The sequence below is a fragment of the Solea senegalensis genome, linkage group LG5 (genome assembly GCF_019176455.1).
Source record: "Solea senegalensis isolate Sse05_10M linkage group LG5, IFAPA_SoseM_1, whole genome shotgun sequence".
NCBI lineage: Eukaryota > Metazoa > Chordata > Actinopteri > Pleuronectiformes > Soleidae > Solea > Solea senegalensis.
In genome coordinates this window covers 19,109,539-19,181,627 of record NC_058025.1, presented here as the reverse complement: position 1 = coordinate 19,181,627, position 72,089 = coordinate 19,109,539, and the positions used below count along the sequence as shown (strand labels likewise).

Genomic DNA, 72,089 nt, shown 5'->3' with positions numbered 1-72,089 from the left:
CATTTCATTTCCGTTTAGGGGACAGAACCAAAAATCTCCCCAATAAGCATTGAAGTGGATCTTTAACATGAGCATTTACAGCCAAATGTATGAACTTCTGAGGAGGTCAGGCCTCCTGCTGTTTTGCAGACACAGCTTAAATGGAGGCTGAAGGGTTTGCACTGCAGCTACAGCCAGGTCTGACACACACACAAACACAAATTCCCTTTTTTTGAATATGGGTAGATTTAGTTCAGAGATCTAGTGAAAACATTTTAAGTTGCAAATTGAAACTGTAAAAAAATGGATATCAACAAGAGGTCCATGAAAACCTTATTATTTTGTGACATTGGTGATTGAAATCTTTCATCCAGATTTACCTAAAGCTTCTTCCACACCAAGATTAGCAGCCTCACACAGAATTTTGAAACCCAAGCAGATTAACACCATCCCCATTGCCAGTCGATGTTCTGCCCTTGTTTTTTGTTTAGTATTTTGTTTTTTGCTTCACCCATGCATAAATCTTTAGGTCACAAACAGGCCAAAAATCAAAATGGGTCATGGCAACACCATGGCCTTCAGTGATAATGTTAAATTATTTACCATTTTTCAACTTTTACTTTGGCCTCACTTAAAGGTGACATCGAATGCTTGTATCACACATATATGTTAGTTATGGAGGTCTACTTACATGTATTAACTTGTTTTCATGGTTAAAAACCTCCTAATCGCTGCAAATGAGCCGATCAAAATATCTCCTCACTGACGCTCTCGTCAGCTGCGCTGTTTCAGACCAAAACCACACCCCCAGAAAGTGGACTGTGTTGTGATTGGCCAGTCAACAAGAGCTAGAGAACAAGAGTAGTTCTTCTTCTTCTGCGGTTGAATGTACACAACCGGATGTTCCCGGACTAGTGCCCGTACCAGGAGGCGCTACGGTGATGAGAGGAGTGGTGAGGATTTTTGATGACGACATCAAATTAAGGAAGTGCCGATCCGCTTCGCAGAGCCCAGGAAAACAATACAACACTATTTTCTCAGCAGTGGCTGAACTGTTGTTCTGGAACTTTAGGGTTTCATAAACGAGGTAATGACGCAGATACACACACAAACGCCGCGTTAATTGGAGCTTCCGGTCAATGTGGGCTTTAAAAACAATAATTTAGACGATCAGATTGATGAAATAAATGATACAGAGTAAAGTTTTATAATGCTATGCTAACAACCAAAAGATGAATGTGCAATGTAGTGTTGTGCTAGAAATGGTGTATCTCTGGAAAAACAAAAGGGCAAGCTCGCCTGGGTCTTACATTCTCACTGATGCTGAGTGGAGCCAAAGCTGATTAAAAAATTGCTTTGCAGAGTCATTTGACTCGTTAACAAATGCCAATTAAACACATTCCCACTGGCTTTTTGACCAGAGTGAATGAGGTATAAGGGTTAGGGTTACCCAAATCATGTGAAAAATGCAGTGGAAAAACACTTCATGTTTGGTGTAAACACCATTAGACTGCCAGTATTGACAATACACAAGCCCAAGTCTGTCAGAAGATCCTCCACCTAGATCATGTTCAGTAAAAGTTTACTGTTGGATCACAGGTCAAGACATAAAGGAAAAGCTACATTTATAAGAACTAAAATCTTGCACATGTGAGTCTTTGAATCTTATGCCCAAGTGAGTATGCATGTGTACTCTGAAATTAGAAATGCCATTAATAACGGAGCCCAAAGCCAGCTGAACTCTGGGTAATTCCTGTCACAGAGCATCAGGGGAAAACACATTTGGTTGTTGAACAGAGCGACTTAGACACACTTCATATAATCAATACGAGCCGATCCCAGAGCCCGGCTTTCCTCAGAGGCTCTGCCATTTACATTTTGATTCAGGTCCTCGAAGGGAAGAGGAGAAGGAGGAGGACAGGAGAGACACCAGAATAAAAAAGGTTAACTGTGCTCCTCCCTCCCTCCACACTCTGGTCCTGAACATGAAGATGGGTTTGCTCATCCTCGCAGGCCGGTGGCTGCTGTGAGAAGCGTATCGAGATGCCAGGGTGCATCAGAGGCAGTTTGCCGCCGTCCTCTCCGACAAGTCTGAAGCACTTCTCCTGATCTGTGGCCCACTGATGGCTTGTCAATATATGGATCCCCCCTCCTCACTCTAATTCAGTGAAAAAATCTAGTTTTCCATCAGTCTCTACCCCGCTCACATTACCCCAGCTTCTCCACCTGTAATTATTAAAGGCAGATTCCCTGAAAGCAATCAGCCCACCACCATTTGTTTCTTTGAAATCTTAATAAGCCAAAGGCAGAGAGGAGGGGAGGGAGGGAGAAAAACAAAGAAAAATGGGATAAAGTGAAAAGGAGTAGTCAATTCAGAGAGAGAGTGAGGAAAAAAGGTGATAACAGAGGAGAGGAAGAGCAGACGTAAGGGAGGGCAGAGGAAAACAGGAAAGATGATGAAGAGGAGAGAAGCAAAAGAAGATGAGGAGTGAAAGGACAATATATTCACAGAGGAGAAAAAAGAGGAGAAACGGACAGTGCCAAGAAGAGATGATGTGAAAGAAAAGAACATAGAAGAAGAAAAGAATGCCTGAATGCAAAAGGTTCCTTTTTGTTGCTGGGAAATGAGGAACCTTTACAGGATTTCAGCCAGAACATGTTTCCACTGAGGGGAGTGGTTTGGGTCGGAACGGTACTTTTTTTGCATTTCCATCAATAGTACCAAAGTCACTGGCCGCAACAATTCCACTTGTTATGCCCTGGTACAATACGGGCGGAGCTAGACCCACATCAGAAAGCTGATTGGACGGCAGAAAAGCGGTACTCCCAACGGCCACAGTCTATTCTCATACAGAGCTTGACTAATTCGCCACAAAGTGAGCCGAAAAAAAGGATGACCTTTATAGCAGTGTTGTTTTCGTCAACGAATATGATGACGAAGTTATTTCGTTGACGCCCATTTTTCATGATGATAGCGAGACAGTGATGATATGATGATATGAACATGGATCTTTGATGACGAAAACATGACGAGAAGTGTGTGAGTTTCCGTTGACGAGACAAAAATGGACGTAAATGTTAGTGGGTGACAGTAGACAGTCGTGCCGGGGACAGAGGGACCCCGTCCCCCGGGTCCACCGGCAACTAAGCCACAGCGTGTGCATATGTTCGCGACCTTGGGGAGTGGCGTGGGGGTTTGCTGTAAACCACCTTCGCCCCGAGCCTTTCCAAAGCAACCTACAGTTGGTCGCGGCACACGACCAGTGGAGGGAATTTCATTTTCACAACTTATATGTGACACTCTTGTACGATGAAGCGAGCATCAATTCATGAAAGAAACTGTTGAAGAGATAAAAGGTTTCTGCTCAACAGCAATCTCCAACACTTATTGACCTTCTTTTTTTTGTTTGTTTTTAAATAAAACTGGACTAAAGCTATCACATGTAGAAATGACTAAAATGTGACTAAAACTAATAAGCATTTTATTCCAAAAGACTAAAACTAAGACTAAATCTAGAATGGCTGCTCCATTGTAGTCTGTTGTGTCATGTTCTATGTCATTGTTCGTTGTCGGCGCACCAGAACAAGTTGTCGTTGCGAGTGACACTGACACGGCCACCAGGCTCAGTCAACATTTTAGTTGAAATGCAATGCTGACCATGGGTTTTACCATTCCAAACCAAACTGTACCCAGCTGCTACTGCCTCATTTGATACATCTGTGTTACCGAAGTAAATCTAATCTATTTCAAATGCCAAAGTCACAAAATAAACGTCACATTTGAACTAAGCGATGGAGGAAGCAGTGGATCAACTGTACTGTTTGCTGTGATGTTTACAGTGAGACAGAGTCTGCAGGAAATAATGAATCAGAACTACAGCTACTAATACTTGGTGCTTAAATGTCATGTATATCTGGGGTGAGTTACTTTGTTTCTTATCTGGACCATAAGGCCTTTATTCACCTCCTTTGGAAGAATTTTGGAAGAATTGAAAACCTTCTACTTCAGACAAAAAAAACATGATTGAAGGATAAGAATTATTACATATGGCACATTTTATATAACATGACATTCCTCTGTCAACAGATTTATGTGAAACACAGTTTGCCCCCAGATGGAACTTTAAAAGTCTTCTTGAGGTATTAAGAGATGATCATGTCACCTAAACGTCTGGAGGCTTTAAACGTGAGACATATGGAGGAATTGCTGAGTTTGCATGAGAAACACTCACAGCACCAATTAAAATGACTGGAGCAGATTAGAGGAGAGGAAATGAAAGATCAATACCACTAAATAAAGGCCCGCCTATTCACAGCTGTATAAATGCAAGTAGCTGATGGATGAAAGACAATTCAAAATAACAGGTCTATGGAAGTTCATTAACAAAAGAAATTGAACAAAAAACTAAGTTTATGGAGGACTGAGAAGTGCAGATATACATAATTAACACTTTCATTATAGAAACAGAAACTGAATTTTGTTTCGTTCCAGCCTGAAATCGTAGTAGTTTTCGTGTCACAAAAACTACCTTCCCTCACAACTAAACTGATGGTGAAGACAAGAGACATCTACAAAGCAACAGAGCAGTTTCAGACAGGTCAAGATTTAACAATGTTTAACAGCATCTGATGTAAGGTCAGTAATCCAGTTCTGGGTCTCAATCACTAAAACCAGGTCTTCTTTGGTGCCTGATTGCAAGTGAAGCCTGTGAATTTGGATTCCGCTGGTCAAATCTCGAGGTTTCCCAATTATTGTTTCATTTTGCAAAGGAGGACATTCATTTTTATATTCTCACAGTCATGATTCAGACATGAACTCTGAAGATTCAAATATGAACACTGCATAAGTTTCTCATGCAGTGTTCAGCTCTCACATGAGCTCTCAAGAACAAGGTCATGGATATTTGACCAGAGAGCTGGCAGGAGAATTTCCAGATAATGTTGGATATTTACATTCTCACATACAGCTCTGGATGAAATCCAGAATTCAGATATGGTGTGTTTTCATGCTATCAGGAAAAATCATGAACCGTATTCATCAGCAGGAAATGGTTATTATCAACCATCATCGCCTCATTTAACCCCACAAGTAGTTCAAAACACTATCATGTTAATATGAACATCTGTTAACTTGTAAAATATGGATGGGTTATAACACTTTTTTGATATCAAGACTGCCCAACTCAAGACAGTTCGCTGTCCTAGCTCCCAAATGGTGGAACAAGCTCCTCATTGACATCCGGACAGCAGAAAGTCTCCATATCTTCCGCCGCCGACTAAAAACACATCTCTTTCCACTCTACCTCAACTAAGACGACAAAAAAACAACAAAAAAACAAAAAAACTCTTGTTTGTACCCAAATGTTTAAATGGACTTATTGTAAGTCGCTTTGGATAAAATTGTCCGCCAAATGACGTTATATAATGTAATATCACAAGTTTGAGTATCTACCAATACTGATATTAGTCGGATACAGTCATTTTAGATCATTTATGAACTATGAAGCTGTTAACGAGTCATTTCAAAGACAGAATTCTCCAACTGTGTAAAAAATCCTGTTCTCCCAAAAAGAAGAAGAGTAAACAGCGCAAACATGGGACCAATAATGATACTGACTGATACCGATTCCCATCTCTAGTTGTAAATAAGTAATATTATGTTTTAGAAAATATGTTCTTTGTCAAATGTAATGCAAGGAAGTGTTATTGTTGTGTTGGTTTGACAATGTGTGATGCCACCCCAGTCAAAGTGAAGAAGCAAGGCGTCTAAAGCCTACATCTCGTGTGTGTGTGTGCAGTGTTAGGAATCATGAGACAGTTTGAGGTCACAGATGAAATCTCTCTAACTTTATCTTTGTTCCGGTTCCAGGAGCATCAAAATCATTTCTTGCCTAAACAGTCAAAGAACGTTTTGACTTTTTTCTGACTTTACTGCAGCTCCATCTACAAACAGATGAACTTTACCAAGTGTCCTTTCACATCCTCGTCATGTCAGGACGAAGAGAGAAAACTTTGATGGAAAAGGTCTCTCTCCCTCTCCCTCTCCCTCTCTCTCTCTCTCTCTCTGTGTGTGTGATGGCGAGGGCTTCACCCCATTTATTGCTGAGCTGTGGCGTTTCTGAGACAGGAAAAGTGTCAGGCTAGTTTCTGACATGAATTTGCATTCCTCAATGATGGGTGACAGCAGCAAAAGGCCAGGAGAAAACCGACGCATCGATTGGCACGTGGAAACTATTCAAAGAAACAGATGAGCAGAGAGGTTTCTCATAGCTCCCCTCCATTGCTAGCAAACCTCCACTTGCTTTAAAGAACAGAACTTCATTAAATTGTGCCACTTGGTGTTTGTATCACAGTGTGGGGGGAGGGTGTGTGTTGAAGGATCAGAGCGTCGCAACACAAGAGAGAAGAGCTATTAACTCTGCTCCGCCATCAGCGCTGTTCACCTGCATACAGAAGCAGCGGGCTGTCACAGTACGTTCTCACTATGACACAACACCGGGAACACAGCCAGGTACTGAGGCAGCACACACACACACACACACACACAATCAACAACACATTAACACATTACGTGTACATGGAAAATATATGAGGATTTAAGATTATGAAGCATCACCATGAAAGTTGAATTTGTATTTTAAAGTTGATTGTTAATAATGTCATTATTTATTATTTCAGAAGCCCTAAATATGTCCAGGGTATAACCTGCAAAGTAAAAATTAATGGAACTGTTATATAAACGAGGGCTGCAATAAATAATTATTAATAATTATTTCCATTAACATCATTATTTTCTCAATTAAGGCATTAGTAGTCCATGAAACGTCAATACAAGTTGTGTTCAATTGTATTGAGTTTATTGTTACAGAGGAAAAACAGATTACAGAACATTTCATTTAAAACACAACAACTCATAAAACCATCACTTAAAAATAGTTAGTGGACCATAAAGAACTGCTTGAATGTAGCAGCCCTGGAATAAAAAGCTACATGCAAAAACATGAGATAAAATACTTCTGTTTTTTTCCGATCTAAGTGATTAACAAGAATAAAAACTTTTCGAGTCCATTATAGTCCTTCATTTAATAGTTGATTAATAAATGACTCATTGCAGCCCAAGAAGAAATACTATAACTTACAAATGCCCTCCCGAGGTTGAATGTTCTATGTCGTAGGATGTGATTTGTAGGTATCATACATACCAAGGCCATCCATCCTTATGCTACACAATGCCATTAAAATAAATTAAACTAAATTCCAAATGAATAACTAAAGTTATTAAAATTGAAGTGAACATGTTCAAACTAGAGAAGGCAATTTCTTCAGAAATGGCATTGGGAGGATTGCTGCTTTCTGCCTGAGCTGAAGCCGCTCTGACATTCTGCATTGAACTGGTCTGAATGAGAAGTTGAAATTATGAATTAAATTTATCAGCAATGGCTATTCTGTCTCTGTCTGTGAAGTCAAACACACCCGGAAATATGAATGACATAAAATAACCGTATAGCCACTGTTACACAATCACACGAGGAAGGAGGAGGAGATATAGAGACAGAAGACAACGACAGGAGTTAAAAAAGGACTTGTGACACGCAATCAATAACGTCCTAAATGAGCTAAATATTCTCTGTCACTGTGTGTGTGTGACATTTAGGTCTCAGAATAGGGGACACTCCACTCCTTTTTTTCACAAAACTATGCATTTTAATGTAATTTTGGACGACAGCATAAATCACTTCCCTCTCACACACACGTTACCAGGCAAAATAAGATCATCTACTATGGAAATGTTCACTTTACTTTGTTTACTTAGTTTGTTTACAACTTAGGAGTGCCAGATCCCCATTATTAAAGCATAAAGAATTATATACTGTACGTCCATGGATTTAACTGTGAGCGTCACAAGGTTTAATATAGGTTTTGTGAAGATTAGAGTCAAAAAAATGGCAGAGAAATGGCAGCTTAAAGAGTGAGAGGTCACTTCACACTGCACTGTGAGAAGCTGGATGGTTCTCCTCTCACTCGGAGAGTCACAGTTCAAATTTGGTGAGTCACAGTGTTTTAGTTGTCAAATTGTGTGAAACTTGACACATTTGTCTATGTCTTGATAGAAAATCGTGTATAAAGAAAGTTGAACAACCTCTCTCCACACTCCACAGACTATTCAATTCTGGAATAGGCTGCATGCATTTTAAACTGTCACTGTGACAAATCTGTGAAGGTGAGTGAGATGAAATTCCCTTGAAATTGTGAACATTTCAAGGTTTGAATGCAGCTTCTTTGTTGAAGTACTGTATGTACTGTATGTGGAACCGGTAAGTTGTAGAAAATAAGTGTGTCTGAAGTGGATTTCAATTCATTTAGTTTAGAAGAAAAGTAGATTTTTTTTTCAAGGTATGAAGTAATCCAAAATTCTGAATGGACTGAATAATGTCCTAATTTAGTAGAACATATTGAAGTTTCTACAGTTTGCAGTAGACTGACTATTTGTGTTTTCTGAGTTTAATTCATGCATTTCCATTCAGTTTAATATTAATATATTAATTTTAATAGACAAAATATGCAAAAGGAAATTCTGAAATATTGCCTTGTTATTCTAACAAGCAATAATGACCTAATTAAGCTGAACATTTGAATGAAGTTTCTACATTGAAGTATGTAGAAGTAGTTAATGGACAAAAACAAATGGTGGAAGAAGTAGAAGTAGAAGAAATGGCAGCTGCAAAACAACACAGTGGGAGCAATACTACTACTTATATGCAATATGATGTCTAACGTCATTGGCCTGGGTTCTTGTATTATTTCTATTCAAGAATATAAGAAAGATGCATTTTTTTGTGCCAAATTTGTACTTCACAGGAGAGAAACTGTGTTTAAAGTTTAAAGAAAGCCAATAAAACAGTCTTTGAATTTAAATATACTATTTCTTACTGTATACTTATTCTACATATAAAACTACTTAATTCTAACTGTGAAACACACTTTTGTGTTTGAGGGATGACTATAAACCAATAAAATACTGTAGGAAAGTTAAATATTAAACATTTAATGTTATGAATAATAATATAAGACTTGCTATAAATGTATACATACATGCATGTACACACAAATACAATCTATTTACACACTGTAAACACTGCAAACATTAAATGATTATTTGATCATTTTGTACTATGGCCTTGATGCTTTACATGTTAGACACGCATGCACACCCACGCACACACACACACACACCCACACGCACACACACACACACACACACACACACACACACACACAGGGTGGATCTGACAGAGCCAGTTGTGCTCTTTCACTCTTCAATTAATTCTCTCTGCTGCTTTGACCTTTTCCTTGGAAAGAAACAAAGAACAAAGAAACTAAAGGCTGTGCCTCTCTCCCTCCCCCTCTCTCTCTCTCTCTCTCTCTCTGTCACACACACACACACACACACATACAATTGCGTAGAAACACATTTACTGTGAAAAAAAAAAAAAAATTTATAAAATGAAATAAAAAAAGGTTAGGAGTATTTTTAAAAGTCTCTAAATTAGCAGATGCAACAGCCCAGTGGACATAGGCGTAACCATAGCAACAGTGATGAATTATAAAACTAAAAGATTCAGTGGCAGTTTTCCATTAGAAATAGTACCTAGTACTTTTTTAGTACCTGTTCTGGCGAGGTCCCAACTGAGCTGAGCCGATACCAGATGTGACGTTGACAGACTGCCAGCCACTGATAGGCTGCGAGTATCGTAGAGTCATGAGCGTGACGTCAGACACAAGAATCAAACCGCACGGCGCCTAATGTATTTGCGTCATCCCCATACAGCATGTTTTTAGACTGTGGGAGGAACCTGGAGCACACATAGGGAGAACATGCAAAAAGGCCCTTGTTCCCGTTGAACGCGGGTCTTCTTGCTGCACCGACCGTGTATTCGATAACACTCATTCAAGTTCTTGTGGTTTGACACGTACACTGCTTTGACACTTGGCGGGAGGCTGGCCTGATGCTTGGTGCTGGATGAAGCTGCACTTTGTCTGACAAAAAACATCAGCAATGGGGAGAATAACCTTAACCAAGGATTCTGTGTGGGTTTCAAAGGTTTTGGTTCCTGTGTTTAAGCTGAACACATAAAAGTGGTGTGTTTCACCAACACCTGTGTTGGAACATTTGTTTAACTAGTGCAGTGCCCCTGCAAAATCTGGTTTTGTGTGTGTTTTGAGTAATAATATTTAGTCACTTTTGGTGCACATTTCAGTGACATTTTTATTTGTGTATGGTAGAAAGCAAATACTGACACTGACATAATGGCGTACAATAAATATGGAAAATATGAATTAATATAAATGAATGAACTAATATAAATATTTATAATATAGGGGAGTGGGGTAAACAGTCTGTGGTTGGGGGCACTGCGTCTGTTGTCTGCCGTGCAGTGTCACTTGACGGAGCCTTGTCTCACTGTGAGTGAGAGGGGGAGTGGATATCTTTTGCATTACTTATCCAAACCACGTCAACGTGGCACTGCACTTACTCCTGCCCGTAGCAAGACACCTGTCAAGTTTGAAATCAGTCGGATCATCAGTTTGAGGGATATGCGAGTAACACACACACACACACACACACACACATACACACATACACACAGACAGACGTTCCTGGAATTTATAGACTGTGGGACACTTGCGCTGCCACTTGGACAGTCAAACAGTTTGACGCGCCATTCAAAGTGAATGAGAAGCACTACAGTTGAGTCCTCTACCACATAATGCATGGAGCAGTTGTAAAGCTTTCTCCCACTTGTAGGGTCCATGACCGACCTTTTAAAATCTGGATTGGTCCTTGTTGCCACCACCAACACAGGTAAAAGTGATCAGTTCTGGCGGCAACCAACCACTGGAAAAACTCACTCTAAAGGATCTGCCACAGATTATGCTTTTCATTCATAAATACAAATATATATCGTTATGAAGCCATATACCCGTGGTAAACTTGACATATGCTTTTTTACAGTGCAGTCTTTGAGCCAGTCACTCAGCAGCTGTGCAGCACTGTCACACTTCATCAAAGCTCCATCACCAATGATAATGTAACCTGGCCGACTCAGCACCAACGCTCCCTGCTGCCCAGAATATCGGCAAGTGTCAGATAGCCGATAGATTTATGTATGCAAATCAGCCCGATCAATGCCATCTGCCACGGCGCGTGATCTACAACCACGCCACATCGCCTGGAATATTTCCCGTCAAATAAAGTCTAGTGGCAGAGCAGAGGGGGGGAGGAAAAAAACTTAGTATGAAAGGAAAAATGATTTGGAGAAGAAGAAGAGAAGGAACAGTAAAGATATGATGAAGAAGGTTCGCTGTCAGTGAGACGGCAGACGGCCAATCATCAAAGAGAATAAATAAGTGTAGGACTGTCATTGGAGGAGGGAGAGGCAGCAAGAAGACAGGAGGTTTTATTCTCCCACAATACTGACAGCTCCTCCGACATTAACAAGACAACATTAAGACTTAAGATGTATTCAAAATGAGTGATTTCAATATTTACCATACAATATAACAGAATCATAATAATTGAATCAAATACATTTAAATGACATTAAATGGAATGTCATATTACTTAAGTGATATTTCATGGTTTTATTGAATTGAACTTTACTGATATATATACATATAAATATATATGTATATATATAATGTTGTTATCATTTATGATACTTGTTCATATAAGAAATAATGGCCATTTCAGCTGATGTCTAATGTCATTGGCCTGGGTTCTTTATTATTTCTATTCAAGAATATAAGAAAGAAATCACAGGAGAGAAACTCTGTTTAAAGTTTAAAGAAAGCCAATAACACAATCTTTGAATTTAAATATACTATTTCTTACTATATACTTATTCTACATTCATTCCATGATTGCATATAAATAAATATATGTTAAAATGTTCAGCTTTAATTTCGCAATTCATTTGTAATTTTTTGAAATCGATAAACAGCCATAATATATATATGTACATACATATAAATATATACGTACATACATATTCATATATATTTATATACATAAACTCAGCTCATTAAATTAATTTAACATTAACATTCTAAACGCCTCCACTAGTCTAAATGCCCAATGTGTCCTTGGGCAAGACACTTAACCCCTTCTGGCTCCTGACAGCTGTGCCGGCAGCGTATACATGGGCATGAACGATGGGTGATAGAAAATGACCTATATGAAAGTGAATGGGTGAATGGGTGAATGGGTGAATGGCAAAACTGTAGTGTAAAGCAGCTTTAAGTGGTCATCAAGACCAGAAAAGCTCTATACAAATACAGACCATTTACCACTAAACATATTTGCTGTGCAAAATATAAATATGTTGACTTTCTTTAAAGTAACTCAGTTAGAGAACATTTATTTAACAGTTTTAGTAACATCTTTAAGAACTATAGGTATAAATTGTATTCTTATATATTTATTTAATAATTTATACAGCTAACTACAGTTTAATGTAAAGTTTGATTTAGCAGATTTAGTAACATGTTGGCATTATAAATGAATATTGACATATTATTGTACAGTGAACAATAACAGGTGCAGTGATTTTACTGCAACTTTATGAACATAAATAAATAAAACACATTTGATTTTTTTTTGCTTTTTGTTCTTTTCACAATTATGTGACTTTTATATTTACTATTGGACATTTCTAGTATGGTAACTTAATATAAAAGTTTGTACACTATATTTGTTTTCATTATGAATGTTAAAGCCTGTTTTACAACAAAATCTAGTTTTCATCCATTTGTTTAATGGTATTTAAAATTCTCCACCACTGAGGAAAGGGCCAGACTAAGCACAACAAGGGGTCAGGTGGGGTGGACAAATGGGGAGGGGGGCATGCCGGACGCCTGTCGGCGTGGCAACAGCACTGTGTCACCACTTTCCCCAGTGGGAATCGCCAGTCAAACGGAAAGGTTGTGCCACATCTACATAATCATTACTACGCTGACAGAAAGTCATTCTGGGAAACAATCAATGTTGTTTTAAGGGGTCTTAAAAAAACAAAAGGACAGAAAAAAGGGTTGAAGTGTCTTGAAGAAGATTTAGTGTCTTCGCTGGACGAACGGCAGCAGTGGCAGTTTTACCGGAAGCTGTAGGAGGATTTCAGAGACAGTTACAGCAGTTTTCTAGAAAACGCAGAATCATTGGTGAGTTCTGTTTAAAACCATATCATTATTTCATAACATATAATTCTGATTTTTGTTAATGCATATCAATAAGTTTACAGCAAAGTACAACAAAGTAAGAGCAAACAAGATAGTGAGGAAAAAAAGACTTGTATGGGACAACTATTCCTTAAAATCAACAGCTTGGGGCATCCATTTTCCATTCTGATGCCGTTAAACAATTGCAGAAGATGAAAGAACACTTTGGTGTAATTAAAAGAGTTTGATAAGTGTAATACTGTTGCCATTTTGAGACCTTGAGTTTAGTAATTTGTCCGTCAACATCTTGGTTTTTTGAAATAACTATGGGAGTGGGAAGCTTGTCCAAAGGTCATCTACCTTCACCTGCAACCATACTAGCTGTCAATCACATGATGTGCATGCCCTAATATACACTGTGATTTATGGTCTATCCATCCATTCATCCATTCATCCATACATCCATCTTCTGATCATATCCAGGGTCAGGTCCAAGCCCAAACTTCCCGTCTCCCCGGCCACTTTGTCCAGCTTTTCCGGGGGAATCCCGAGGCCTTCCCAGGTCAGCGCAGAGACATAGTCTCTCCAGCAAGTCATGGGTCTTCCCCAGGGCCTTCTCTCGGTGGGATGTGTCCAGAACACCTCACCAGGGTAGCATCCAGATGCCTGAGCCACCTCATCTGGCTCATCTGCGGAGGAGCAGCGGCTCCAATCTGAGCCCCTCCCCTCCCTGAGCTCCTCCACATTACATCAAAGTGTAAGACTGCTTGTATCCATAATCTCGTTCTTTCAGTCACTGCACACAACAGGACTATAGGTGAAGGTAGGAACGTAGACTGGTAAATCAAGAGCTTTGCCTTTCAGCTCTGCTCCTTCCTCACATGACAGACTGATGCCTGCACTGATCCACTGATGATTAAGACCCCAAGATACTTGAACTCATTCCCGACCCGGAGAGGGCACTCCACCCTTTCTGGTTTAGGACTATGGTCTCAGATTTGGAGTTGAGGATTCTCATCCCAGCTACTTCACACCCGGATGCTAACCACTCCAGTGAGAGTTGAAGATCATGGCCTGATGAAGCAAATAGGACAACATCATCTGCGAAAACCAGAGACTCAATTCTTGATCCACTAAACCGGACCCCTCAACACCCTGGCTGCACCTAGAAATTCTGTCCATAAAGTTTTATGGTCTATTTGACTCTAAATAGGAACATTTGTGGTAACTTAATCGAGAGAGAACAAGGGCTCATTTTCTCACAAACTTAGGTAATCATACGTATATATCACTATCTGGACATAAAACAAGAGGCTAAAATAGTTTGATTATATACAGTATCATACAGTTGCTGATGTAAAGGAGGTTATGGTTTTCTCATCACCACAGAGAGATTTTGATGTTTTTCATTTTGCAGAGGGATCGTCAAGGACTTCATTAAATGTGTTTTCTTTGCATTGTGTATTATATTAAGATTTATTTGTAAAATCTTGTCTAGAAGTTTTTTTTATATAACAATTGTGCAAATGATCACAGATGGATGATCACATACTATTTGTATTATCAAACTTGTACATATCTAAACCCAGTATCTACATGTCTTAACACTGTAATATTTATTTGTTATCTCCTGCATGTTCTTATAAAGAGGACAAAGGGGAGGGATGATAAGCAAATGAGGGGAAAAAGAGTGGAGAAAAGAAGGAATAGTGATGAGTAACAAGAAATGAAGGAAGAGAAAGAAAGAAAAACTAGAACAGTAAGGAGAAGTACAGAAAAGAAAGAGGAGGAAGAGAAAAACAAGTCATCTGTGACAAGGAGATAAAGACAGGAGGAAAAAAGGAAGATAAAAGAACAGAGAAGGAAAGTGAGGAGGACACAAGATGGAAACAACAGAAAGGAAATGAAAGGAGAGGAGGGAAGGAGGTAGAGAAGGAGTAGAGTGAAGGGGGGGCTCTTCTATCAGCAGATAAGAGGAAGAAATGGATGAATCCTATTGGCCCACGAGCCTCTACTAGCCTCTTATCTCCTCGCCTTCACGAACACAGGACACATTTCATACAAATTTGCGAAATCAGGAAAGCTGGGTATCGTGCCATCTATCACTGTGTGACACAGGCCCATACATCCTCCCAGCTTCACAATAAAAGCCACAATTGACACTTTTTTAGTTTTCTAACAATTATACACTGCTGCAGCTGCACCGCGACACTGACTTTGTTGTTTGTTCTTTTCAAGGTCAAACAAACTTGGGCTGGATTCAAAAGCTTCAGTTGAAAAACTACCAAAGATGCAGCGAGGAGAGCATAGTCTGTTATTACATTACATGTGTCTATATGTGTTTGACTGTGATCATTTACAATCACGCATAACTAAGGTTTGAGTAGTGAAGAAAAAAAGGACAAACAATGTTCCTGATATAATGCATGAGATGATTAATACAAAGTCAGAAAAATATACTGTACATGGAAATACAAGGAGAAAAGTAAGTGAACGACAGAATGTAGAAAGAGTATTTGACATCCATCTCTGCTCAACCTTCAGCTGATTTCAGTATCATGCTGGAAAATGAGGAAACAAAATAAAAACAGTATCAGAGTTAGATTTGAAGGCATACTTCAGCATTAAGACTACAGTATCTTAAGAAAATGTTTGCTTTATCTCACTGTTTGACAGACTGTGCTGACTGTAAACAGAGGTTTGTGTTGCTTAGTAAACCTCTAACTCCCACACCAAAATCCAAACAGAAAATCAGTGATTTTACATCACTGATCCACTGCTGCCACAGTAAGCGTGTCACTGGATTTCCCTTGATGACACAAACTTACCAAGTGAGGCAGCAGTAACCAACAGCTCCGGTGTCCCTGCAAGGTAAAAACGTTTTCTATACTGACTTTGATGTAGGGGTATGAGGGGTTAAAGTGACACAAGCTTCAGTCTTCAGGAGGAAAAACATTAACAGTGAGATTAAGTGACAAACACATTTTTAAGATGGTGTACTAATCTGGCATAGATTGTTTTCGGTGAGCATTTTTCCATGTGTCCCTGCTGATAGCTACTTTTTGAGATTGCATGTCTGGGGTGCATGACAGGGTCTAGATGAAGGGGTCGTCCACAGTGCAGTCAGCGATAACTGTGTCAATATTCAACAAAACTGAACCACCTCTTAAATATTTTGTCTTACATTTCTGATAAGTCTAAATGAATTTGGCTTCTTTTTAGGTATAAAATGTTGAAATAAAAAATTCATAGTGCAACAAAGTATTATTCCTTTAACAGCTCATATTCTGTACCTACTCTATACATCTACTTGTATGTGTGTGTACATGTCTTTAGTAGGCTGTGTGGACCAATAGTCAAGCAAACTTATCTTTGTGAGGGTTGACCTTGTAAGGCTTTTTGAGGATTAAGAACTGATTTTAGGGTTAGGGTTGGAATTAATTTTAGGTTAATGTAAAGGTTAGGGTTAGGCATTTAGTTGTGATGGTTAAGGTTAGGGTAAGGGGCTAGGGAATGCATTATGTCTATGAGTGTGTGTGTGTGTGTGTGTGTGTGTAGCAGTCCCTTGTATGACAAACTGGTCCAATTTCAGACATGTCGCTGAGGCCTGCTGATATTTGTCTCACTGGTGTTGTTGTTGTTGTTGTTGTTGTTGTTGTTGTTGTGGCTCTTCTTTGCTCCCTTTTTTCTTTTTAGTTCCCCTCAGATTTAAAATCGACTCCCACCCACTCCCTCCTCTGACAGCGCAGAAATAATTACAGTACTGCCTTCCCTCTTGCTTGCTGTTATATTAACCCTCTTATCAGGCTGCAGAAGAAGGTAGTTGATCAACTAAGGTCACTGTATCCTGACCACAGCACAACAGCTACACCACCATTTGGAGATATGATAAATAAAAGTCGGGGGTTATGCTGCAACAACACCATTATCTGCTGCTATGCTTTTTGTTTCATGCCCCAACCCCCCATCGTATCTGTGTTCATGTCTCCGGAGAAAACAGGGGAAAGTTAAAGCAGCAGATGAAGACAATATGGTAACCTGGTGATTTGTTGTAATTGATGAGCTAAAATAATAAACACCTCAATGTGACTTTAAAGCTTACAACAGAGATGCTGCTCTATCTACTCACATGTGCAGCTCTATTTATTTCCCACACCATGCTGCGATAACGTGAGAGGGTAAGGGGTGTAAATGCAGCTACATTATTCTAAAAACAGGTCGGAGACAGCGCTGGTGTGAGCAGAGATAATAGATGCATCTACATTATCCTGAAATGGCCGGGAAATTCAGGGGTTAGGAGGGTGAGTGGGAACAGATGTAAAAAAATGCATCTACATTATTCTGGAGTCATGCAAGAGCAAGCAAGGAAAACATGTGCAGATGCATTATTGTGGAGTCAAAGCTGAAATTTCAGGGTCTGAGGTGAAGTGGGAAAAATAGACGCACCATTATTCTTTAGCTAAACTGATAGTCAGGGGTTAAGGTTGCAGGTTTACCAACATTATTCTCACTTCGAAACAAACAGGAGACCACAGGTGGCGTGTGAGCACCAACATAAAAAAAGTCCCTGTTTGTTATTGTTTGGTTGTGGTGAGAGCGCAGTAGGGCTGCAACGATTATTCGATTCATCGATTATTAATCAATTACTAAATTAATCATTAACTATTTTGATAATTGATTAATAGTTTTTTTGATTTTATCACACTTATGGACCAAACAAGTACTCAATTCATCTAAAGATTAATCGATTATGAAAATAATCGTTAGTTGCAGGCCTAGAACGCAGCATCCTCCACCTGAAAGAAAGGAAGGAGCTACAGGCTAATGGACAACAGCTATTAAGAAACTTAATTAATATTATTATTAATATCATATTATATTATAATATATATATATATATATTATAATATCAAACATTTTATTTTTGATAATTCTATCAAAATTGCCAGCTGAGATCAACTGCTTAAATATGTAATAATACAATAATTTAACAATCAAGCACGCACGTTATAGAAAGATTATATCAGAGTTTTCGTATTTAAAGGACTGTGATGTATTTGGGGCTGGTTTTCTTCAAGATCTAAATATTTCTTCCCCACTAAAATTCACACAATAAATGAACTGCAGTCAGTCAGAACTCCTGAATTATTTTGACCTTAAAGGCTTTTTTACTTCATTAAATCTAATCAGCAATTCTTTTTCTTCTTGATTTTAATTTTCTTATAAATCATTAAACTTTGCGATGACTTCCGGGTAAATGTGACTCGTGGACTCCCGTTGTGTGTCTTAAATGTTGTACGTTTTAAATGTCGCTCATTAGCGCTTAAAGCCAACCTGAGAGCGGCGACAGGCTCCTGTAGACTCAGAGCTGAGAGCCTCTTCCTCGCCGGCAGCCGAGAAGACGTTTGACTGTGTTGTTAATTCCACCGACGATCCCATAAGTGACGAGAAAAACAACGGTGTTTAAACTTGCGGCGTTACGTCACTTCTTTGACTGACAACCCGAGCTAAGCTTAGCTAGCTCTAATAAAATAAACTTGATACGCATTTGCAGTGACGTACTTCGCTGACTGTCCGTCCCCAAAGACCCTCGCTCCTCTCTACCGGTGTGAAAAACGGCTAAATAACTTACTTAAATTCTGAATCTTAAAGTAAGAATTTAACCATTTTTCTGCAGGGTACGGGGTCACACGGGTCCCCCAAAACCCAGAAAGACATTCCGGAAGTCCTGTATGCAAATATTGTTTCATGTCAACACAGACACTTTTATTTTGAAAGGCTGTTAAATATCTGTCATTGCAATATTATGGACTTTTGTGGTGTAATTTAAACTCGCCCTCTTGATTGTTCCCCTATTGGCCAGACGAGATGCTCAAGGCCATTTGAGTTTGAGACCCCAGTGTTAGTGGATTAATAAACTTGTGTTGTAGTTTCTTCAGAAGTTGGTACTGGCAATGGTAAATGGTTTGTATTTATATAGCACTTTTCTAGTTTTGATGACCACTTAAAGCTGCTTTATACCACAGTTTTGCCATTCACTCACACTTTCATAAAGCCCATTTGCTATCACTCATCTTAAGGTCAGCATGTAGACTAGTGGAGCTGGAAATCAACCTTCGTGTTGAAAGTGACTCACATTACCGTCAATGAAGTCACTCCCAAATGAATCAAGTTTATCAGTGGTTAATATCAGTTTTACAACTAGATTAACTCACTTGAAGTTCATCTGGTCCATTTTAAAACCTCCCCCTTTAGCGACATGTCAACAGACTACTGTAACACAGTACACTGGGTACAACTTAATAAATATGACACATAAGTGAGAGATGCTGAAAAAATGTGAAAACTAACTAAATCTTTCACACTTTTAGTGCTTGGTGAATTGAAATGTAAACTCAGGACATGACAACTTGGAATTACAATTTCAGCAGGCACTCCAATTCATACATTAACTCAAAATCCCCAAGTATAACTGCAATACACCATAAGAAAAAATAAACCACTCAAACTATAGATGAGATACATTCCTTTATTATAATTAAAGTAGTCAAACATTTGCTCTGCCATGGGACATCACTTCAAATCTTGGTAAATCTTTATTTGTGAACAAAAAAAAATCAACAAAAACCAATGTGCAGCATCAGGCTTGGAATTAAATACAAAATGGATCAACAAACATCATTTTGACATTAATGAACAGAGAAGGAGATGGGCACAAGAAGAAGAAAAAAAATCTAAATATTTCCATTTTTAAAAATCATCTTTATTGAAATGATAATGAAATGGTGTCACACTGATGTGTGTAAAGATGATCCTCAGTCTGAACTGCTCTGTAGACAGCCACACACACACACACACACACACACATTCTGAAAGTAAATACTTCATTTCACTCATAAGCATTACAAAATGTCAAAACCTAAAAACTGTTCCATTTCTTCAGTTCCTGTAAAATTCAATAAACCAAAATTCCAAAACACCAAAGTGGCCTCTTTAGACCAAACATGAGCATTAGAAAGAAAATGACTGAGGTTCTGTTCACAGCTCTCGACTGTTTGTACTATACAACACATTCAATAGGGACAACAGACGGCATCCGGTGATGGTTGAGGAAACGCAGCAGTGACAAAATGCTGGTAAAGACACAGATACTTCTCCTCTGGGATAGTGATTAACAGATTAATGCTACTCTCTGCAGTGTTTTGGATGTGAATAAAGCAGGTCCTTCATCCCTGAAAACTCTGTCCCAGTGGCCTAGACAAAAACAAAGTGAAAGCACAGAAACTGGCTGCTTATTGGTGGAAATAAGAAAATGCTCCCTATTAGCAAGGCAATACTTTCCTTTTGCATCTTGTCTTTAGATTCATACTTTTAGCATGGTTGAAGAAACGAGAGTTAAAAAAAAAAAAGTCAGTGAAGTGGAATAAAAACATTAAATTAAAGAAATTTCTTGGTGTCATGGTTTGTAAATGTTTGTCAAACAGTAGCAATTAACTGAACCAGAGTGACTTTCGTCCGTTTCTGCTCTCATTGGCTCAAAAAGAAAAGCACAAAAACTGTTGCCTTCACTTGCGATCATACAGCAACAAAAACAAAGGCTCTTGTTTTGAAAGGTGCGAGGGGACAGGAAGTAAGAGACACTAACAGGAAGCAGTCCTTTTTTTTTTTTTTACCAATTTCCAAACAAAGAAAAGGCTGATTTTCTGATTTCAATCAAAGTTTGTTTTCTGTGTTTCCAGAGTTTCCATGTTTATGTTTTTAAATGAAAGGATAATGTTGTGTACATTAAACAGCTGAAGACGCAAACAGGGGTGGGGCTAAGTGTGGCATTCAGGGTTGCTGCAGTAAAAAACAAAGCCATCACTGAAGTTAAGACCCTGTGCTGCATTCAAGTCACACAAGACTAAATTACTTCCTTTGTAAAAAATAACCTTCATTGCATTTTTTTTCAGACTATGAAAATTGTAACTGCTTCTTCCAAAATTCTGAGGAGGAAACCGTGTATGAGGAGTAAGTTATTGTTGTTCATGTTAAGACTATGAATGCATCATTCTGGATCATTTTAAATGAAAGTGCTGAATCATGATGGGTCTTAAATGTAGCAGAGACCAGCAGAAACAAACGAAACCAAACGTTTTGTAGTTTTTACAGAAATGTGACATTGAGCCACCTCTTCTTCACTCTGCAGGAGGCAGGAAACCCAGGAGAACAGGTGCATTGTGGGTAGTGTAGTTTGGACTGTCTGTTGTGTTTGTGTACTCTATGAGATGGCCCTGGCCTCAGGTAAGAAGGCCTCCCAGTATTTTATCATCTGCAGAAGGAAAAGTAAAAGGGTTTATTTTTCATTCACATGTCTCCACTGTCAATTCTTAAATGAAAATGTTTCATAAAATATTCACATTATATTCCACACTGAACAGATGGAAGTCTGTGGCTTCATTTAATTACATTTTGTAGAACTGAAATTAAAATTTGTAAATGTCAATAACAAAAGTATAACGACACATAAATTAGTTGTGCATTTAAATATAAATTGATGTTAAAGTTTAGCATTTGTATTAAGCAGCACATCATATTCACAAAAAATGTTTTATTTAATCAGGATATTATTATATTATTTGATGTTATGTTTCGTAATTTTTGTAAACTAACCAAAGATATATTACTACTTCTATGAACAATATTATTAATAATCAAACAGCAATAATGATAAAAACCATAAATATAATGATAACTTTTTCTTCATTACCTGTTGTTGTGTCTGAACCAGAGATTCCAGGTATTTGATAATGATTGTTTTAAAGTCCTTCACTCTCTCTTTCTGTTGAAAAAGAAATAAATCAAAGTTACAAACATTTTTATCTGTTCAAACCACTGCAAAATTAAACCTATCAGCTTCACATGACAGTCTCTGTGTGTCTCTGTGGCGACATTTTTATGCTGCACATGGTGACATGTTTTATGTCGCTAATACTCGGGCGAGGCAAAAGAAGCACAAAGTGAAGCACAAACAAAACAAGAGAAATGATATAATAAACCTGGATGTACAGAAAGACTTCACAATTGTATTTTTTATTTGCCAGTCTGTGTGTGTGTGTGTGTGTGTGTCTCCTCACCTCAAACCTGCTGACTTCTTTACGGATGGTTTTAGAGATTTGTTCAAAGTCTCTCTCTCCTTGCTGCACCTTCGCATCCAGCTGAAACCCACACACACACACGCACACACACAGTGAATGAGAAAGAAAATAAACACACCATATTTAGAAATTGTGCTTAAATCACTAATTTGCATCTGTGGCACTTTGTTCACATACTGTCAGGAGTAGTACTAACTTTGTCTATTTAATATATTTGTAGGAATACATTGATATTTGTTCAAATGACGCAGGACAATCAAAAATAAAATTGAAATCCATCATTAACACAATCATTTATTGGCTGAATGAAAATCATCTGTTGATTCACTGAGAGGCAGGTTTTCCTTTAACTATTTTATTTTTATTTAACCAGGAGAAAAGCCACTGAGATTAAAATCTCAATCTATTGACACAAAATTTAAATTAGAGTAATAATTTAAAGAAACAATGAGGCAGGAGAAAAAAAGATGTGAAGCGTGCAGGTAGGCACAAAGCTACAGACACACAGACATTCAAACATGTAGACACAGACAGACAGTCACACAGACACAGAGACACGGTTTGACAGACAGTCACACACACACACACACACACACACACACACACACACACACACACACACAGTTCCTACCTCCTCAATCTCCTGGTTGCAGGGAGGCGTGACAGGGAAAGTGCAACAAAAGTTAAAGAGGCTGGAAACAAAAAAGCATTCACATCCAGAGACATGAGGGACAAGAAGCAGTGAGACGGAGGATGACGCTTAATTTAAACAAACTGAGCAGATCCAGCAACACATTGTTTTTTTATTTGATTTTTATGAAATAGAGAAAAGCAGCAACCCAAGTGGAGAACACGCAAAAAGACATTTTCTGAGAAAACAGCTGTTGTTTCAACTTGGTGCCCACAGGGGGCAGTGTGGTGCTGCAATCTGTTTTAATGTCAATTCTCTGTGAATACTGTTCCTACCCTTTCTTAAAAAAGTCATACACTTCAGTTTTTTTGTTTTTATTTATTAGTTTTTTCATGTAATTTAAAATGTATGTATAAAATTTAAATTCAAATTTAAAATACCCCTTTAAAACAACCCTCGGATTCTGACTTATTAAGACAAAGTTTGTGCTTCACAATCTGAGATGATGGTGAGATTGTTAAATTTACACTACGTCCTAGTCCCTGTGCTCTGGTCTCACTCTGTGTTTTTAAATTAGATGGATTCATGCAAACTAAACCCAGGTCAATATTATTAGTAGTATTTATTCTTGAGGTGAGGAAGAGTAAATAAACAGAAAATAAGAAAATAAAAGGGAAGCAACAGAAAAGAAAATAGATTGGAGACTTGGGAGAAAGATGATTTTCAATTTTAACGTCTTTAATTTTTATAACTTAAGAGCAAACTCTTTCTGCACGTTCACATTGTAGATCACATATGTTAAGAGTGTGATACACACCTGTAGTAGCAGCTCAGCAGGAGTGTAAAGTAAAACTCTCTTCTCTTTTTAGAAAAAGCTGGTGTGTGCTTTCTGTCAGCCGCCGTCAAGGCGTGAACCAAAAACCTGACTCCTGACAGGGAGCAAAACTCTCATCGGCACCAAATAAATGTTGGTTGTAACTCTACTGCGATCTGTCCTCGTCTGTAGCTTCTGACAGCTGCTCCCTGCAAATCCCCATCTCCTCCCAAAACCCCACATCTGACAGCTGCTCTGCTCTAATACACAGACCCCCGACCATGCAACGTGTGTGTGTGTGTGTGTGTTGGACTCTGACAGAGAGCAGAGGATGAACTTGTGCAGTGACGCTCTAATAAACTACTTTTCTTCCTCTAGTTTGTGTTTTACTCCAAACACCAACAAACAGGAGTTTTCACATGGATGAACTGGGTGTGTGCGCTTGTTTTACCTGATGCCTCTCACACACCCACACACACGCACACACACACACACACACACACGCACACATGCCAGATCAAGACATTGGCCATACAGACGCCCACATAGAAAAATATTAATTATTGAACATACATGGCTAAATTCACCTGTGAGTGAATCAAATGAGTAAACACAGAGCGGATGTAACTAAGACATTTTGCACCCCTGATCCTCACAAGTGCCCCACCAGCCTGTGCACTGTGCCCTGGAAGTGGCCATGGTTTCATACCTTTACAGGACAGATAGAGCTGTGCCAAAAACTGATGGATGGACAGATATCAACAAGAGGCACATTACATCTGTCTTCATCTTATATTTCATCACAATTATAACTTCAGGCACGTAAATGAGGGAGAAAAGAGGAAAAGAAAGCCAAGAAGCTGGACAACATTTTTGACAACATGGTGTGCAGAGCTACAATAGCTGCTAATGTTAGACTAACGGTAAAACAGCTGTAATGTTAGTTCTCTGGACAGGCCCGTGTCATTTACATTCAGATTTACAGTTCTGTTTTCTCAGTGCGATTTTGATAACATTTCGATTAACTGCTCAGCCCTAGCTTCATTGCATAATTCTGAACAAAAACATTATTTTTAACTAGACTAAGTTGTGATATAATTCCAGACTGTTGTCTTTTAATTGAGCTCATAAACTGTATGTTTTTGCTTGCAGGAGACCAGGTTCCACTGTTCAACTGTCCATGTACACTGAGAAGCTCCAGCTGCTGAAGAAAAGACATCTGATCTCTCGACACTACTTTGTGAAGCATGCAAGTGACACCATTTAATATTGCTGATATCGGTGTCACTGATTATTTACTGCTATGTTGGTGTCATATAATGATAATCATAGTTGTTGTTGCTCACCCTGTTACTACTTAACTGTAGGTCTTCTATTGATGGACAATACAGCTGCAGATCAGACATCAATAACATATCCACAGTGTCCTGCCGGTGAATTCTATTCATTTCATATTACAGCTGCAAAAATCTTACCAGTCTCAGGATTTGTGCTAATGTAACTCACCCTATACAGCACATTTGACTTATGACAATATTATGGAAGGAGACACAATTAGTAACCTAAATACTATTTATTATTTGTTCTAATTTGCTACAGCACATGTAAAGCTACAGTAAATTCCCCCGATACAAACCGAGATTGTGGATCAAATCTTCATTCATGTCAGTGAACATGTACTGGTTATCCATGCTGTACAATAAGTGCTTCAGGTGTGTCACTTCTGAGTCACTGGAACATTAGGCCACAGTTAGTCAGCAGATGACTACATCAGGTAGAACGACACTACACTTACCCAAAATTAGAATGGTAAACAGATATTTGTTGTTACTAGAACAACATGAGACATATGACAATTGCATTGAATTATCTAAAAACTGCACTATGTGTTTTGAACTATTCCAAAGAAATACAGCTTTGTACGTTGTACATCAAATTTGGAAAAGTACAATATCACATTTTTGTACCCAGTATGGTGATCCTCCAGTAGTGTGGTGGGGAACGGGGCAACATTAAGTTCAAATGAAAACAATCTGCGTCCACGTATCAGATAGGCGGGGACTCACCTCTTTGATCTCGTCTTTGGCCTGTTGCAGTTTGTCTGGTTTGTTGGTGAACTGCAGTTTGGCTTCAGCTTCCCGTTTCTTCTGCAGCAGCATCTGACTGTCCTGCCACTTCTGCCACGTCTTCATACGGTGGTCAAAGACGCCCTGGACACACAAACACACAGTAAACAATACAATTCTAATTATTTTCAAATCTTATGTTATATTAAAGCAGATGCTACAAACATGACTTGGTCGTACCTTGACAGCAGTGATGAGGCGCACGTAGTCGCCCAGCAGCTCAGAGAAGAGGTAGAAGTCTGCATTGGCCTGGTCCTGGTGAAGCTGGTCAATCTTCTCTTCTACCTCCGCCAACTGGGACAGTGCTCGAGACAGCGCCGTGTGGTCCTCACTGTTCCCCAACATGGCTGCCGACTTGGCGAACTGTGCCGTGTTCACAGAGAGCTCTAGTGAAAGGGAGGAGACCTTTAAGAGTCTGGACACAGAATTAGAATTAGCACACAGAGTTTGTGGCTTTTTATTATCGATTATCCATCCATCCATTATCCTCCACTGGTTGGGTTGCGGGGGGTGCTGTGCCAATCTCAGCTGACATAGGGCGATAGGCGGGGTCACACCCAGGACAGTTCGCCAGTCCATCAAACAACCATTCACTCTCACAGTCACACCTATGGTCAATTTAGAGTGACCAATTGATCTAATCCCCATATTGCATGTTTTTGGACTGTGGGAGGAAGCCAGAGAAACCTGGAGAAAATGCACAAACACACAGGGAGAACATGCAAACTCCATGCAGAAAGGCCCTTGTTCCAACCAGGGGTTCGAACCCAGGTCTTCTTGTTGCAAAGGCAAGAGTGCTAACCACTACACCAACCGTGTGGCCCTTATTAATGATTAATGTTTTCTTTATTGTGATTAATTGTAAAAGTTCAACAGTTAATTGACAAATTAACTGTTAAAAAAGACTGAGTGAGCCACAGTCTTTCTCCTGATCTGACATTGTGAGTAGGGGCGACGGCGGTTCAGTGGTAGAACGAGTCGTCTTTCAACTCAAAGGTTGCTCCGCTAGTCTAAATGCCGATGTGTTCTTGGGTCCAAGACACTTAACCCCATGTTGCTCCTGACGGCTGTGAGCGTGTGAGTGGGTATGAAAGATGGGGAAAGATGAGTGATAGAAAATGCACTGCACATAGATCAGAGTTTGAGTGACTGGGTGTGAACGGGTGAATGGCAAAACTGTGGTGTACAGCAGCTTTGAGTGGACTACAGAAGCGCTATATAAATACACTTACATTTAGTACATTTACATAGTACTAAAACATCTTATGTCTGACCCTTGATTAATAAGAATTACTGCATTAACGCTTTCTGTTACCTTTTCTGTGACAGACCAGGGACTCAACGCTGGCGTGAAGTTTCCTCAGCTGAACATCGAGGTTCTCAAAATGCTGCTGCTTCTCCTCGAACCACTGACACACACACACACACAGTTATTATGATCAAAGTTTTCATCACACCTTCCTAATTTCTTTTCTGTGTTCTTTACTTCCTCATTTCCATCCTTTCTTGATTCTCTTACTACATTTCTTTCATGATTCCTTTACAAACTTCCTTTTACCAGCTTTACTAATGTGCCTCCTTTATCTTCTTTCTCCATCTTTTCTCCTACCAACACTTCTCTTCCTGTGCCTCCTTGTGTCATTCCACTCAGCTTTCTATCTCCTTCCTTCCTTCCCTCCCTCCCTCCTTCCCTCCCTCCTCCCTTTACTCACTGCATCCGACTCATTCATCTTGATGGTCATCTTATTGACGGCGTCAGCCGCCTTGTTGACCATTCGCAGGAGGCCGGCACTGCTCAGAGCTTGAGTGTTGACGGCGCGTGGCAACTGAATAACAAACACATTTCAAAATATCAGTTACCAATCATTTTTGCAATTTAAAACCACATTTTTCTTTTTTGATTTCACTGGATTTTCATTTTCATTTGTATCCACACATTCAGTACATTTAGTGCATTGTATTGAATGTTCTACATAGGTCAAGAAACTGTTTCATGGCTGTAGATTTGTTTATAATATTATGAACAAATCTACAGCCATTTATTAGTGAACTTTTTATTCATTTTTGGGGATTTCAATATTTAACTTTCCTATTCATGTATTTCTTTGTGATTCTGTTTATCATCTCATTTACATTTTTAGATATAAACTTTCTCATTTCTATTTGTTTTCTTTTTGCATTACTTTCACTTACTTGTTTATTTTATTTTCACCCACTTTAGCTTTTCAATTTCTGCATCTACTTTCACACTGGTTTCATACAATTTCCTCCTTCCCTTTCTTTTTTATTTTCTCTCACTTTGTTGTTAAATCTCCATCTGTTTTGTCTTTCACTGAAACAATTCTTCTCCTTCCTTTTGTGTTTGCGTCTCCTCATGTGTCTCTTCTCTAACATGGCTCTCGTCGTTCATCTCTTCTGCTCTGATTGGAATTACCCCCACGTCTCAGCTCTGCTCACATTTAATGCTGTTGCTTTATTTTATTTGTAGAACAACTTTACCAGGTGCAAAAAGACAGCACCTCACTCTGAACACCCTGATGTCCATGTGGAAATAGACTCATTTTTCTTCATTGTGGAAAACTTTTTTTTAACAAGGCGTACAAGCTTTTCCTCTGATGGCCGTGTAGATTTGTCGCTACCTCCAGTCTCAATTAGCAGGGGCGGCAGCAGTGCGGGGACGGTTTGATCCCTGGAGCCCACGCTGATGGAGGAACGAGGGTAAATGAGCAGAGGCGGGGGGTATGTATGTGTTGGGGGCGGGGGTAAATAGATTACAATTCCCACTCTGTCCCATTTGTACACCCCCACTCCCCATTTCTGTGGTTGTGTTTCATTAAGTGGCTGGACGGACCGACACGCTCGGTCAAGCGTCCAAGCGATTCATCTGTTAAATCTGTGACACAAGGCCATTTATTCTGGGCCCAACAACAGCCGCCACCTTCACAACGCCATCCGCGTAACAGTTAGGAGTAAGGCAGTGAGGGGGAAGAGGTGGTGGACACTTTGATTCAACAAGACCAAATGTAACAGCAAATTTAGCGGCAGTGGACAATAACGTGGGGGAACAGGAAACGTTGCAGGCCCTTAAACCCAGAGGCAGTTTTTAGAAACTCACAGCGCTCACGGGCGAACACGCCTTGACCTTGTTGGAGGGTGTTTGCTGCTCACTGGGAAACAATAACAGATGGGAAAACTGAGGCTGAGGTTTTTTGCCTTTTTTGAGGAAAGGTGATTTGTTTTGTCCTACTGGAGTCCAATGTTGAGGGATCGATCAAACAGATTAACCTATTCAACCAAAGGCTGAGCTGATAAACCGCTCACTCTCTGCACCAAAGTCCATAAAGACAATCACGGATTTTATATCAATGGATGTTGATCCAATGCTGACTCCATCAGTGACCCTGGTGTTTGAAACCCTTACTTAAGATTTACCTCAATGACACAAATGTACTAAATAAAGTGCCGTTTTTAGGACGCTGCAAAAATGACTCGAGAGGGGTCCTCTTCAATAGCACATGGTGTCGATTTTATAAATGATATTCCCTTTTAGAGAAAAGAAGCTGATAAAATATGGCACATGAGTTGACACCAGTGTGAATGACAGCTGCTATCGCCCAATAAGAGCTTGTCAACATGGCATTTTGTTTTTTCTGTTCCCTGCTAACAGCCCTGTCTTCACTGAGTGTGTGTATACTATGCCCCTGTGGATTCTATGCAGTGAGCCTCAACAATAAAGATCCTAGCAGCTGCAGCTTGCGCAGGGGTCCAACACAGGCAACACTTCCTCCTCATCTACTTTATATTAACCTAAATTCTCATAATTTATTATCTTAGTGGGATATGGAAAAAAACCTTAAAAAAACCTATAAAATAAAAAACACATCTATGTAACAGTTTTTGGTTAAACACAGAGAATTTGACTCTACAAACGTGCTGTCAGCTGTTGTTTACTGTGTGTTTATGCCGTCTTGGTGAAATGTATTGTGTTACTTACATCTGAGCTCTCCAGAAACTGCATTACATCCGGATCCTTCCTCAGCACGGGATGCTTCACTGTTCTCATCAAATACCTGAAACAAAAATGCAAACATCAAGTCAACATGATGGTTTGAACATACAGGGACAAACAACTATCCACACCTACAGTCAGTTTACAGGCTCCTATACACATAACCCCTATCTGCATGTATTTTATTTGTCATTATATATGTATATTATATAAATACAGTGAGATAATGTTGTGCAGCCCTTGTCAGTGAAGTTAGTGTAAAACTCATAAAACCCTGTGACACAAGCTCAGAACAGTGAGATGAAAATCTCCTTGTCAGAGTGTGGAAGTCCAGTCTATGATCAGTGTTTACATTTTTCAATTAATGACATCAACACTGTGTGTCAGCATCTGCATACAGTTCTGCTGCTCCATCATCTGTCACTGACTGACCTTCCCATCAATCAAACAGCATGATTAAAGGGCAGCAGAATGTCAGCCCCACCCACATCTACTCATTACGCACGCGCCCACACACACGCATGCACGCACGCTCGCACGCACGCACGCACGCACGCACGCACACACACACACACACACACACACACACACACAGGTGTGTGCATGTGATAATGATGTATCTAATGTTTGTACTTTAACCTTTACACCTGTACAGTTCTGACCAGGCTGATCTTTAGTATGACAGACAACACACACACATACAAACACCTTTATTTGTTGTTGTGGTCACACTGATGTCACTAACTTCATTATCAGTAGAAACATCCGGTGTAAACAGGGTCTGGTTCCTTAGGAGTTTCAGTTTTGCACCGTCATCATAGTTTAATTATTGTGATGATACTATCTCTGATTCAGGTGCAGCTCAGAAAATTTGAATATCATGAACATTTCCAATATTTTAAATATTAGTTTAAAATTTGATTTAGTTATTTAAAAAAATTAAAGCAAACTCATAGCTTGTTGGTGCATTTGTACTACTGCTGACTTAATGTGCACATGGTCCATCTGAAATCTACAGAGCCCCAGACATGGGGGAGAAAAACATTGTGGCCATGGAATAAGTAAAACTGTGGGATTATCGTTCCCACCAACAACTTGGACAGCTGGGTAGGCAAATGGAGTGCACCCTCACTTGAGATTGTGACACTAAAGTAAAGTTAGACAGACATTCAAAGATTCAAACTTCCACGATTAATAACATTTAAACAAAACATTGTTGAAACACATGCGAGACATAATTTGAATCATAGTGATAGCCGACAACATGACTGAACAAGTGGAGCTGTGACAGGAAAATTACAACCTAATTTTCATGAAAAGGAGCTGGAGAAACACACTGTGTATTATCATGTACAGTAACACTGTGACATTACAGCTCTTTTTGATGACAGTGTTTTGATGGGGTTCTAGCTTGATGTCAACATCACTATGATTCAAAACGTTATTGATTGCAGAAGTTCGAATCTGTGAATATCTTTCTCACTTTACTTTAGTGTCACAGTTTCAAGTGAGGGTGCAATCCATTTGTGGTAATAATGAATCCTTGCAGGCTTTTGAGAATATCTTTGTTACTCATTCTCAACCTAAAATAAAATTCAATCACACTATGTCTGTCCATCGTGCAGCTTCAGCAGTCTTACGCCCCTGTTTTGCTTACACAGCTCTCAAGGTATTCAATGACATTAGTATTTCATGCATGTTCACGTTATACCTATTTTGTGGCCTCAAAATACTACTTCATTACTACAAAATCACTACAAAAAATAGCTTTAGGTCACTGTTACTGTTACTGAAAATAAAATAAAGAGAGTAAACGACGACTGGGAAAAGATTCACACAGAAATGATCTGAAACCAGTGACACTGGAAAGTGTGTGTGACTCTTCACATTCTCCACAGTCAACACGTGTGTGTGTGTGTGTGTGTGTGTGTACGTGTCTGAAGCACAGGTGAGGACATGTTTTTGATTAAAACCTTTTAAATTTTAAAGATTAAAATCTTTGGTAACATTTTGTCTGGTCCTCAAACTTTAAAAGGGCTTTTAGATTTGGTTAGAATTGGAAGATTAGGGAAAGGTTAAAGAATAAAGGCTTAAGAAAGCATTATGTTTTAGGGCTAGTGTCCTCACTAAGAATGCTGTCAACGTGTGTGTGTGTGTGTGTGTGTGAGCTTCTAGTCATCATACCTCTCCAGCGCTGACCTCCTCTTCTCCACAAACTCATTGGAAGACTGATCCTCTTTTCCCACCTTCACCTTGGTCATTCCTGCAGCCGAGGAGACACTCATTAACAGAACTGATTAAGGAACAAGGATGAGGACACTCACTACAAAGGTAACGTCAACACAAACACAAACTGTGTGATGTTACTTCACTGATACATTCAGGGGGAAAGTGACTTTCACATGAAACATACATCATCATTATGTATGAATACAGCTGTTTGTCTCCACTCATCCTCTCTACTAATGTATTATAATACAGCGGCCTGGATGTCCCTGAATGCCTCTCATGGCTAACAGAGGGAGCCTCTACTGGTTGCACTTACCCACAATGCTTTTCTCTGGTGCAGGGGGAACGATGTAGCCTATGTGCAGGTATTTGGAGGCAAGTTTACTGTGCAGACCCAAAAAATCACTGAAACGCCGCTTTACCGAAAACTCGCCACGCTTGAACATGGACATGGGGGTCTGGGCAAGAGACATGGAAAAAGAGAGAGAAAATACACATCTGTTCATAGCCTACAGTTTTGACAACAACAGTTTAGTAACCTGCAGTGGGCACATTGTAACGATAGAAAAGGAGAAAAAAAGAAAAAGAAAACACGAGGTCAAAGTTGTTCCACAGCCATTTGAACAAATCTATGAAAATACATTTGAAATATATTGATTTATTTGAGAACTGTCCAGGATGTACCCGCCTATCGCCCTGTGTCAGCTGAATTTGGCACAGCAGCCCACGCGACCCTCTGGTGGAGGATAAAGTGGTAGATAATGGATGGATGGATGGATGATTTATTTGAATGGAGCTCCACGTTTTTTTCAACATTTCAAGTTGAACTCACCACAAAAGGCAGCATTTGTATGGACTCATACACATATTATATAAAGAAAACAACTGCTGTCAATCAGTGCCACTATGAGGAGTCATGAATCAGTGATGCTGGTGAGTCAATCAGGGATCAGGGAATCAGGGAATCTGTTTCGAGCATCACTTTTAAAAAGGAAAATCAATCTTTAGAGCCAGTGAATTATATTTCATTAGTCAAGATGTCAATGTATTGCTGAATCAATATTGTTGTTCCATCACTGGTGGATGAACCCAGTTACAGATGATACCACTGTGCCACATGACATACAAACTTAGATTAAAAATGTCCTTAGTGAACATTACATATTTTTATTCACATTAATACACAAAAGATAATGTGAGATTATTGTGTTTTATTTCATGAGCACTTTTTATGGTAATGCAGGTAAGATAAATTTATTGTCATTGGACACAATATAACAACATTTGTAGCTGCCCTAATGGTACATTCACTCAACAAAGAACAGCAAATTAATATATATGAGATATGAAAATAAATCTCACCTTAGTGGTCACTTTATAGGCCATGTACGCATTCATCCCATCACCTGTATCACACACACAGAGCAGTATAAAAGTGTTAAAATCTTATTTACTTTCTTTGAATTGTGACCCTGTTCATGTTTACATACAGGAACAGTCACAACATGTTTATATGTGTATATATGTATATATACATATATATGTGTGTGTATATATATATATATATATACACATATATATATATATATATATATGTATATATGTATATATACATATATATGTGTGTGTATATATGTGTGTAGGGCAGCATGTGCTCACTCATGTTGGCATTATTAATATGATGTTGATGAATATGATATCAGATAAAGATAAATATAATTACTTTTAATGTGAACATGTTCTTCAGGTGGTGATATGTAGTCTTAATCTATGTAGAAACAAGTTCTGACAAATGATGTAACTGCAACATGAATAGGTACTCATATTTTCTTGTAAAAATAAACAAACTCCCTGATGTCAGTTTTCTCCAACTGTCATTGATCAAGAACATTCCAAGATATTTCAGGACTGTCTGGTGAAGAGATCAGCGTGTACTGTACTCACCGACTTTCTCAGGGTCAGACACTGCTATGTGCATGTCAAACAAATCACCGCCCTCTTCCTCTTCGATCTACAGATGACAAGGACAAGCACATTGCCTGATGTTCAGGTTTTAAGACTTTCCATGCTTCATGTTTATCCACTGCCATGACAAGTGTCTCTGATAGAATTTCTGCCATTTCATTTTCTTTTCTAATTAGGAAAAGTTAGTTTTTCAATTATTTGGTCTTAAAACAACAGTCTGAGTTCTATATGTCGAAGAGAAAAGTAAAATAACAATTAAAAACTCTAAAATGACCTTAAATTATCAAATGTATTCAATGTGCGTATGTACTTATAATAAGTAATTTTCTGACATAAACACTGACCTTGGAGACCAAGCCTGGTTCTAATGAGGTAGAAGCTTAACCAGTTCCTCATTTCTGAGGAAAATGCTTGTTTTGCTTTTTCAGGCTGTCAATTTGAATTTTTCTAAAAGCTGTGTTGTTAAATGGATAACTGTGCAAACCTGTGTGTGTGTGTGTGTGTGTGTGTGCGGACACTCACCTCATCGAAGGAGGAGTGTGTGAACATGTCGTCATGGCCAAGGCATGGGGTGATGACGGAAGTGGGAGGGGTGATTGGGGTGATGGCAGGGGATGGACCATCAGATAGCAGGACATCTCTCTCTGGACTGTCCAACGAAACCTCCTCTGTGGCTTCTGTAACACAAACATGCACAATGTCTGGTAGAGTATGTGTAGGAGCCATATTTTAAAATGTGTGGGTTTTCTATGGTTTAAAGACTTTGTATGGGAAACTTATTGGAAGTAACATCACAACAGAGTGTGGACTGTACAAAAATAAATGCAATCTGAGTTTAAGTATAAGAAAGTATCGATATCAGTTTCTCTGAGTTAAACGTCTGAACAAACTACCAATTAGCAATCAGTAGCGGCTGAAAATGGGACGTAGTCATTACATTTAGGTCAAAAACTGCGTCATTTTTGACAATCGGGTACTTCATTGGGAATCACCGAGGTTGGTCATTGGACAATCGTGTTACGGCCGATACATCTCGAGTGCATCGATCACCTGCTCGATGCCACTGGGACATCAGCATTAGAAATCGGGAAATCAGACCACCTTCGCTGGCCAGTGTTTTGGGTATGTGCAGCGCCAACACAAATGAATGGCCATTGTAAATACAGTATGTGTGCACACAAAATATGGGCATAAATCCAATGCATTGGTTGCGACCGTCATAAACTAACTACACAATTTACAGAAAGAAAGAAAAACTAAACTAAATAAATTGTCTGAACTAAAAGGAACAATTGTTAACTTTGTGAGCGATAAAGCCTGTTTAAATGAGGTGAAATGTACATGTTGTAGTATAAGGTTGTGTGTGATGAAGCAAAACAAGCACATGTGACGTTATTGGAGTTATTACCTAAAGATGAAGCAACAAAACATGAAACATGGTACAAAGCAAAGACTTTGAATGTGAATGAATTTATTGCTGATGTGAATAAGTGGTTGTCTAAAACTCAAAGTTGCTCTGCTGATGAGGCCAGTGACAATGATAATGTGGAGCCTCATGACAGCATTTCAAATGTTTAGTCAAATACACCCAGTAAACGGTCTCAAAAAAGTCACAAAGGCTCCAAAAGTGGTAAATCTTTTACTTCACGCATCAAAGCAGAGGCGGAAAAGGCCGCACTAATGGCTCATCCTGCTGCTTTAAAGGAGAAGCACACTTTGGAGGAGCGGACAAAAATATTAAAAAGGAAAAAGGAGCAGCTTGAGCTGGACTGCTCAAGCTATTAGCCTCAACTGCTAGGCTAGCAGTGCTGCAGACAGTGGCAGTGATTCGGACGGACAATGTGATGAATGGAGTCTAATTTAAGAAAGTCTCAATATAAAGGCATGCCTACATCTCTCACCCTACATGGCAATAAATATGAACTTCAGCATGAACATTCAGTGCAAACAAGGCCAGAAATCTTTCAACTCTCTTTACCTTCTCAAGGAAATAATCAAACATCAGGAGATCTATACAATTTGCACTTCAAATGCAAACTTCTCAGTTTCTACCTCACAGGCAAATTCCGGGTTTATTTATTGTTAAGTTCATTGAGCAACAGTTTAGAATAGCTTCAGATCCAGTCTTTGGTGACATACAGGACAAGTAGCTTGTTAAAGGAGAATTCAAATGCAAGCCTCAAATGAAATCACAGTTCAAAAAAAACTTGTAACTCATGTGTGAATAACTGATAAATTTAAAGCAGGTTCTTGTGCAGATACAGTTCAGAAGGAAATGATCTATACCAAGAAAAGCCCTCATATCTGCCCATATTGTTCTCGTGGTCATGCATTGGAGCAGTGTCCACAACTGGGAAAAGGCGCACAGGGAAAACCTAAACTTTCTAAACTTGCAGACCAAACATTTTGCATATGGCAAAAGGAGAAAGAGTTACCAATGGAAATACTGAACTGCCAAACAAAGTGCTGTAAGTTACACCACCACTTCAACCTGTGATCATACAAGGGCTGGCAATGGCATTCTTCCCATCTTGCCTGTACAAGTGAAGTGCACAAAGTAAGGTTATTGAGACATACACTTTTCTGGATCCAGGAAGCACAGGCACCTTCTGTTCTGCAAAACTGGCAGACAGGCTGAACATTAAAGCACAAAGAACTAAAATGCATCTACCGTATGCACTATGGGTCATAATAACGCAGTATCAAGCTGCATCATTAATGACTTGGAAATCTCAGAAATTTCTGGCAAGCACTTCTACAATCTTCCTGATGTGTTAACCCAGAAAGAGATGCCTGTGTCAACAGCAGGGGGGGGCGGCTGGCCCATAGTGGGCGACAGTGCACTGCCCTCCTTAAGCCACACGAAAAAAAGAGAGTAAAAACAGTTTATTTTGCCGGTCTAAGTCTTAATAATATTGTCCAATCAGCAGCCTGAATATCGCTGTGACGTTCAGCTTCCTGAGTTTCCCCCCCGTAGTCGCGCCCCCTTGGGACGATTTTAGTCAGATTGAAAATCGCCCCAGACGCTCTCATAGACTTACATGTTGAGATTCTTTTTTTCTAATTTTGGCCCCTACAATTCATTTCAATGGGCTCCGGGAGGGCTCGCCCCAATGTGATTTCGTCATACGCAATGATGCATCAGACCTCCCACGGCCAAGCGGACATGGCCTAATGCCGGCTGAAACGGAAATGCCTCTGTTCGCTTCTCTGTAAGTTGTGCTAACTTTACCAGCGCTTAATTGCCGATTTCATCATGGAAAAAAGTACAAACAACTTCCTCTCACTGCAAAAAAAAACAGCAAACGAAAGACAGGAGCTGGTATGAGAAGAAGGACTGGCTAACTGGTTGCACTCAGACCAGTGCCATGTTTTGTTTTCCCTGCCTCCTCTTTCAGATGCTGGACACTGAACAAGCCTGGATTCAGACAGGTAATACAGACTTAAAATATTTCTCTGACTGATAATAATAAACACAGACAAGGATACATATGGAAAATGCTATGGGAACAAAAGGAGTGATGGAGAAGGCAAAATTCAAATGCCTGAAAATACAGACGAAAACTTTTTTATTAACTTATTTTTAGTTTAATTTAAGTGAATCTTTTAAAACTACGGTATCAGGCATGAGAATGGTGCTTTGGTGTGTTTTAGTGGTGATATGCGGTAACTGCCTATCACCACTGGACTATGTTACCACAGTCCATCTGAAAAACTGACTTGCCGATTGCGCCCCCCCAAAATAAAACGTCACCAGCTGCCACTGGTCAACAGACAACATAACCAGTAAGAAGGAACTGACTAAGTGGCCTTATTTCAAAGATATTCAGATTCCCCGAAAGAGCTGATGTTGACTTGTTAATTGGCACCAATGCCTCCAAATTGATGGAACCTTGGAAGGTGATTAACAGTCATGAAGATGGACCATATGCTGTCAGAACCTTACTGGGTGGGTGATTAATGGTCCACTACAAGGAAATAATCATAGGCAGATTTTGAGTGCAGTTACTTTAAAGAGGAAGGTTGTTGACATCATTGAGGAATTGCTGATGAAACAATACAACCATGACTTAAATGAAATTACTTCTTAAGACCAAGAGGAGATGTCAAGAGAGGAGAAGAATTTTGTTGAAATCATGGAAAGCTCTGTTCAGCTTCAGGAAAGACATTATAAAATTTGCTTTTCAAATCAGAAAATGTCACCATGCCAAACAACCATGGTGTTGCCAAGCAACGTATTCACAGTCTGAAAAGGAAACTTCAGAAGGATGCAAGTTTTCATAGTGAGTACACAAACTTTCTTACTGATGTCATTAGCAAAGGCTATGCTGAACCAGTGCCACAACATCAGTTGGAAACATGTGAGGGTAGGGTATGTACCTCACCATGGAGTACACCATCCAAGGAAGGGAATATTAAAAGTTGTGTTTGACTGTGGAAAAGTCACATCTTGGACCAAGAGGACATCAGTTCTGAAGTACATAAATAAATGAAGACAAAATGTTCCTAACCTTCATTGCTAACAGGATATCTACTATAAGAGACCATTCAGATGTGTCACAGTGGAGATATGTTCTCACATCACAAAACCCTGCCGACGATGCTTCGAGAGGATTGAAGGCTGAAAGTCTGCTCAATCAAAGATGGATTGAAAGCCCAAAGTTCCTGTGGGAGGCCAAAGAAAAGTGGCCAGCATTTCCTGTGGATTTCAGTGTCACCTCTGACGATCCAGAGGTTAAATGAAATCTTATGGTAAATACGACTATTGTTGATACTTTGGATACCACAAACCAACTGATGGCCTGTTTTTCTGATTGGCAGAAGCTAAAGGTTGCAGTCGTGTGGATCCTCAAACTGAAAGGAACGCTGCTAAAACTGAGATAGAAAGGAAAACAGTTGCAGCTTGGAAATATTAATAAAGGAATGCAAGCCTTTAGAGCTTCACTTGGATGTCAGAACTTATCACTGGCCGATCGCTTTGAGGCTGAGACCTCAATAATTTCCTTTTGCCAGTAAGAGCGATTTGCAAATGAAATTGCTGCATTAACATCTGGGAAATAGCTAATAGGGAGGTAGCTTAATCTCTCGACACAGACTCATGCGGAGAGGACAAGTTTCTCATATGAGATCGAACAATGGCACAAACTTTGTGGGAGCAGAGCGAGAGCAGAGAGAAGCCTTAGCTTCTCTAAACCAGCACCATATTGAAAAATATTTGTCATAAAAGGAGAATAAAGTGGAGTTTTAACCCACCTGCCGGTTCACATCACGGTGGCCCTTGGGAGAGCGTCATACAGATGATCATAAAGATTTTCAGCTCAGTCCTTGGTCAACAAAGTTTGGATGATGAAGGTTCTCAAACCATGCTCTGTGAAATTCAAGCAATGCTGAATGATCGCCCCACCACAACACTGTCTGATGATCCAAATGACCTCGAGGAATTGACCCCAAATCACTTACTTCTAATCAAAGGGAAACCATTTCTACCACCAGGACTTTTGAAAAGAGAGATCTATATGCAAAGAGAAGATGGAAACAAGTTCAGTATATCGCAGATCTCTTCTGGAAAAGATGGGTTGCTGAGTATCCACCATTATTGCAAGAATGGCAAAAATTGAAAAAAGAAGTTTCAATTCTGGAGACGTTTTTGTAGTTGTGGATTGTGTGGATATAGTTGAACATCACAAGGATCCTGGTTGCTCGGAAGAGTCCTGAAAACCTTTCCTGATAAGAGTTCGTCTTAAAAGGAAGACAAGTGTAATGTGAAGCTACAGATTTAATGTCAAGTTCATGTGTTGACAATAATAATGCAATAGCAAACATTGCATGAGTTATTATTACCCATGTTTATGAATGTTATCTGTTATGGATTTGTTTTGTTTTGCATTTTTGTGGCTCCTTTAAATATTGTTTAAAAATTGCTCTGTCTTCTGCCAGATGCAATTAGGGGCTTCTGTGTAGGAGCCATATATTAATTTGTATTTTCTGGGTTTATTCTTCCTGAACACCAGGGGGCGTATTGGCCACAACATATTTAAGTTCATGTCACTGATCACAGGTGTTGCTAATTTTTGGGCAGCAAAGTTTTTGACTGTTTAAAAGACGTGCTGGGTTTTTTTATGGTTTAAAGACTTTAATGTCACAACAGTGTGTGGACTGTACGCAAATAAATGCAATTTGAGTTTAAGTACAAGAAAGTTTCGGTATCAGTTTCTCCGAGTTACGCGTCTGAACAAACTTTGTCACTACAGTGTGTGTGTGTGTTTACCTGCAAACAGGTCTTCAGGATCCTCATCAAACTGTGAGTCTTGTTTGGGTCCATTTGAGTTGGTGCTGATGTCTTCAGCAGTTAGACTGGCTGGTCCTGACTGTGCATACACACAACACACAAAAAAAGAATGTCACGTAAGTCAAGTATGTCACCTAACTCTCTACTGAGAACAATCACTCATTAAATTGTAAAATACCATTTGCAGTTTGTTCAGCATCATCAAAAAAAGGAAAACCATATTTTGGATTTTTGAACTGAGGAAGAACTAAAGAGTGGAGCTGAGAGAGCAAAGAATCTACTTCACTTTAAATTGGATAATTTACAAATTTGAAATCAGGAAAAGTAGTGATTGAGACCATAAACTCAGGAAAATGCTTAATGTGTGTTTCGGACAAGAGAGGACAATAAAAAGGGGCTTCCTCCTTCCTTACTCAGCAAACACACAGAGAGAGTTCAGAGGACACAATCCTCGCACGCGCACACACACACACACACGCACACACTACAGAAGAAAATCTGAGAGGAAATACAAATGCATTTAGTGAAATGCATTGGGGTGAAGTACACTTTAGCAGGTAAAAAAAACACCAATTAAAAACACCACAATGATTGCATTCTGAATATTATTGTCTGCATGTGAAAATAAAACACACTAACTTGATTAGCCTGCACTAGCGTATAAGACTAATAGTGTCTCACACCTAATAGTCCACTTTTGTCATTTGATGTCTTTGTTTTCTTGTCAAAACTAAAACAAAAAAGATGCTGCCTCAGTATTAGTTTACACACTACAAAAACAATGACTGAAGAGTGTGATGTTATATTTCACAACTACACAACTATTGTAATGTTGGTAAAAACAAAAAAAAAACAGCAGGAAATGGTGAGATGGAGAGAAAAGGGAACATGAGGACGTTTGTAGAGGAAATTCATGTCAGCAAAGAAAAATGCTGACACATAGAAATGACACACACCAGGCTGTCCTGGTGGACTTTTAGAAAAATGTGGGTGGACTAAATTACTTGAACGTCTCTCAGAAGGAGCAGGTGACTGGTCCTCCTTCCCTCCTGTATATACCACATGACAAACACCAGACAAGCTGAGACGTCAACCGGATTCAAAAATGAACTAAAAAGGCACATTATGTAAATCTGAAATCATTCTTTACTAATGTTGATTGCACAATTTAAAAAAGAAAACTTGTTGCTGTATTGCATGGGAGCAGACACAGCAAAAGGAAAGTGGTTTTGTTTTCACTGATTATTTCAGAACACTTCCTCAGGTGGAAAAAATGGCAGAAGTGGCAGAAAATGTACCTGACAAACGAAAAAGAGCTCAGTTGGAGCTGAAGATGGAGATTGTTGTTTCCACCTGGATTCCTCATAGAAGTGCTGACAGCCAGTTCAACTGTGGAACCTGACACATCACAGTTTTCGATATTTCTGCTTAAATCAGCAACCTTACGCTTTACTTATAACTCCATTGAGGTCAGATTTGTGTTTCTTGGTTTTGATGACGGTCAGACAATGTTTAAATCACATCTGATTCTTGCGACAGGGCCAACAAAAACCAATACTATTTGAAAAATCTAGGGGACGGGGTTTGAAAATTAAAGCAACATCTTTACAAAATATAATCCTTCATGTGTTTGATTATTGTAAAATAGTGTAACCACAATACACACAGTTTCTTTCAGGGAAGTGACTCACTCTCACTTACTCATACACTCACTCACTCATGCTTTATAGTGTGAGCACTCTGGACTTCATTTCTGTAGATGATTGTCTTCCTGAGTGTTACAACAGCATTTTAAAGACCATAGAGCAAGAGTCTCAAACTCATTTTAGTTCAGGGGCCACATAAAGCACAATTTGATCTCAAGTGGGACAGACCAGTAAAATAATAGCATAATACCCTATAACCCACTCCAAATTATTCCCTTTGTTTTACATTTAATGAAGTATCTTTTTAGATAAACATATTATTAACAACATAAAATGTCTTGATAAAAATAATGCAAATTCAATAAGTTTACCATTTACATATGTGCATTACAAATTACAGATCATAGTGGATCTGGCCCATGAGCCGTACGTTTGACACCCCTGCCATAGAGTGTCTGCTTGTGTGTGTGTTTTAAGAAAATGTTGTAAAGTAGAAATTACAGTAGAAATTACAGTCCTCCTACTTCAGTGCTACTTCAGTCCATTCATTTACTTGTAACAAAAGAAAATTCATTATTAATCAATTACTAAATTAATCACCAACTATTTTGATAATCATTTAATCAAATGAAGTGCTTATTTTCTGGTTTGCTTTGTTTCATATAACAAAGAAATAAAATAAAATAATAAAAAGATTTTTCGATTTTTAGTTTGTGGCCAAAACAAGACACTTGAAAACATTATCATATCGAGGTTTGGGTAATACCGTTCAACATTTATCGACATTTTATGGACCAAACAACTAATCGACAGTCCAAGAAAAAAATCCACAGATTACAGCAGCCATATTTCTGTTAGTTTTACTTGGACAGCCTGAGGTACTGCAAGGTACAGATAATACTATGACAGAACTTCTGGAAACAAAGTCTGACTTGTACAGTGAGTATGAGTTTCATTACAAACACTGTCCCATAAATGTCTCCCACCAAATTAGTGAGTTTACATGGTGGGACACAGTACCTGTTGATGCACTGAAGCACACATTTTGTGACTTTGGTGTGGGAGACTGAGAGGGTTTATTAACATTGGTTTCTAGTTGGAAAAGGTTGTCTAACTATGAGATTAAGTGGTGAACATTAATGGAGATTACATACATGTTATTAGGCATGCCATTGTAAATTGGCTGAACATCCGTTTCCCATGTTTTTAGTGAAGGCAAGCATCCATCTTGGAGGAGGTTCAAACGTAACTCTCTTTGCAATCCAACGTTTTAATCACTCAAAGCTTTGTGTCTGTCAGCCTCTCCCTAAAGGTAATTAAAACAGGTTTCAAGACATTCACTTGACAGTAAAATGTGTTTGCACAATGCACATTCAGGAACAAGTATTTAAGCTGTAGAACAACTATCCTTTTTCTTCAGGCTACACTGCTGGTGTTTTCTCAGTAAATAATTCAGTATGGCGGACTTGTTCTAGTGTTGGTTTTTCCCGTGGGCCCTGAATGCATCACCCACACCTGTGTGACTGTCACCTGACAGACAGAGGACACACCTATCCTGCGCTTGCCACCACACAAACATGAACCTCCTCGGCTCCTGTAACTGTCGCTCAGAAGGCCATTTAGTTATCGTGTTATCGTAACGGCGGGCGTTCGAGATGATTGCAAGAAGCAAACGCGCCAGACCTAATTCAGAAATGAACAATTTTAAGCTCCGTGCACTCCCTGCTCTATCACCTCTGAGTTCTCATCCGCTGTCAGCTGGCAGCATCACGCCCTGCCTACCACGGCTCCCCTCGGCCTCCTCTTCATCCTCCTCCTCCTCCTCAAACTCACCTCCTCTGTGGCGGCCGGCTCCGGGAACAGGTCATCTGCGTCCTCCAGCTCTTCGAAGTCGGTGCGCTCCGGAGGAGGGTCCCTGGCCCTGTCCGACATGTTTGTGCGGTTCCTGCGGATGATTGTGATGAAAGCTAACCGACACACACCCCGTCAGACAGCGAGAAAACAGACGACTGTGACGGGGAGACAGGAGGAGGAGCGGGGAGTCAGGAGGTTTTCCCAGCTCTGTCATGTGACTACCGGGAGTCCTGATGGGAAGCAGAGAGGAGGTAAAAAAGAGAAGAGGCCCCACTCTCCACTTGTTTCTGGGAATTTGGCTTTTTATGAACCAAGGAGTTAACAAATATACACAAATTACACGTGATTTTAATTGTTTTTAATTTTACAAAGCCTACACCCAAACCAAATGAAATAAAAGATAAACGTTAAATGTTATATGAAATGTACAAACAAGACAGCAAAACATTTTTATCATTACACCTACTTGAAAATAAACAAATCAAATATAATTTAAGTTGGTTGAAAAAACAAGATTAACATAAAAGGCTGCTTTTTGTTATTTGTTATACGCTGTCCGATTTGTTAAACTCCTCGCCTTTTTATGTTGCTTTTTGTCTGCTGGCCGATGTTCAATAAAGTTTTATGCAACGTAGGCGGAACCTCTGCTAGATGGCGCGTTTCAGTCGGACTATAATCGACAACGCACTGATATCTCACGGTATCAAGTAGAAGTGGCCCCTTGGCTAACACGAGTGTGTCTGGAAATCTTAATAACACAGCAGGATTTAAGTTGTGTAGCTGTGTTAGCATGGAGGCTAGCGGGGATGTTAGCATTACTTCAGAGGAACTACGTCGTCTGAGTCCAGAGGAAGAACTAGAGCTGGAGTTAGCTAAGATGACAGTGACAGGTAAAGTTACCGATTAACGCTGTTGGCACATTTCACTTACCTGTCAGTTTATTAAGAACAACTAGCCAACACCCAGCCTCTCTATTTGTTAAAGAAGACTTAAACCGTGAAATTATTTTAACGGCTGCATTTGTGGTCCCGTTTTACCGTGATTATCGATTTGAAAGTGACAACGCAATTCAAGTGTCGTATCGCGATACAAAACGAAGGAGTCATGACACCTGGGGAACTTGTTAAGTTTTCATTTACTTAAAAAAGCAGCCAATTTTGACATTTAAGAATCTTTTGATCAGAATTTTCTAAATATTTGCTGATTTACCTGTTTCTAATATTGTCTCAATTAATTGAGTACTTGTTTGGTCCACAAAATAAAAAAAGTAAAATGTTGATCTGCGTTTCTTAAACCTTGAATGATGATGTTCTCAAATGTCTTATGATGTCTGGAAGCAAAATTAATCATTTTTATTGATTTCTTTATTGTGTGTGATGCATATCAGACACCAGTGATCTCACTGAGCATTTTTAATAATGCGTTCTTGTCTTCTAACACCACATTACCTATGTGCCCTACAAAAAAAATGTTTTTTTGTAGAAAAGAATGTAACCCCTGGAGTCAAGAAATAATTGAATTTAATCTTTCCTTCCTTTCTCAGAGCTGCTGCAGAACGTTCAAGCTGTGCAGACAGAAAACATGACACGTGACTCGGGCATCAACACAGAGGCAGACTGGGAGAGCCAGGTGGTGGCGACGTATGAATATAGCACCACCCTGTCAGAGCAATATGATGGTCTAATGAGAAAGCAGAGTGACGAGGAGACGGTGCAAGAGAAACACAAACAACTACTGCAGAAGAAGAAGGAGGAGGCCACCCGTCAGCACCAGGTCAAATTAGCACACATTTTGCTCAACTCACACAAAAAACAAAGAGGGAAATCAGTGGATTTCCCTCTTTGTTTTAGAAGTAGCCAGGGGTGAGTGTGCATGAGCTCAGTCATAATATTATGGCAGTGACTGAGGACAACAGAGAGACTAATTTTAGCCCCTTAACGAAATACCTAATTCACTCTATGCCATCTTAAGTTTGGGATACCTTTTAATAATGTGCTTTAACTCTGTAACCATTAGACAGCCTTTTCCAGCAGGAAACCAAATGTTGTGTCACAAACTGCTTGCACTCCTACACCGAAGTCCATAAAGAAAATCAGAGAGAGAGTGAGATGTTTTCACAGCAACTTGAATTTCAGTATCCAGTTGGAACAGGCTAACAGTGAGACAAAGCACAAGGTGAAATGTAATGTTATGTGAACCTTGGGTTTAAGTCTGTTGAGTCACAACATGTTTTCATTAAGATCATGTCTGATTGCTTCTCAGCACAGAGAGGAGTCACCTGTATGTGACACACTGCTGATGTAAAATTAGCTCATACAACTACATTACAGCTTGTGTGTGTTGAAACCTTTCATTTAATGCCATCGCTTCTCTCATGTTTGTAGACACTGTGATCTAAAACAAGGACACTGACAGACTGTGACTGTGTTTCAGGCACTTTTGGACAAACTGGAGTCTCTGCAAGTCAAACTGCAGCTGAACAATTCCAAGGCAGCAAGGAAGAATTTCTTAATGAAAAAACAAGAGATGACCTCAGAGAAGAACCGAGCAGAGGAGGAGAAAAATAGGTAGAAAGAGAAGGACGTGTTGACTGAGCTGATGGACTGTTTCTTCTTTATGTCTGTATTTTATTGACTTGTAGGTTATAGTAACAGTATATTTGATATTTCACTGATGAAATGTCAAATAAACACTAATTCATTTTCAAACAGCATCTCCCCTCTCTGCTATCAGGCTGACAAATGAGCTGGTGGAGAGTGAGAGGAAGCTGATGACGCTCACGGAGGAGCAAAGGGAGGAGCAGCTGAGGTGGCAGGAAGAGCTGCTGGAGCTGAGAAAGGAGATGGAACGTGTGAGGAAAGAAGCGCAAGAGGCCGAGCGGTTAGCCTTACAGGAAGAGACTGTTGCAGTTGAAAAGCAGAGGGACGTCGCCATGACTCGCATCGAGGCCTGGAACAGAGAGGTACAGACATCAGGGCTTTTATTTTGAAGAGTTAGGGCTTTGAGCAGGTGTTAATGATTGCCACTATATCATGTAAAACTTCAATCACATCATATTAAGCTGAGAGCTGACATGAGTAACTGTGATGTGAGTAACATGAGATGTGGGATACAGCGCAGTTTAGTGTAGGAGGGCTTTTCTGTTGTTGTTTTTCCTTTTTTAATCGGCACTGTCGTAATAGTAGTTTTACTTCGAAATAGTGTTTCAGAGGGTTATAAATTTCAAATTTTTCTAGGGGGTGATGCGTGCGGACTCCCCTAAAAGTAGCGTTTCCACTAGCATATTTTTAGTACCTGCTCAGGTGAGGTTCCAAAAGTGTGCGGAGTAGGTACTATGCGATAATTGGTCAGACTGCCAATCACCGTGTTGATTGTGTGTGGTGACGGTGTTTGTGTGTGGTGTATAAAACGAAGTCACTGCAGTTTCACTCAGCCGTGCTGTGATGACTCCACCCACGTTAAGTAGGTACTTTTTTTGTAGTGGAGATGCAGCCTAATCGTGTTGAGGTGAGTCGATCCGGTGGAAATGCTCCTCACCTATGCTGTGAAAAAATCATGGTGAGAGAACCCTGGTATACATAATTTATGTTATAATTATCCTGAAAAAAAGAATTATGATTTGTCATAATTGTGAAAATATGCTTTATACTCTTTTAGTTTGGATTTTTTTTTATTGCGGTTGTACGAGGTAATGACTCATAGTCAGTGGTGACTCTGTGAGAGATATATATATATATATATATATATATCTCCTCGAGCACAAGATCTACAGTATGAGGGTGGGAGGCAGTTCACATCCAAACAGCAGCTCTGGGAGGCTATTCTGACATCCTGCAAAGAAATTCAAGCAGAAACTCTCCAAAAACTCAGAAGTTCAATGGAATTGTGAAGGGGTCGAAGAACACAATATGTTACAACAAGGAAATCGGCACTGACATGCAAAATTGAGGACCGTTACGTAAATGTCACCCACCACGGCAAAAGTAGCAACAAGTCTGCCCAGCGCAAACTGAGTAAACAAAGAAAAACCTTTTTTTTTTTTTTTAATATTTTCGTTAAATTATACAAGTTGAAATTTCTTCAAATCACAGTATTGTGGGACTTAAACACCGTATTTGAATTAGGGTTGTTTGATAACTGTCAATGATGATGATATCATATTTCACTGCTTTTGTTGTTTTTACGGCCAATCAGCTGCTCCTCACAGAGGAAACACATGACTACTTAGGCCCCGTTCACACGAGGACACTTGCGGGTAAAAACAACAAAATATTTTATCGGAAGCGCCTTTCGTTTAGACGGTGACAGCGTTTTTGGGGCTTAAAAACGCAAAAATCTGAAACCACCCTCCGGAGTTTAAAACTTGAATACGCTCCGCCGTATCGTCTCCGTCTACACTGGCAAGATGCAAAACTCAGATCTGCTCACGTTGCGTACGCGTTTATGTCACATACATGCACCAGTACAGGGAAATAAACAAACATGTCGGATTATTTCCATGGGACGGACCTTCACGCTGCTCTGGCAGCTCTATTAAACGTACAGGAGTCTTTCCACGAAATGTACAGGATATGTACAGATAATATTACAGAACAGAGAAGGATCTGTAATCTGTTTTGCTTTTCGCAGAGGAGGAAGGAAGATTTTGCGCATGTGCTCTTACATGGTGTTGTTGTGTGATATCACAGTGCCAACGAGCCGCCTGGGATGCATACCCAATCAAATTCCACACACTTTTGCGTCACCCGAAAACGCTTGTCACGGAATAAAAAGTCAAGATGCGACGCCACTTTTGGCTTCTGTTCAGACCGTCATCATGTAAATGTAGCCTTAATATGCAGCTGTGCTGCTGGAGGCTCCTCACTGTGACTGCTGCTTCGAGAAGCCACGTGTTTTCACCGTTGAATATAGATGGACAAGGAAAAACGCATTTCAGAAGAACTAAATTTTGGCTAGGAGTGGGTACCAAAATTTCAGTTCTTTTATGACACTGACCAAAATGCTTCGACACTTTCGGGTATCGAATCATGCCTTGTTTTTTGGTCCTATGTTTCGATACCTTCGGAGTAATCGCATGATCAAGATCTGATAATGCTGCCGGTGATTGGCTGTAACGTTACACGTGGTTGCAGCGTGCAGGAAGAATACAATGCTGTTACGCCCACAGACCGGGTTGACGTGTATCTGTGTTAACTACATGTGAGTGTGTTGTGACGAAGGGGCTAAAAATCCCACCAAGATTGAAAGTGTGGCTCCATTTCAACAAAAGTAATTCTAATATAGTGCGTGACGCAATTTGTTAAATAGATATCACCACTAACTCGGCAACATGACAAATTTAACGAAGCACTCAAACACGCACGGCATCAACCTCGGAAACCTCCTCTCAACTTCCCAGCTCTACTGTGGATGTCACAGAGCCAGAGCGGCCTGATTTAAAATCACCTCCACCAAGACTCCACTTCATCCATGATGAGTACAGAGTGCTGACGGCACTGTGTCGGGGATTTCAACAGGTACGTTTACGTGTTGTATGTTTGTTAACTTAAGTTAAAGTTACTGCAGGGTAATATGTGCTTGAACTGGGATCCATTTAACGCTAACTTAAGATATTAGTGTGCAGTTTTATGTTATGGCTATATACAGTGGGTACGGAAAGTATTCAGACCCCTTTTAAATGTTTCACTCTTTGTTTCATTGCAGCCATTTGCTAAAATCAAAAAGGTTCATTTTATTTCTCATTAATGTACACTCAGCACCCCATCTTGACAGAAAAAAAACAGAAATGTAGACATTTTGTATATTTATTAAAAAAGAAAAACTGAAATATCACATGGTCATAAGTATTCAGACCCTTTGCTGTGACACTCATATTTAACTCACATGCTGTCCATTTCTTTAGATTGTCCTGAGATGGTTCTGCTCCTTCATTGGAGTCCAGCTGTGTTTAATTAAACTAATTGGACTTGATTAGGAAATGTACACACCTGTCTATATAAGACCTTACAGCTCACAGTGCATGTCAGAGCAAATGAGAATCATGAGGTTGAAGAAACTGCTCAAGGAGCTCAGAGACAGAATTGTGGCAAGGCACATATCAGGCCATGGTTACAAAATAATTTTTGCAGCACTCAAGCTTCCTAAGAGCACAGTGGAATGGAAGAAGTTTGGGACGGCCAGGTCTAGGAAGAGTTCTGGTCGTCCCAAACTTCTTCCAGCTGAACTGAGCATTCGTGGGAGAAGAGCCTTGGTGAGAGAGGTAAAGAAGAACCCAAAGATCACTGTGGCTGAGCTCCAGAGATGCAGTAGGGAGATGGGAGAAAGTTCCACAAAGACGGAAGCATCTCCTCAGTGCTATACATATGAAAGCCTGCAGAGAGTTTGCCAAAAAACACATGAAGGACTCCCAGACTATGAGAAATAAGATTCTCTGGTCTGATGAGACCAAGATTGAACTTTTTGGCGTTAATTCTAAGCGGTATGTGTGGCAACTCATCACCTGCCCAATACAATCCCAACAGTGAAACATGGTGGTGGCAGCATCATGCTGTGGGGGTGTTTTTCAGCTGCAGGGACAGGACAACTGGTTGCAAATCAAGGAAAGATGAATGTGGCCAAGTACAGAGATATCCTGGAAAAAAACCTCTTCCAGAGTGCTCAGGACCTCAGACTGGGCCGAAGGTTCACCTTCCAACAAGACAATGACCCTACGCACACAGCTAAAATAATGGAGGAGTGGCTTCAAAACAACTCTGTGACCATTCTTGACTGGCCCAGCCAGAGCCCTGACCTAAACCAATTGAGCATCTCTGGAGAGACCTGAAAATGGCTGTTCACCAACGTTCACCATCCAACCTGACAGAACTGGAGCGGATCTGCAAGGAAGAATGGCAGAGGATCCCCAAATCCAGGTGTGAAAAACTTGTTGCATCATTCCCAAGAAGACTCATGGCTGTACTAGCTCAAAAGGAGCTTCTACTCAATACTGAGCAAAGGGTCTGAATACTTATGACCATGTGATATTTCTTTTTTAATACATTTGCAAAAAGTTCTACATTTCTGTTTTTTTTCTGTCAAGATGGGGTGCTGAGTGTACATTAATGAGAAATAAAATGACATATTTTGATCTTAGAAAATGGCTGCAATGAAACAAAGAGTGAAAAATTGAAAGGGGTCTGAATACTTTCCGTACCCACTGTAGTTAACTAAATGAAAAGCTAACTGAATATAGACAGTAACTGATAAAGCTTAGTCTGTTAAATCTATTGCATCGGCTGTTAAACAGTTCACTGTTATGTTTATCTTGTCCTCACAGTAGCCTCTGAACCTGATGTGAGGAGGAGGAGGAGGACAAGGCCAGTCATTGTGAATCTGTTCACACTGACTGAATAAGAAAGTGACTAAAGGGAAAAACAAGTGCCACAGTCACAACTTTATTGTTAAAGGTTTGCTACCCTTTTCTATAGTGGAGGTGCGTAAACTGTTGCTATTGTTGACCAGTTAGGCCTGGGTTATCTCAGCCTAGATTATGGTTTTTGAGTAATAATAACGACCATGTTATTGTTATGTTTTGTGTTCTAATGTCAAATAGGGAGATGATAAGACATTGATTTTACCTCTGTAAGTTTCTGTGAGATCCTTAGTGAAAATGACTTGTCACTTGTTTGCAATTGTTCTCTAATTTGTAGTTAATTTTTTTTTTATGTAAAAAAAACTGCATTGAGTGTGAAAATGCCTTAACTGAAAAATAAAAAATAAGGATGGAGTTTTTTTCCGTAATGTGAAATGTCATTTTCTTTCTAGAAATGATATTATAAAACTGGTATCGGTCAGGAACCGAAATGAAGGTACCGGTATCGAATTTTTTTTGATTGATACCCAGCCCTAATCGTGGCTCTTACGGCGCAAATCTTTGGCTGTACTTCTTAACAAAGACAGAGGCCGTTTCTCAATACTCAAGTTAGCAAGTATGTACTTGCTTACTTGGGAAGTATATACTTGAGAAGTACACTGGGAGTATATACTTGCCAAGTACGGGAGTACACAAGTATGTGGTTGTTTCTCAATAGTCAAGTATGCAAGTATGTATGTATTGTTCTGCTGTTTGAATGGTGGCTGGCGCCAAGTGCTGCAGCCTCATTACCGCCACTTACGGTGTTGATCAATGAACATATGAAATACTTTTAATAAATGCATATATATGTTATTATTTTTACATTTTAAATATTTAACTTCATTTATTAATTTAAGTACGCTTAAGTCACCTCCGATGCATACTTGGTAAAAATGGGCGGAGCGAGAACACTTGCGGGTTTGAGAACCGTCCTCGCTGTTCACTTACTTGAGAATTGGAACAGCACTTGGACTGAGGCTGATGATGTTTTCACAAGTACGGGAGTACGCAAGTACGCAAAAGTATGGATATTGAGAAACGGCCAGAGGCTTCTGGTCATGCGGACCCCATGAAGACACTCTTCATGGGGTAAAGTCTGTCTGCATCCATACGGTCTAAATTGATTCCCTGGGCGTGCAGAAGACCACTATGTTCACCAGAAGTGGATCGAAAATATTAACAGAGGGGACTTTGTTTCCAACAGCAACAGCACGATAACTTTTGGCTAACACTCGTCAATCTCACAATGAACAGGAATCGGCTTCCTAGGTAAACACAGTGCGAAAGTAATGTCAGATAAGCTAGCTCCGCCTAGCTAGCTCACGTTTGACGCCTCTATCAAGGCTGCTGTGGTCGCACAGAGTAAGTTAACTCATTAAGAGTTATTGTATTATTGAACTATGACGTGAGTTGTCAACCTAATGACAACATCAAGTGTTTAAAAGGCTTTTATGTTTATGAGTGACTGTCACTTTAAGACCCTGGGAGGGTGATGCCCCTGAGTTCAGTTTTGTTTTTGTCGTTGCCTGTGGAGTGAGTAGGAGTTGGAAGCAGCGCACCCACATTGTGTTGATTACTCCTGTACCCTCCTGTTATTCACTGCGGTCAAGCCAGCCGTGGTTCGCGTTTGCCTGGTCAAATCAGCCGCACGTTTTTTTTTTTTCTAGTGCGCGACTCTACTAACGTTTACGGTAATCGTAGTGAAACCACACTGAAGAGCTATGAGTGACTGTGAGGAGTTCAAGATTCATATACCAGCATGAATAATATGAAGTACTTTTACTGTACTTTTTTCACTGCAGTTTTATGCAGCCGTGCAGTGATGACTCCGCCCAAGTACTCCGTACTTTTTTGTAGTGGAAACACAACAACCAGTTTTCGAGGCTACGCTTATCATTACCATTATTATTATTTTGTAATTAAAAAGTCAGATATCAGTAACTGTATAAACTTGTAACCTGATACATTGTTGTGTATCTGCTGCTGGTCTCTCTCTCTCTTCTGTCTCTACCTCATCTCCCTCTTGTCCTTTCTCTCCCCCCATTTTCTGTCCCCCACCTCTCCACTGTCCCTCATTTTTCCTTTCACCCCAACCGGTCGAGGCAGATGACCGCACATCTCTGAGCCTGGTTCTGTCAGAGATTTCTTCCTGTTAAGAGGGAGTTTTTTCTCTCCACTGATGCCTAGTGTTTGCTCATTGTGTGAACTGTTGGGGTTCTCTGCTCTCCTTGATGTTCTCTATGTACAGTGTCTTGAGATAATGTATGTTATGATTTGGCGCTATACAAATAAAATTGAATTGAATTGAATGTCTTTGTCTGTCTTAGCTAAGTCAGTACCTGAATATGCTGCGGGTGGAGCTTCCTCAGGACTATCCTCATGAGAGGCTGAAGTGGGAGAAGAAGGAGGCCGTGGTCCAGAGGAACCAGGCTGAGCTCCAGGGCCGTTTTCAGGAGGTTCTGCTACGGCTCCAGCAGGGTCGAGAGTTAGGATCCCTCCCCAGGATCAACTTGCCATCTCTTCCACAGATCCCCATGGTACGACACGTGTGACAGCACACATTTTAAAACATTTATATGTATTTGTTACCCAACATATTTCTGCTCTGCTTTTCTTCTCCCATAGGCTGACCTCAGATTCAATCAGGTGATGCAGTCACTGGTTCAGTTTGGGGCCCCCCCTTCTCATCCCAACCTAGTGGTGCGGCCCTACCCTCCACCAAGACATGCACATTACTACCAGGAACAGTACCGACCACCAAACCACCAGCGCTACCCACACCACCCACCTCCGGAAGATTATTTTCAACCCCCACCACAGCACCAGGATTCTCATCATTTCCCACCTCTGCAGAAGCCTCACTCGCAGTTCCCACCCCCCATCAGAGCTCCACTTAGGGTGACACCCCCTCCCAGTCTCTCACCGTCTCCTCTTGTTCAATCTATCCACCCTGTTGGTCCTTCCCCACCTCCCCCCACTGCGTCCAGTGCCACCACCTCTGCCCCCACTGGCAAACTAGACAAGATCCTGGAGAAGCTTGGGGCTCGTTTCCCACAGTGCAACAGGGCTCAGCTGACTCAGCTGCTCCAGCAGGTGAAAAGCTCCCGCGGCACCTTAGCTGGCATGTCCTTGGAGGAGGTCATGGAGCATATCAGCCTCAAACTGACACAGAATGAGAGGCTGACCCCGGGGCCCATCGGGCGGCCAGTGGTTCCAATCCAGAGGCCTTTGCCTTCCCCGCAGAGAGCCCAGGCAGCAGCACCAAGTGGAGGTCAGGCTTACGGGGCCCGTAAACTCTGCCTCATGTGCCAGAACACTGTGGACCCAGAGAGCCGCCACCCATTGAGCTGCACCCACACCATCCACAAAGACTGTATCAGGATGTGGCTGCAGTCCAGCAAGAACAACTCTTGTCCCTTCTGTCCATCAAAATGACATTGGACAATAAGCAGGTGTTATGCTAATGCTAGCACAGTGACACGTTAATGATAGTAGTAATCAACTTGTTAACGTGCTTATGTTGGGACGACAACACATTGATGTTAAGACTAGGGATGGGACGATACCGATATCACAAACTCAACTATCTACATGACATGAGTCCAGTACTGTCATTTTAGACCATTTATGAATTGTGAAGCTGTTAACGACACATATGTTAAGTCATTTCAAAGACAATCCTCCAAGCCCGAAAATGATTCAGCTAAAATGCTTCTGCTGATTTTTGTTTACATTTGTATGTGTCCGACATCCAATCCAGGGATTTTGACCAGTATCAGACTGACACAGATACTGATGATACAGATTCCCATCCTTAGTTAAGAGTTAAACATGCTGATGTTAGCACTGTGACATGCTTCTTTTAACATGGCAACATGTAAATCTTTAGAACATGCTAAGGTTTAATGGTTAACATTTTAATGTCATTTAAATGAACATACTAATTAATGTTGAGAATCTTGTTTTGTACCAGGGATGCAACACCACTTCAGTCTGAGTTATAGAAACATGTGCTGTCTTATTATTAGTTTCCATCCGCCTTGAAATAAAGTTTGATTTATGCAATACAAAAATAACTGCTGCAAATGAAAGTCTTCTGTATTTTCTAAATGAATTATGTTTTATCAATCAAACAGAAGCACACATTATGTTTGGTCTGTTTATTTCTTCTTTTATGGATTTGAAATGATTCAGCACAAATATGTTGTTAAATGATTCATAGTTCATTAATCTTCTAAAATGATCATTTGTGGCAGTTTTGCAAACATCCGCTTAAAACACTGGTATGTAATCTGCTGAAATAAATACGGACCCGAGTTTCCTCTGATGATTTGAAGATCTGAGTGCAACTACAAACACACACACGCTCATTATAAACAGTAAACACACACATAGAAACACTCAGACGGAGATATCAGCTCATAAACCAACAACCTTTTAAAGATCTCACACTCTCTCTCCCTGTGGACACCTCAGGCAGCTTTAATGGGAGCACTGGGCAGTCGATGGGTGAGATTAGGAGGCGTCTCTTCCCAGTAAATATCAGAGCGCACACACACACACACACACACACATACAATAAATGATGTCCGTGTGGTGTATTTGTGGGCCTCCGCCTGTTTCCTGTCTGAACCTTTACAGAATCCTCTCTCAGTCTAAAGGTTAGTCTCTCCAACCGCTCTGACAGATTCTACAGGCAGCGCCAACGAAAGGAAGCTGCTGTAATGAAGGAAGGACACTGCTGAGGACAGAGGAGAGGATGGAGGAGACTGTCTGCAGAGAGTCACCACAAATGTACAGATCATACCTTTGACCCAAAGCTCAAAAAAAGGCAGTTAATGATGAAAGAAGAGAAGACGTGAGACAGTAAAATGTGGAGGTTTTCTAACTAAACATGAACACGATTCATCTAAACAAAGTTTTTACTTTCATTTTATTTGTGTGACTTTGACCTGGATTAATCAGTATAAAAGGATATGTGAAGTTAACACATACTCCAGTTCATGGTCCTGGGATAGATTTTGGTCTTGAATGAATATTTCATTACTAAAAAAAGATAATCGTTATTATTATTTTAGTGTGATTTTTAAGTCCAAATACAATTCTCTCTTTCTCCCATTTAAAGGCAAATTATCAGATTTTTCTCCATATCCAGTGGTTGTTGTTTAGGATGATCTGATGATCTGTGTCATTTTAAAAATACTTGTATCCCCTTTACTGTGTGTGTGTGTGTGGGGGGGGTGTATAGATCCAACAGCAAGCATCTCCAGGGTTTGAGGGTATTAGTGATGCTCTGCTGTGTCTCCAGTGGATCCTGTGACGCCCCTAATGTCGGTGTGATTTACAGACCGCTGGACAAACAAGCATCATTACCACATCCTGTAAATGCGGGCCCAACCGACCGCTCCCAGAGTGGGGTCTGGGGACCCTCGGGAGCCTATAAGAGGCTCCCTGGGGGCCCCTCAGCCAAACGAGAGAGTTTTATTCCACTATTATTTCACTGAGGAGCAGTGAGAATGAGCGATCAGAGGTTTGAGTCTCACACTAAACGATAACTGACAGACAAAGTCCTCCACATTGCAAAATTTTATTGCACAAGGAACTGTGCAAAGGAAAAGTGCCATAAAACAGAAAAGCTGCTGATGATTTGGACACTCAAAACAATATAATTAAGTTATTGAATGCTCAGAGTCTTATTTTTTCAAAGGGTTTTCCTGGTACAGGTAACATTTCAACATGATATTTTTCAAGGTAAGTTTTATCTTCACAGATATAATTGCAGTGATTATTTTGTCCTTTAACATTTAAAAATAAGAATAACAATATTGAATTGATCCCAGATAAACAGTTTAAATCATTAAAATGATTACGCTTTCACCATCATGTGGTTTATTATGACCCACAACTAAAGATGAAATCAGATTATTCTTCACTGTTCATGTCAAGATAATGTTTATAGAGGGTCATTGAACAGGCATTTTTATATATATCTGTCATTATAGCATGTATTATATATTAGAAGTGTATTATTATAACATTTTGTAAATATCATTTTATTATATTATAGTATTAAATAACATACATTATTCTAATGTGTTCTTTATTATATGTAAAGTGATTGAGTGTGTTTCCAGTTACAGATATCTTGGTATATTAATTGATGAATCCCTCTCTTTTGCAAATCATATTCAGCGGCTGGTACAAAGATTGAAACTGAAATTGTGCCACTTTTGTGTCTGTTCTGGACTACGGTGATGTTGACATTGTGTATCATGGAGCTCTGAGGTTCCTCACTGGTTTTAAAGCGCTTACGTAGACTCAGACTCCTGCATATTCTCATTTACAACGCAGTCTTAGGTTTACGTCCTTCTTACCGTTTGTAATAATACTGGGACTTACAGTCTTCGGTCTCAGGATTTGTTCTTGCTGTCTGTCTCAAAAGTCAAAACTGAACTGGGAAAGCGAGTGTTAGTTTGCTGCTCCCTCTGCCTGGAGCATGTTACAGAAAACTTTGAAACAAGCGCGGTTGGTCTCATCGAACACTTGGATGACCTGGAGGCAGAAACATCTGGCTGCAGATGTTTTATTATTGTAGCTGACCTTGAAATGTTTGCACTTTTGGATGCTAAGTGATTTTAATGTTTGTGTCCACCTTGTGTTTGTGTGTGAGTATGACTGCTGCTGCCTGTCTTGGCCAGAACACTCTTGTAAAAGAGATTTTTAATCTAGTCTTTTCCTGGTTTAATAAAGGTTAAATTAGAAACAAATAAAAAATGTTGTAAATGATACGTTTATTATTATTACAACAAATTCAATACAATGTTTTTGCAACATTATTATTTATTATATTTACATACACTTTTAGAATGTTATAACATTGTTAGTCATTACATCAGGAATACATTAGTGTAACATAACATAATAGCGTATATTATTATAAACTTTACTACTTGAATCATTCAAACATGTAATATAGAGGTGATTTATATCGTGTAGAGCATTGTGTGACTTTAGGGCATGTTATATTACATGGCTTTGTACCACATGTTTATCAACACATTTTCTACACATTATCAAATGTAATTATAACATGAGGATGTGCCCGTTCAACTCCTCACTGTTATTAACATGTTATTAACGTGTGTTGTGATACACGTCTCACTGAAGCATGTCAAGGTAACATTGTCTTGAAGCACTTTCAGGGTCTCACTTTGAGAGAATATCTGCGTGTAAGAAACCTCATGTTTTTACAACATATCTAATTATAACTTGTTGAAGTCTGTTAATGAGACACACAGCACTGTAGTTCCTGTGCAGTTTCCGTGGCTGAAACTATAAATTCACTATAACTCTGGAGAAATTGGGGTGTGTGTGTGTGTGTGTGTGTGCTGTGTGGGGTGGGGATCAATCATGTCTCTGATTGTAACACTTGTGTTTTTCTGACATTTTACAGAACATCATCAACGATCGGCCCCGTCTCTGGGGTCACGCACACACAGACACACACACACACACAGGAAACTGAGCACACTGTCAATTACAGAGGCAGGAAAATTAAAATAAGACACCAGTTCACTGCCGGTTATTCGTGTGTGTGTGTATAAACAACCTCAAGAGACAAACACACAGTCTAACGAGGTGCTGCTGCTGTTTTCATGCTCACAATCAGCTAAATCGACTACGTGACACAGGAGCTAAATGCCAAACTGCTGCTGAGAAGCTGAACTGTAGGACCTGTGTTTGTTTCTGCTGCTGAAGCTTACACACTGTAGTGCTGCCCTCCATTGACACTAGAGAGGAACTGCAGACTCAGCTCATGTTTGTTTCTTCACAACACAAACATTATTTATCATCACTTGATAATGAACTCACAAAGATAGTTTGTTTGACAATTGGTCCACACACAGTACACACACACACCCACATTGTTAATAAATAAATACATATGAGAGCTTTATTGTATTTCATCATACTGCATCTGTTGTTGTTATTTATTTCAATGATGTATCGTTGAAGAATGGTTTGTGTCTGTTTGTCAGTCGTATAAAAACATTAACATTAAACATTTAAAGCATAGTTCAGGTCTTAAGTGTGGATGCATGCAAGAATAAATATCCAGCTGTGACCACGCCCCCTGGTCATTTATGGTTTGCTGTTTGTAAAGTGGCTCACGCAAATAACAGCAACATTTTGTCACATTTAGTTTCAAACAATGTTTAAAAAACTGGTATGAATGTTTGAGGGACACTTTTTTCACATTTACAACAATATTTGTCAACTTAGAGATATTTTAAATAGCTAAATCAAAATATTAAATGTTACACCTAAATGTTAAATCTAAATCTATATCTAAATGTTAAATGTTAAATGTTAAATGTAAATGTTTTGGGTGAAACTAAATATTTAACGTGTTATGTGTTTAAAGTGTCAAATAACGAATAAAAAGCATCTCATGTGGGGAGATGGACTCTTGGACATGGATTATGGTGATAATAACTAGGGCCTGCACAGGCCACCTCGGTTAGTAACGTTATGTTTTCCAAATCACGGAGCATTGGATTCTTGTCGAGGCTAAACTAGCTAACGGTTGCATAGAACATCTTCACAGAATCTTGAACTCACATTTACACACCTTGTTGTTCATTGAGTTCATTCCACTGCGTCACTTACTAGTGTGAGTTTTACTGTTTATAGAAACAAATGTGCTTCACATAAAGTGCATTGGTGCTAGTAGCAAAAATCTCTACTGGCTACTGTGAGCTAATTTAGTTAAGTTAGCCTTGACAAGAATCCAGGCTAGGATGGTACCCTGGTGGCACCCAGGCTGCATCCTGATCAGGTGTGGAACCACCTCAACTGGCTCCTTTTCACACAAAGGAGTAGCGGCTATCTCTGAGGGAGACCCAGTCACCCTTCTGAGAAATTGCTCGCTTGTAGCCGTTTGTCTGAGGTGCAAATATACCTCCTGCAGAGAAAGGCAGGAGGTATAAGGCTTGTTTATTCATTGTCTACCACTTTATCCTGCACAGAGCAGTCACCAACCACACATTCACTTTCACACCGACAGTCATTACAGAGTGTTCCCCGGAGAACATGCAAACTCCAGAAAGGCCCTCCGTCAAATTAGGATTCGAACCGAAGATCTTCTAGCCGTGAGGCAACAGTACTAGCCACTATCCGCGGTGTTCTTCTACTGAGTTCCAAATCTTTGGTCACCACCTGTTATGTGTTTAAACACTTGAGGGCAATCGTGTGTAGTGGGTTCAGGGTTACATTCACCCTTTACCACTGATTCAGGAGCTTTATTTGGATGATGGAGGTTTGAAACTGACTTCAGTGTCAACAAAGTCTAAGTAAGTAAGTTGACCTACTTCAGAAGACGAGCTGACAGTGTTGTTCTCATTTGTGCTGCACACTAAAGACAATGCATGTGCTGAGAACCAATTCCTCTTCGGTCAGTATGGAGACATCGATTTCATTTATTGATAGTCCATTGGTTAAAACAGAAGATCCTGTCCTCCGGTGGTGCGGTAAGCACAACACTCTGTCACAGTTCTCCCACATCAGTGTTTAGGTGTCCTCAACACCAAATTATAGAATCCATATCAATTACTAGAAACAGTATCGATAAAGCCCTAACGATACCCATCTCTAAAAGGCACACGTTTGATATCGGTACTTTTCATTGCCACCAGGTGTGAAAATCAAGACTCTGAAGTTTTGGGTCCTTGGCTCCTTTTTCATTGAGCTGAGTTCTTCTTCCCCAACGTTCTGGCCGGCGTCTTGTTGATGAGGCCAAAATGCAAATGCTGAGTTCGACCTGCATGCAAATGACAGAGAGTGTCTGCATGACGGCCTCCGTGGAAGACGAATGGTGTTTATCATCGGGCGGTTGCGGGTTTCGCACAGGACGCCATCCAATTACCTTTTTTTTTCTTAAAGGTTGTATTTATTAGTATCCATCATCGATGTCGTTACATCAATTAATGCCGTTGACGGCCCGTGGACTTGTCACCCACCATCCCGCGCCTCCCCCGCACTCACCCCTCACAGGCAGAAGAACCTCCGCTCCTCTCTTTGGCATTAAATGCCTGTCATCCCAGCGTGGCGCAGGGGCCTTGGCCCCAGCACAGCGGTGTCAATTAAATTTGATTGACTGAGTAAAAGAAGCACACAAATAAGCCAAAACAACAGACACAAAAATCTATACATGAATACCCCCAACCTCAACCCACCATGGCTGTCAAATCAAGCACTTGTCTCGTCTGTTTTCGTGGCATGCACCGCGGACATCCACCACCAGACAACTGCTCCCTCCTATGTGTGTGTGTGTGTGTGTGTGTGTGTGTCAGCCACGGCCAAACACACTGCTCTTCCAGGGTTCCCCACCCGCCCCTTCAAACCCCCGCCCACCACCACTACCACCTCCTAACACCCTCTCCCTCCACACCGAGCAAACCAATTAGCAGCTGTGGAGCCTCGGCCATACCACAGAACAGAGGCCCCTGGGTATGGACTCAAATTGTTGTCCAATAAATGAGGTCTAATTTATCAGTTTAACGTCACCCTCTCCCTGCAGAAGAAAAGTGGATAGGAAAAAGAGTGTGAGTGGGAAAAAATAAACAAAACAAAACAAATTGCTCTTATTTTTTGTAACTGTAACTGGCGAGCAGCATTTGGAAAATCCTGATAAATGTGGCGTTCCTTCTCTCTCTCTGTGTTGTTTAGATAATTGTCAAGCGGCAAGCTAATGTTTCATATTTGCAGCGATGATTGAGGGGCACTATTACGGCAGACCCCATTAGGCTCCATGGGGAAGCCACCTACCCTGCGTGGGAACCGTCAAAGGCCAATTTGCTACACAAACACCATAAATCCTGCCCCGTTAAGTGACTGTTTTTGATGCTGCTGAAGCGTGCAGAAATAAATATATGCTCCGTTACGTGTCTTCGATTAAATTACCAAGCACACAATTCACATGCGACACCCATCTTGAGCAGCAGTGGTTAAAGGCGTGTGCTGGTGCTGGAGGAGGTCTCACATTAACTGATGGAAAACTTTATCTTTGAATTGTTTAGAATTGACTTTAAAGGTAAACAGATGCAGAAAAGTAAACAAGGAAAGACATTTTGGGCCTAGGGAGCCTTCTACTTTCCATTTGAACTTTGACCCCTGGTGTTTGAGCTTTGGCTGCCCACAGGTGAACAGTCCACATGCAGATGTGATGTAAGTGTGGTCAGCAGAACTACATGTTTGAATGTTTCTTCAGCTCAGAAGTCAGTTTGTCACCAAAGAACTTCACAAACTGACTCCACAAGATTCTCAGACTTTTTCATTTATCTGCATTCACGTACAGTTAAAGGGATAGTTTCAGGTTTTGAGATGCGACTAAGACAATAATTGTACAAATAATAATAATAATAAATAATAAATAATATTTGTTAGCCCGACTACTATCGAGCTAGTCTTAATCGGATTAACATACCTGGATAATGTGATTCATAGTTCTAAGACTCCTGGATGCACTCCTGCATGTACACCCTTAGTCAGACTTCGGGTCGGGCTTGGTGTTTGGGGGATGCACCAACATTTCCTCCTTGGTCTTTGACCTGGAAGTAGAAAGAGACAACTTATAAACTGCAGCACTGTTTCTGGAAATCGTACGGTGGCGACAAAATCTGTCTTTGTGTGTGTTTTTAGTAATTGTTGGTTTGGTGTGTTTGAGTGCTTATTGTTACAATTACACAGCAAAGGTTCAGTGACATTTTTATTCGTGCACGGTAGAAAGCAAATACTGATACTGACATAATGGCATACAATAAATATGTCACCTTTAACTAAACAAAATCTTAACATCACAGCCAGCCTGCTGGACCCTCACATGCTGAAGGCTTGTGCCGGTCATCTCTGTGGAGTTCTCCAGCACCTCTTTAACCTGAGCCTCCATCTGCAGAGGGTGCCAGTGCTCTGGAAAACATCCTGCCTTGTTCCAGTGCCCAAAAAAGGACATCCTGTGGCACTGGATGACTACAGGCCGATTGCACTGACCTCTCACATCATGAAGGTCATGGAGAGACTAGTCCTCGCACACCTCAGACCCCAAGTGTGCCCATCACAGGACCCCCTACAATGTTGGGGTTGACGATGCAAACATTTACCTGCTGCAGGAAGCCTGCTCCTCCCTGGATAGACCCAACACTTCGGGCCACGTCATGTTCTTCAACTTCTCCAGCGTCTTTAACACCATCCAGCCCAAACTGCTGAAGGCCAAACTGGAGAACATGCACGTGGATTCTCCCCTCGTGCCGCAGTGAGAAATTCTCTGATGAATTGTGGTGGTGAACTTCAGGAGGAACATGACTTCGCCCTCTCCAGTCTGAAATGGTGGGACAGACGTCGACATGGTGGACACTTACAAATACCTGGGTGCGGTTCTGGACAATAAACACAGAGGCAGTCTACAAGAAGATAATGTAGTTGATATACAGTTGATAATCTAGGAAGAAACAAAATTAGGTTAGTTAGTTCAAAGATCAAATAAATGCATAATCAATTACAATTAATAACCTTTGAATCTTTAGTATATTTAGTGTATTAAATGATTTTACCTCCTTCGCTTCTATTTACAAAGTGAATTGATTAAATCAAATTCAAATCAATAATATTCCCCTGCTTATTTGCACAAAAACTGCACTACCTCACGATCTAATATAAGTCTTGTTGATTGGTTATTTATGTCTTGTTGATTGTTTATTTTATGTCCTTTCTATTTATAGAGGTTTATTGTTTACTGTCTGTTTTGCACCGTTGGTCTGAGAGGACTGCAATTTCATCTGTGCTGTATGTCGTGCATATAGTACATTAGACAAATAAAACTGACTTGACTTGACTTGATAATATAACAATTACTATTATTAGTTGTATAAACCATTCCAACTCAATCCAGTCTAAACCATAATCTCAGTAGTTAATAATCCTCTCAATTAACAGACATAATTCAGATAAAAAGCCTAATTAAATGACAGGATACCACCAAAGTTAACAGCACAGACCTGCATCATAAATGTTACTAAACTAAAATATAATGTACATACCAACAGCGACTCAGTTGCCACCCCAGCATTGACACACACACACACACACACACACACACACGCACATGCGCGCGCGCACACACACACACACACGCACACACATACATCTCTCCAGCTTGACCCAGACAAAAGAGCTTCACCTGCCCAGGAGATCAGGTGCTATGACTCTGATTAGCCTGTTGCCACGCCTACTTCCTGATACTGCCCTTCTGTGCTACATAACAAATCAAAATTAAAATAATAAATAAAGTCTGTCTACTAATGACTTCACAATCGGTTCATCGGTTTGAGAGATATGGAAATAACACACATACGCACACACACAGACTCACTTTTCTCTTTGGACTTTTTATGGTATGTGAGTGTTTCATAAACTTCAGTTTCCAGCTGGAAAAGGATGTTTAACAGCAAGATAAAATGGCAAACATATTATAAAGATATTAAGTAGATGCAGATATTTTAGTTTAATCTTTTGCGGCAAAAATCTGTTGTTAAAGATCTGACTATTGTTCTGATATGATATGCAGAGTGCATATAATTGTAGTTCCGGACATGGCCACAAGGTGGACCTACCGATGTAAGTAAATACAAGGTCAACTGCATGAGTAAGCTAGTAGAACCAGGGACACTGAACATGTAACACACGGTTATCTTTATGCTCGTTCAATAAAGTTGAGCACAAGCTCATTGTGGATTCTACAACGTTTATGATTCAATTCATTAAACAACACATGGTACCAGGAGTAAAACTTCGTGTCAAGCCACCGAAATAACCGAGGATGGAGACGTTAAGGCCACCGGAGGGACTGAAACTCGTCGGAAATGTGGACAGCAATTGGCGGTCTTTCAAGCAACAATTCGAGCTGTACTTGTCTGCCACGGGCATGGACAACAAGCCAGGGCCAAGAAAGATTGCAATTCTGCTCACGGTCGCGGGTCCCCAAGCCATGGAAGTGTTCAATACGTTCGAGTTTGAGAGGGCTGATGACAAAGAAGACTACGGTAAAGTGATTGAGAAATTTGAAGCATACTGTTCCCCGAAAAAGAACATTGTATACGAGAGGTACGTGTTCCGATCACGAATGCAACAGGCAGGAGAGACATTTGATTGCTTTATGACTGATTTAAAACTGAAGGCACAGTCTTGTGGTTTTGGAGATCTTAAAGATTCCATGGTCCGCGATCAGATAGTTTACGGAATACTTGACAAAAAGACGAGGGAAAGGATGCTAAGAGACGATAAGCTAACTTTGGCTGAGGCTGAGAAGATATGCCATGCTAGTGAACTAGCACAACAGCATGCAAAGACGTTTGCAGACCCGAGTGCATCAGTCGTGCACGAGAGCGCTAAAGTTGCAGTCGTCAGAAATAAGATGAAAAGAAATGATCAACAGAAAACTAACAAAAACGCAAACGCAGCAAACTGCAAGCGATGTGGTGGGAAACATGAACCAATGCAATGCCCTGCGTATGGCAAAAGATGTGCAAAATGCAATGGAAAAAATCATTTCGCCAAACAGTGCCTGACTAAAGACAGATCAAAGCCAGTGAGGGTAGTTGAGGAAACAGACCTGGGTGAGACGTTCTTCATAGACATGGTGTCATGTGAAAATGTAAAGAAAGTGCAAGCCACAGAGGCACATAAAAGGCACACAGAGTGGCGTCACGAACAGGATGAAAACTGGATTGTTTCACTGCCAATAAATGGAGCTTTGGTAGCACTGAGAATTGACACGGGCGCACAAGCCAATCTGATCAGTATGACAGAAATCAGGGCTATGAAAGAAAAGCCGAAAATATTCAAGAAATCAGTGCAGCTGAAAGATTACAACGGAAAAGAAATAGAAAGCAAAGGTCAGTGCAGACTGAGAGTGACTGTGAAAAACAAACAATACAGTGTGCTGTTCTCGATAGTACCTGAGGGTCGTGAGTCACTGTTAGGAGGACTCACCTCAAAGAATCTGAATCTGGTGAGAAGAGTCTACCAAATCAGCTGTTCAGACGCTGTGAGGGCACACAACAGCACAGTTGACTCCATAGTGCAACGTTTTCCTGATGTATTTAAAGGACTGGGTTGCCTTCCCTACACATACACAATTCAATTGAAAGAGGATGCAGAACCAGTGATCCATGCTCCAAGGAGAATCCCAGCTCCACTTAGGGAGCGCCTCAAGAAAGAATTGGACAGAATGTGTGAGATGAATGTGATCACAAAGGTTGAGGAGCCTACGGAGTGGGTTAACTCTATGGTGTGTGTAGACAAAAAGAACAAAAACAAAGAACTGAGAATTTGCATGGACCCAGGAGATTTAAACAGGAACATAAAACGTGAGCACTACCAGATACCGAAACGTGAGGAAATTGCAAGTGAAATGGCAGGTGCTAAGTATTTTTCCAAGTTAGATGCAGCACAAGGATTCTGGCAAATCAAGCTAGATGACAAAAGCTCACGATACTGCACATTCAATACGCCTTACGGTCGATACAGATTCCTACGCATGCCTTTTGGCATAATCTCAGCATCAGAGATCTATCATCGTGCGATGGACAACATGCTTGAGGGCCTAGAAGGGGTACGTTGCTACATAGACGATGTGGTGATATGGGGGTCCACCCTACAAGAGCACAACGAGAGACTGGCGAAAGTCCTCCACAGGATATCTGATAATGGACTGAAATTGAATCGTGCAAAATGTCAGTTTGGCGTGCAAGAAGTGACATTCCTCGGAGACAAGCTGTCCTCTGAAGGAATTGAGCCTGATGAGAGAAAAATACAAGCGATCCTTAGCATGCCACGCCCCACAGACAAAAAAGGGGTACTCCGAATAATGGGGATGATCAACTTTATCGGCAAGTTTATACCAAACCTATCTGTGAAAACTTCAGCACTGAGGGAACTACTCCATGACTCCACAGAGTTCAAGTGGACAACAAGAAATGAGCGAGAGTGGAATGCTCTCAAGGCTACTCTGACAAAGTCCCCTGTGCTAGCGTATTATGATCCAGAAAAGAGACAGAAGATTTCAACAGATGCGTCGAAAGATGGCCTGGGAGCTGTCCTCCTGCAGGCAGAAGGAGATAGCTGGCAGCCAGTTGCCTACGCTTCGCGGTCAATGACCAAAACTGAAACTAAATATGCTCAAATAGAGAAAGAATGTTTGGGATTGGCCTATGGGCTAGAAAAGTTTCACTGCTATGTCTATGGGCTTCCCTCTTTCACTGTCGAAACAGATCATCGCCCTCTGGTGTCGATCATCAAAAAGAATCTCAACGAGATGTCACCAAGGATCCAGCGACTCATCATGAAGCTGCAGAGGTATGATTTTGAGTTAATATACACTCCAGGCAAACACTTGGTGATAGCAGATACGCTGTCACGAGCGCCAGTGATGAGCGAGGCGAGCTCCACTGAGAAAGACATTGAAAATCACGTCAACATGATTGTTCAGTCACTGCCAGTATCTGATGTCAAAACAAAACAAGTACGTGATGAATTGGACAAAGACACAGAATTACAAACAGTAATGAAAAACATACTTACCGGATGGCCCAGGGGCTCCTGTCCAAAATACTTCAACATCAGAGCAGAACTAAGTGTGGCAAACGGACTATTACTGAGAGACAATAGACTTGTCATCCCACAGAGTCTTAGGCCAGAGATACTTAGACAGATACACGAGGGACACCTCGGAATTGAAAAATGCAAAAGGAGAGCCAGATGCTCAGTGTATTGGCCTGGCATTAATCAGGACATTGAAAACATGGCAGGAAAGTGTGAAACATGCAAAAAGTACCAGAGCAAACAGGCAAGGGAACCCATGATGATTCCAGATCTTCCCACTGCACCTTGGGAGAAAGTTGGAACTGACCTGTTTCATTGCAATGGAAAGGACTATTTGTTAGTGATTGATTACTACTCAAATTTCCCTGAAATTGCCCTGCTGTCCAGCACAAATGCCAGTACTGTCATTATGCATGTAAAATCCATATTTGCCCGGCATGGAATAGCAAAGACTGTAGTGAGTGACAATGGTCCATGTTACAACTGCAAAGAGTGGCAGCAGTTTGCGAGCCACTATGGCTTCAATCACGTCACCTCCAGTCCTCAGCATGCACAGGCAAATGGCAAAGCCGAAAAGGGAGTGCACATCATCAAACAGATTCTGAAAAAGGCCACAGACAGCAAGTCAGATCCTTACCTAGCTCTTCTAAGCTACAGAGCTGCACCGCTTGAATGTGGTTTATCCCCAGCAGAACTGTTAATGAATCGCAGATTACGCACAACCCTTCCCTGTTACACAGACATCAAGCCCAACACAGGGATACAGAAAAAGTTGGAGAACATGAAATGGAAACAAAAACAACGCTTCGACAAATCGACGAAACCCCTCAGTCCACTCGCCAAGGATGACATGGTACGAATCCAGGATCAAGATGCATGGAACAGGAAAGCAACTGTACTCCAGGAGGTCGGACCTAGATCCTACGAAGTGAAGACTGAGGAAGGACACGTGCTCAGAAGGAACCGCCGCAGCCTTCTAAAAACAAAAGAGACTTTTACAGAGACTGAAATTGATGCTGATGCAGTCAGTGCAAGCGCAGCATCAAATGATGACACTGATGGACATTCACAGGAGGACACAAGCAATGTTCAGTCGGAATTACCTGTCCTGAGAAGATCTGGGCGCCAGACAAAAAGACCTGATAGACTGGATTTGTAAGTGTATGGACTGAATATTGGTTCACTGTTAAAGAATAAAAACACAAACAAACAAACAAAAGAAAAAGAAAAGAAGGTGTACAAAAAAAAAAAGAAAGTAAGAAAAGAGTACACATAAAATAAAAAAAAGTTTGTGTTTCTTGTTTTAAAAGACAAAAAAAAAAAAAAAAAAAGGTTGTTTAAAACTGTTAATGTATTGCTCAATGTTGGAAGTAAGTATTTGTGTGTTGAGCAATGTTTAAAGTAAGTATCAGTATGTTGATCAAGGTTTGAAGTGAGTATCAATGTTATTAGATCCTGAGAAGGGGGGATGTTCTGATATGATATGCAGAGTGCATATAATTGTAGTTCCGGACATGGCCACAAGGTGGACCTACCGATGTAAGTAAATACAAGGTCAACTGCATGAGTAAGCTAGTAGAACCAGGGACACTGAACATGTAACACACGGTTATCATTATGCTCGTTCAATAAAGTTGAGCACAAGCTCATTCTGGATTCTACAACGTTTATGATTCAATTCATTAAACAACACAACTATCTTTGGAATTAAATATGATTTGACACAATCCAAAAGTCCAGAAATCCGTTTATTTCAGTTTGTTTTCAGTTTTCACAACAGTTTAAATTACAGGAGTGAAAAGCAGCTGTCTGTCTCTCTCTGTACATGTTCACTAAAAAAACATAAAAACCCCTCTGGTTTAAAGTGTCTTTTCCAACAATAACCACATGTTCTTTCCGTGTATTTAGTAAAGATCTGATGTCAAGCTCGTTCATCCTCATCCTTCTCTCACCTCCAGTAAAATAAACAGTATTTTCTTATAAGAATGTCATCAACACAAATAAATGATATATAAAAAAAGACAAGACAACTGTGTTCAAGAAAATACATTTGTTTGAATTAAACCAAACATTCACTCAAGGTGACAGGAATCATCTTCATCATTCATCACAATGTATCTAGTAAACAGATAAACATGAATCCTGACGGACAAAAGTATCCTTTTAAGTTGCTGCGTTCACATGAACGTGTGTCCGAAATGTTATCACCTCAGAGCAGAGGCCGTGATCTGTGTTTCACTCACACTCAAACATGGACATGTGCACTGACAATTTATATTGTTTGAATGTTGGTTTAACGTCACAGGTGTGAGAGGGGGGCTATAAATAAATCATCTCATAAACCTCTATATGACAGTCAAATTAAAGATGAATTGTGGGTTCACGACAAAGGGAATATTTGCATTGCATTACGGGCGAACGTTTGCCTACAGGATCGTATTATGTGCAAATACTGGCCCATTCTCCCCCAAACAAAACAAATGTCATTACAGTAATAGTATGGTAATTACCATATTATGATGTTGTTACTGTACTGCTACATAAAGTGTCCTTATCTCAACACTCATTGGCTTCTGCAGCATCATGACACATTCATTTTTCACTCAAGTTCAAATATTTTAACTAAAGCGAATAGTGCAAAATGTGTGAGTTAACAGAAATAATGGAAAAAAACTGTTTTGTTTACGGCAGCTTCATGGGACAAGTATAAATGTCATGTTATCATTATTTTACTAAAAAAATTATTAAAACACTGAAATCACTTTACCGTTAACTGGGGTCAGAAACAAAATGAGTTAGGGGTTATATCATTTTTAGACCAAGAATTGTGAAGAAACGATAATCTGGAATAACCTGGAAAGAACTGAACATTACAGTTTTCATTGTTCCATCTCTAGATCACATAACATGCAAAGGGCCTTTTTTCATAAAATATGCAGAAGTTTTGCGTCTCATTTCCATCATATTACATGTAGTAAAAAAAACACACATACTGGATATTCATCATGTTTGTTCTCTAAAGCTCAAATTTGGTGTACTGTGAGGTGTAATAAACACTGAAGCCTCTTGGGGTGCTAGAGAGGCTTCAGTGTCTGTGCTCTCCATGGGGAATGGAACAGTTGATGGTAACTGATCATCCTGCGACATGTTTGTGCGTTGCTATTTTTGCTTTTTCCCCCCAAACAGACCAGAGCCTCAGTCCACTGTGTCACACTTTTGTTCATGTTCAAAACCTCGTAAAAGATGAAGACAATTTAGTCACGGTTAAGTAAAAAAAAAGTGTTTTACGCTGTTCTTCTTCATCTCCTTGAAAGTTGTTTTTATAATCAGTTCATCTGCTGTAGAAGGTGTTGAACCTCCCCGTCTCAAAGACACATCACACAACTAACGTCTACTTCATGCCAAAAGTACTGCACAGAAAATAAACACTGAAAGTAAAAAAAATTGTTGTTGTGCTGGTGCACGTTATCTACGTGCATGATTATAGTGACATTTTTAAACATTTCAAATCATATAAATGTGCATAAACATAAATACTAATAATTCATCTTTTGTCTTGCACAGAGAGGCAGAGAAACACAAACCTTTCATCTCCACAACAAAGATCAAACTCTGTCATCAATAAGAACCTTACAAGTGAAAACACCAACAAAAAAAGGAAATGTTTAATAAATGGTATTTGGTGCATTTGTACTGATATCATCTCAGTCATGTTGAACACGGGTTCTTTTCATCATCTTTGCATTGATTCATGTCTTTCAGTCTTTTCCTTCTTATTCCTGTGGCCCATGATCCCTGTGTGTGACCACCAGAGTTTTCCATGATAACTGGATGCGTGTGACTCTTGGTGATGTTGGTGATGGTCATTCAACATTGAGAACACCATCTGTTACACCTCATATGGGATGAAGTGATCATTCTTCAATTCTCCAGTATGAAAGTAATAGTGAAGTGTCAAATTAACATCAATTCTGATTCGGACTCACAGTAAAAATTAAATATGAAGAGTTTATTGATTGATATTGATTATTGCTTTACTGTGTTAATATCACATTAGAACAATGCGATGCAACAGTGAATTTGCCAAATACTAATAAATCAAATGTACTATGTTGCTACAGATGGTGAAGCTATGACCAGTCTGAAAAG

The 72,089-nt window shown here is 40.1% G+C and overlaps 3 protein-coding genes across 5 annotated transcripts in view; 1 reads left to right on the top strand and 2 right to left on the bottom strand.

Annotated features, from left to right (window-relative positions):
* Positions 1 to 19,706: 19,706 nt before the first annotated feature.
* snx2 (sorting nexin 2) lies at positions 19,707 to 43,969 on the bottom strand. Of its 2 annotated transcripts, XM_044025626.1 has the most exons (16): positions 43,871 to 43,969; positions 40,371 to 40,470; positions 34,625 to 34,779; positions 34,082 to 34,148; positions 33,500 to 33,543; positions 32,454 to 32,595; positions 32,093 to 32,171; positions 29,894 to 29,969; positions 27,612 to 27,725; positions 27,215 to 27,308; positions 26,080 to 26,285; positions 25,840 to 25,983; positions 22,960 to 22,971; positions 22,308 to 22,388; positions 21,941 to 22,012; positions 19,707 to 21,502 (listed from the first exon to the last, which is right to left on the bottom strand). In XM_044025626.1, exons 1-16 carry the CDS (start codon positions 43,967 to 43,969, stop codon positions 21,452 to 21,454), a joined length of 1,536 nt encoding a protein of 511 aa, XP_043881561.1. In that variant the 3' UTR covers positions 19,707 to 21,451. The 2 variants fall into 2 exon arrangements, with proteins under 2 accessions (XP_043881561.1, XP_043881563.1); XM_044025628.1 differs by lacking the exon at positions 22,960 to 22,971.
* On the top strand, positions 43,968 to 55,611 carry rnf214 (ring finger protein 214). 2 transcript variants are annotated; one of them, XM_044025624.1, is made up of 6 exons: positions 43,968 to 44,142; positions 45,435 to 45,664; positions 46,325 to 46,458; positions 46,625 to 46,853; positions 53,612 to 53,821; positions 53,910 to 55,611. In XM_044025624.1, the coding sequence occupies exons 1-6, from the start codon at positions 43,968 to 43,970 to the stop codon at positions 54,717 to 54,719; spliced, it is 1,788 nt and encodes a 595-aa protein (XP_043881559.1). In that variant the 3' UTR covers positions 54,720 to 55,611. The 2 variants fall into 2 exon arrangements, with proteins under 2 accessions (XP_043881559.1, XP_043881560.1); XM_044025625.1 differs by lacking the exon at positions 43,968 to 44,142 and adding an exon at positions 44,547 to 44,781.
* A 14,059-nt stretch (positions 55,612 to 69,670) lies between these two features.
* The window catches only part of LOC122769711 (synuclein, alpha interacting protein), a 17,724-nt gene continuing 15,305 nt past the window's right edge, over positions 69,671 to 72,089 (bottom strand). The window contains exon 13 of the mRNA XM_044026478.1: positions 69,671 to 72,089. This exon is cut by the window's right edge and continues 1,599 nt beyond it. The gene's annotated coding sequence lies outside the window, so the exon portion shown is untranslated.

Coding starts and splice junctions, on each gene's coding strand:
- rnf214 (XM_044025624.1), top strand. CDS start 43,968: ATGTTTGTGCGGTTCCTGCGGATGATTGTGATGAAAGCTAACCGACAC. Junction 44,143..45,434: donor TGATGGGAAGCAGAGAGGAG/GTAAAAAAGAGA, acceptor TTCCTTTCTCAG/AGCTGCTGCAGAACGTTCAA. Junction 53,822..53,909: donor CTCTTCCACAGATCCCCATG/GTACGACACGTG, acceptor CTTCTCCCATAG/GCTGACCTCAGATTCAATCA.
- snx2 (XM_044025626.1), bottom strand. CDS start 43,969: ATGTCGGACAGGGCCAGGGACCCTCCTCCGGAGCGCACCGACTTCGAA. Junction 32,172..32,453: donor ACCAGAGAAAAGCATTGTGG/GTAAGTGCAACC, acceptor CCTCGGCTGCAG/GAATGACCAAGGTGAAGGTG. Junction 27,726..29,893: donor AGTTTCTGGAGAGCTCAGAT/GTAAGTAACACA, acceptor TTTGTTATTCAG/TTGCCACGCGCCGTCAACAC.